This window comes from Euprymna scolopes, chromosome 8 (genome assembly GCF_053919585.1).
Source record: "Euprymna scolopes isolate OS-2025 chromosome 8, ASM5391958v1, whole genome shotgun sequence".
In the NCBI taxonomy this organism is placed as follows: domain Eukaryota; kingdom Metazoa; phylum Mollusca; class Cephalopoda; order Sepiida; family Sepiolidae; genus Euprymna; species Euprymna scolopes.
Window position 1 is genome coordinate 36,046,045 of NC_136489.1, and position 72,089 is coordinate 36,118,133.

Consider the following 72,089-nt stretch of genomic DNA (forward strand, 5'->3'; position numbering starts at 1 on the left):
GCAATATTTCTGTTTAGTGCAATATTGAAGTATGATACTAGACCTTTATATTTAAAACTCTAATTCAAGCTATTATATATAAAAAGAAGTTTATAAAATTAATATTATATTCTGTACAGTGCAGTGTATATTACAAATTATTCTGGAGTAAGTCACTACGTGAAAACATAATAAGGTTCCTCCCTATATAACGGGTAAGTTCCCAATTATATATATATATATATATATATATATATATATATATATATATATATATATAAAATGTTTGGAGGTACAGAATGTATATACAGTTTTGAATAAAACAGTCAAAAGATGCAAGGATGTTAACTGGTTATGTTGGTCGACATTCTTGACTCGTATAACCCAGCATGTTCCATCGAAGATCAGACAAGGGAGGGTTGAGTCTGGTGGTCTCCCTCATTTTGCAGTCTTGTGCTTTGCTATTGACCAGCATTTGGTTGACAACCCGTGCTGTTCCGATGGATATAAAATACAATGGTTCGATGTGCTACATAGAGCGGACTCCAGAAACTATTTACAGATTTTGGAGTATGCCTCTAGCGCGGTGCGTCAACCTTTTTTTGTGCCGGCAAAAGGAAACATCAAACTCATTGTTTCTCTTTGGGGAACTTTGAATTTTTTCCTCGTTTTTTTTCTTCTCCGTTGTGCCAATACTTTAATCGTTTTTTAAACGTTTATAGATTTATTTTAGTGCCCCCGTACTTTTGAAACATTCAATAAGTTCCCCATTTACACACTTTATTTTCGACACAATATTATTTTATACGCAATCGATTTTCTCCTGATGAGATGATAGCCGAGAAAGCTCTTGAGAAACTTCCGCCTATTTTATTCAAAACAATATATATATATATATATATATATATATATATATATATATATATATATATATATATATATATATATATATATAGTCTTTTGTACAAGTCTGAGGAAGCTAAAAACGACAAACAAAACGGCCGGGTAGCTGAAACAATAATGTAACTTAACAGAAGTATACGTTAATAAAAAATAAAACATATATATTTATATATATATATATATATATATATATATGTGTATATATATATATATATATATATATATATATATATATATATATATTACATGATAAGAGCTGCCACCTTTTCATGTAAGTATAAAAATAGAGGGATTTAGTTAAATGTAAAAATGAAATAGAATAGACGAAATTCGAACCTCGTAATTTAGTTAATTTTATTTTTATTTCGGACTATTAGTCTCATCTTATCTTTTTTATTGGTGCACAACGTTTCGGCCAACTTCCTCTGGCCTTCGTCAGGTGGTAACCGCGACGGATAGGAACTTCGAATCTCCTAACTGCATTCTCAGCCATCACTGCCATCCGTAGTTGTTGTCGTCTCACCACATGAGACTAATAGTCCGAAATAAAAATAAAATTAACATACAATGCTCATCTCAAAAATAAAAAAAATTCCAATAAAGGAATAATACATATATATATACTCGTAATTTAGGTTTAGAAATAGATTACGAGAGAGAATTAGCAAAGTAAATGTAAAAACAAGCCATTGTTTAGCTACGAGATAAAATAGTTTTAAGAAAAGGAATGCAACTATAGGATAATTTAATAAACATGTTGTTAACTTATTGGAAATATAGGTTACTGGGAATATAGGAAAACAATCTTTTGTAACCAAAGGAAAAAGTTTTGGACACGCATTTCCAGAACACGTTAAAGAAGACACGTGTTTTAACATGTGTATTACGTCATGGAAAATAGCAAGTTCTCGCTATAGTTAGAAACGTTAAAGTAAAAAAAAGAGAAATTGAGAGGGAGTCTGAGAGAGAGAGAGAGACCGAGGACGAGGACGACAGTCTGGAAACCAGACATTGACAGTCGGACGTTTGGAAGCGAGACGGACTCCGTTTTAAACATATGATGTAACACTTTAGATTCTTGACTAAGAAAACCACGACCGGTCGGAGAAGAAATAACCCCATCATGTGTTTTTATAAACGTCATCTTTGTGTTGTAATTCTCCCAAAAGGTAAAGTGGAAATTGCCATTATGTGTCTTATATATCATGTGTTTTAAAATGTCTTTACATACAGAATGTCTCGACATCTCATATCTGCAATGTGAACTCTACATCTAAAATCTACACTTCTAAGTATGAACATTTTATATATATATCAATCTCTTAATAAGACTCTCTAAGACTCTAAGACTCACTATTAATAAGACCTAACAATAACAACGAACAATCATAACAACAACAAAAATAAAAATAAATACAACAATCACAATAATAATCATAATAAACATGAATATATATATATATATATATATATATACATATATATATGTGTGTGTGTGTGTGTGTTTGTGTGTTGGGTTAATAGTGTAATTTTAATTTCATCTACTTTCAACTTTTTTTTATTCTATTGTAAGCCTTATAATAACTATCACGGTTTCTCACTGATAATTGTAGAGCTGGTTATTTAAATGTTTATATGATTCAGATATTATGTACACGTCGAAACATCTATAGAATGAACTCAATATTAGATACGCTCAAAATAATAAAATTTAACTATTTATATACTTAAGACTAAACGCTGTAATTTTGTATTTTTAGTTATTTTACTATATTTTATTAATATAAAGGCATTATATATTATATTACTGAGCAAGTATGTACGAACCGTAACTATCACATAAACTTCAAATCATTTCGTTGGGCGAAAGTAATGACACCTTTTTTATGCTCCCCCAATAGATTAGAAAAGAATAACAAGATTCATATTTAGAATACTATGGCTATGCCTTATTGACTTCGAGGTTAATCTCAATCTAGAAGACATTGTGGATGTGAATAGGGAAACGCAAGAGAAGTCATAGACCTTGATAAAAGGAAGAAACGCGTCATTTTATTCCTAGGAAAAAATCTCAATTGACAACGATTGTGACGATGCATATAATTGCATGTTGTATAACAAGTCGCTCTTTTTATGCTCCTCTTCCTGTCTTGGTTACTCTTAAAATTCCTGAGAAAAAAAAATGTAAACTTTTATAACACTCATCCTAGTATGCCAATGCGAGCACCGTAAGTTAGTACTATACAAGGGTGTCTGCTTCATAACAAAAAACACAACTATTTCACAGGTGTGAAATGTGAACATTTAGTTTAGACTTTACGTTAATAATAACTTCACGCACAGCACAATATATATGACAACAGGAATGGTAGGAAAAATAATTTCATTATATTTAAAATAACATAATTTAAAACATAAAATAGTTGGAATTTTCTGATACATGCCGTAATTTTTATGAATAGCAAACAACACAGTCTGATCTGGATAAACTGATTCGAAATTATATAGAAGTTTCTACATAAATACAGAGTGCGGCACATTGTTCACAGTTTTTTTTAACAAGACGTGCGTTTTTAGCAAAATTGTTAGAAAAGGATGAGAGATTGAATTTAATATTATTATATAATAAGGACCCATGATCAACATCTTTTGTGAGAAAGAGAAAGAGATAGGTGATAAAGGTCTTTTCCCACCATAATTTTTGAAAATAAAGATATATATATATATATATATATAAATATATATATATATGTATATATATATAAATATATATATATACATATATATATATATATTAATTTTATTTATACAAACATTAATGGCTACATATGTGCATACATGTTTCTGTAATCACCCACGTTGGGGGATTACGTTTTCAGGCCAAGAACTACCTTCAAAAGACTTTTGAAGGTAGTTCTTGGCATGAAGACGTAATCCCCCAACGTGGGTGATTACAGAAACATGTATGCACATATGTAGCCATTAATGTTTGTATAAATAAAATTAATATACCTGCTCTGTTCACTCATTGAGCACTATTTTGGTAGACACATGTTGTTTCATTGGATGTACTTCTAGGAAACTAGACTCTACTGGCTACATATATATATATATATATATATATATATATATATATATATATATATATATATACATTCTGTCGCTCTATTATTTTGTCCATGATGTTTCGTTAAAGAACAAAATAAAATATAAACAAAATCCTTACGAATTCAGAGTTCCGCCAATCGTCAGTAAATATTTATATATTCTGAAATAAAATTTGATTAGATATATATTGTGCGATTATAATGCTTGGTTGGTTAATTTTTACCTGTGTAAAAAGTATGATGCATTTTTCAATTGTGCAGTTATAATTGTTTGTTTTTGTAAAAACTGCTAAATCATGTGTCATGTATTCCAAATATTCCTAAGTGTATTGATTAGTGTGTGAGGTATTTGCTAAACTAAAAATACAACGAAAACATGCTGAGCAACATAAAGAAATATTCATGAGGAGTTAAGCAGAAAGAGTATATAGAATATGTCATTTTGAAAGGGAGCTGTAACGGGGACGGCAACCAATATGTGTAAGGCTAGGTAAAAAAAAAATCAGAAAAAAAGTTAGATGAAGTTAGTGTGTTTTAAACACAGTCTAAGAAGTAGCAATTAGAGCTGCCATATTTTACACTGTAAAGGAGAGTTTACAAACAGATTTGGCGTTCGTTGATGAGAGTTTTAAGTTCCTTACAGTAGGCACTGAATGGCACGTCTTGTGGTCACCTCAGATCGAGATAATCTGCTGATAACTTAATACCACAACAACAATAAAAGATATAAATAGACATCAGCGGTTAGAGAATGTTTTTCCCCCGATGATGCTATTCAGAACCAAGATCTCACGCGTAAAGAACGTGTTTTCTATGTTGTTACAAGAGGTTGTACATTGTTCCGTATTTGTGAAAAAATTGGTGCTACACCTACACGTTTTACTATAAAAAACGACAACAAGGACTGAAGATACGATACGCTGATGTTGGCCCCAATATAAAGGCCGCTCTTTGGAAAGATCTCTGTATATTTTTGCTGGTCTTTCTAGTTTTTTCAAGGTTGTTTAGTGTTTCACCCTCATGTGTAAGACAGCTCTGACCAAAATGTTCGGCCAGCTATGTTATTGATATTTTTTCTGCTAGTTTTTGTCACTTGATGTTCATATGCCATGGAGAGGGTGTTGTTCTGAGAGCTTCACAGATACTGGCCTGTGCAGATATTTGTGCTCTATGTTGCTGCATGATTTCTGAGACCATTACTCCTTCTTACATGTACAAATAAAGTCTTGATAGGCACTGATTCGTATAAATTATTTCATGAAGCGTTAGTAGCTAACGTTTCTTTACATCTTGCCGGTTAAGTCCCCCCGCCCCTCTTGAGTAGAGCAATCTCGTAAATAATTGTACTCTCTGCTTAATTTACTGTAAAATGCAGGATCGCAGGTTGTTTACGAATAAGCGGTTTAAGCGCTAGAAAGGTAGTGGATGCAGTGGCGTAGCATTAATTTTTGCCGCTCGCGGCAGTCGTAAAGTATGCCCCCCTCCCTAGCATATAAGTATTTGTTTTTGAGAGTTATCGTATCAGTTTCAAGTAGTCTAGCACGTATTACTTAGGACCGGAAACCATATATCAATGCATCTAGGACTGATTCATCTCTGTAAATAGTAGCAGTAACGTCTTTAAAGTAACAGTCAGCAGCAAGTCATTAAAGACCTGAAGATATCGGTCGACAGACTCGTTCTCTTCTTGCCGACGCGTGGAAAGATAATGTATTGCATGAATGACGCTTGGAGACGTGTCGTAAACAACATTTAGTTATTCAACAGCGTTTCAAATCCTGACCAAGCCTCGATAACGTCGCCAATGATGAGATAAATGTTTAAATAAAGAATTTTGAATTTCTCTGGGTTCAACGAAGCAATAATTGATTAATAGCAATAAAAGTTACGATACCACAACTTCAAATTCATGCTACCCTGAGGGCCCGCAGAGAATTTCAAATTTGTCCAGACGAGTGATTTTCTCCGGAGGGAATAAATATTGTCAAATAAATAGTAGTATTGTAAATAAATGAAGACGTAAACAACACCCTTACAAGGATTTAGTGAACAAAATTCAAAGCTACTAAATCCAGAGAGAAAGAACTCAGCCTTTGTATGAAAATGGAACGCATGCAAAATCATGTGACAAGAAATTGAATTTGCATTTATAACTCTTCAAGGGTATTTTTGTCGGACATATTCTGCTCATGCGCTTTCTATCGGTGCATCCGATTATCTTCAGGCGCGATTATTGTTGTTTTCGTTTTATAAGTAAGAAAGACCGACCACCTGCGTATCTGTATTTTTTTAAATAAACAAAAATCTATTTATTTAAAGTTTCAAATTTTCGGCTTTTAAAGCATTCACCCAGGAAGTTTCTTTTTAAACAATACAATACATTTTTTTTCTTTTTTTATGTTCCATGGTGTCGTTGGTTAGGTAGATATTGGTATTGTCAGTCCAGTGGTAAGCGTTGTCAATGCGCAAATGGGATGCTTAGTAATTATCCCATTTTTAGGAGCACCGAGTAACCGGAATTCAAAACATGAGGTTAGAAAGACCGACCATGTGCGTACCTGTATTTTCTTTAAATAAACAAAAAATCATTTGTTTAAAGTGTCAAATTTTCGGCTTTTTTTTAACTTCAAATAAATGAATTTTTGTTTATTAAAAAAATACAGATAATAACGTGGTCGTTCCTTCTAACTAATATTTTGAATTCCGTTTGCTCCGTTATTCCAAAAAGTGGATTACTATTAAACTATATATATATATATATATATATATATATATATATATATATATATATTATATATACACATATATATACATATATATGTATATATGTGTATATATGCATATACATACACACATATATATATATATATATATATATATATATATATATATATATATATATGATAGCAAGATATATTAAAGAAAATGTACCTTTAAATCTAGAAAGAAATATAATTACCACTATAGTATAATTGTAGTACAAGGAACACTATGCTAAAGTTTCACAAAATATCTAATTTTTCATGTTTTCAATGTAGTAAGATGTGTACAAACAATTGAAAAATATTTATTTTGTATTTTAAAATAAACACAACTAAGTCGAGATGTAAGATAACGTATCATCGATTTACTAAAAACGCATATACAACGTGAATGTCAAATCAGCTAGATTTTGATTGAATTATTCTCTACTTTGGCCATGCTTATAAAATTAGTACTGATTTTAAACATATTTGTAAAATATACATATATCAATAAAAGGGAACATGGCTGTGTGTGTGTCAGTGTGTCTGTGTACATTTCTCTACGCAATAACTCTGTCAATTTAAAGTCTACATACTCGAAATTTGATATACATGGTACTGAGCGTTGGGAAAATATTTGTAATCTATTTTTGGGGCAGAAATTGGGCATGTAAGCTATCAAATATCAACGATTTTACCTTTGAGAACTCTACGAAACTCCTACGCCATTTTTGGGTATAAACAATTGAAATTTAGATATAGTTCTTTGGACATTTATCTAATTTTATAACTTGATTTGGGACCCAAAAATTAATGTTACGGGGTCATAATAGGGCTCAAAGTTTTAAAAAGTTGACCTTTACGGCCTCTACCAAACTAATCAGACAATGTCTGTTCTAAAAATTTTAAATTTTACATAAAGAGTATTGAGAGAAAGAGTAAGCTTTTTAATGAGTTTGGATCGAAACTTTGAGCTACTACTATATAAATATATGTAAGTTTACATGTCTTCCTAAAACGTCCGACAGAGTACAGGGATTTTCACAAGATCCTTTTAAGCTCGACTCTTCAGACGACAAATAGCGAGAAATGTGCTAAAACATTTATTTCGTCACCCTCAACTGGGCACTTTCTTCAGGGTTTGTTTTGTACCGATATTTTTCCATTGTCTAGGCTTTATTTAAACCTACGCAACTCTCGGCTTGGCAGTGGTTGTAAGAGCAAATACGTCACGTTTTCCCCCGTTCTCATCCTCTTTCTCGGTACGGCTTCGAGCCTACCTCCCTAGTACCGTTTTTTTTTTGCTCGAGATATACCTCAAAATAACCGGGCAACGTCGGGCTGAAATACTAGTATATTATATGCCATATAAAATAAACAGTTTTTTAACATATAATCGTCCTGAAATTAATTATTTTATTTGTTTTCTTTTCTAATGTTCTCATGTAATTATATCTTCTTTAAACCATTTATACGCCAGGAATTTTTCAACCTGTAGGAGATACAGTTAAAAACACAATTTAAACATGATTTAATATGAGATTATTAATTTCACAAAATCTAATTTAATATTTACTTTTCTGTTGGAAAGAAGACTACAAAGCGTAGATTGGTGGAGAAAAAAGTATCTGAACAAAATTTAAAGCTTAGGTCATTTGGAGAAATTCTGCGATGCTTTAGGTATAAATTCGTATGTTTGTTTGTTTATTATAAGGGGCTTCTTGTAGTAACCCCTTCTAAATAGAAGAATATGGTTTTCCTTTGAAAGTAAATATTGTTTTTATGATTTTTTAGTAAGTATTTATTAAATATTTCTAACATCAATTCTACGACGTTACTATATATGGTAAAACATTTGCGTAATATTTCAAATAAATGAAAGCAATGATATACTTCTATTGTATTTATATAAAAATAACCATACTGTGTCATTGAATATATACTTTAACGTTTAACCTAACGTGAGTAAAACTCATGTTTGTTTCCTAATACAGATTTCTAATATTTAGGATATTAGTTTACTAGACAATATTCGTATTTAAATTATTGTACCAAACAATACATATAACCACTTTGTCTCAAATGTATTGCTATAAAGAATAATAAAGTGAATAGCGTACACTTCTGAACATTTATTGTTGTATTATCGTCATTATAATTGGGAAAATCGGTTTGAAATTTTCGAAATGTATCAATGAGCAGGAGTCTGGTGAACCAATATTAAAATCCTGCCGAATATTAATACTCGCGTTAAATAAATAATTAGATTCTGTGCAATCGAACGAATCTCCCTGGCTCTAGGGTGATTTCTAATATAACCAGTCCATAGGGGCCAACAGAATCATTACATTTTATTTAATACGATTTCCCTAATTTTATTAAGTTCAATATTTGCTGTTAATTATTAGCTGAATCCTCAAAAGTATTATGCCCTTCCACTTGTGCGTATGTGCATATCATATTCGATAAAATGAAGTTTTTCATTACAGATGTACGTTATCATTTTGACGATGGTTTTACCCAGAATTTTTAATATGTCCTAACAAAATAAAATATTGAATTATTATCAACTATTATTACAAGAATTCTGCATAAAATAATATTGTTAACAAGAAAGTAAATAGCAAATAGGCGATAATAATTACATGACAAAAATGGAAATTTATATTTATATTATTAGAACATGTTATTACAAAAAATATACATATTGTTGCAATTATGAAAGTAATAGTGTATTTCATGAAATTTATAATAATATTAGTTTAATTACAACATATCATGACACAAATTCTCACATACATTTTATATAGATACATACATGCATACATATACAAAACATGTTTAATATTTACATGTGTGTGTAATATATAATGTATAATATATATATACATATATATATATATATATATATATATATATATATATATATATATGCGCAGAGGTGTTGTCTGAATTAAGATGAAACTTTGATTCGCGCATAACTCAGTTTAGCTTATATATGTATATAGCCAATAATTCTCCTGTGCGTCATGCGTCATTGTGTACGTTGCTGGAATCTGTGTTTCATCGAGAAGTAATCAACCATCTCAGCAAAAATAACATTTTTACTGGCACGCAATATACTTTCCGTTCTGCTACAGCAGATATTCTTACCGTTATATCTCATAGGATTAGCGACGGAGGCTACCTATCTAGGGGGAATGCCCTTGACATATCAAAGGCCTTTGATAGAGTATGACATAAAGGGTTACTTCACAAGATCTCCAGATACGTTATAGCTGGATATGTCTTTTAAATTATTAAATCATTTCTCTCTCAGAGGTTCATAAGTGTAGTGGTTGGTGGGCAGAAATCAGAAGCTCTCAGTATAAATGCTGGAGTCCCAGAAATCCATCCTGGGACCAAGTGCTTTCCTGATCTATATTAATGATGTTCCAAATCACATCCTTACATCCTTCGAAGACACTTATGCTGATGGCACTATTATCCATGGTTGCACACCTAAGACCTAAACGACCAAATTCCATCCGATTCTCTCTCATCCGATATTGAGTAAGTGGTATTATGGGGAAAGAGGTGGTTTGTTACTTTTAATGCATCTAAAAAAAAAAACTATCTTTACATCATCAACGCTCTGATAAGCATAAATTAAAATGGATGGCTCTCGTGTTGGGGAGGTTCCGTGTTTTGACAAACTTCTAAGATTGACATTTACTCCTGATCTTAAATGGAACATACATTAAATGTGTTGTCAAGGCCGCTGGAAAAATATTAAGATCCTTCTATCGATCCAGTAGATACCCCACTGCTGATGCAATTATCTATCAATATAAGAGCCATATACACCCTAGGATGAAGTACTGTTGCCACATTCGGGCAGGAGCCGCTAGAAAGGACTTATCCTGACTTGATATATCAAATGAGGCTTCATAGCTTTGTATGCGATGCCCTTTTCTCTTCCCTGCAACCTGTTCCACACAGAAGAGATGCTGCGTGTGTGTCTTTGCTTTATCATTATTTTCATAACTAATGTTCGACTGAGCTCCAATCTATGATCCCTGCCCGCCAAATTTACACAAGAAACACTAGACTAGCTGAAAACATTATCAATAATTTCCCCAACTCTTTATATGTGCCTAAACCCATATATAGATTCCATGAGCAAACGTCTTTCTTAGAACTGCACGCATATGGAATTGTCTTCTATATTACTGATTTCCAGCTGACAACAATATGGCTGCTTTCACGTATAACGTAAACAGCTTTTTAATGAACAGTTCTATAAGTTTACAAACTTACCAAATTGACATTACTAACGATTACTATATTGTCCAATTTCTACTGTACACTGTTAAACCCTTATCCTCGAGTGATCTATTGACCTTGATAAGTGGTAATGCCCATGTAAAAAAAGCGATGGTCTGTGTGCAAAAAAATCAAGCTTACATATTTGGATAATGTCAACACATCGGTAATTCACTACCCGCACAGCAGCAACCGTCACTAGCCTACGGGGTTTATTTTGAACTCTGTCAAGGATGTGTAAAATCAAGCATCTCTTGCCCAATTATGGCAGTAGTGCTCAATTTTTAACGTACTTAGTTCTTGTAGATATACAGAATTGCACCTGATCGAATAAAGTAGAAAAGTTTTTGGCAAATTGGTGGGCCTTTTCTAATGCTGACGAAATACCATCAAATTCATTGATGATAGTTGAGATCGGACACACACGTCTATGAAGTACTCGGTGTGTTCTTCGCAAAATAACATATCGGATCCTGCATAGAAGTAACTTACTATATAATAATCGATAGAGAATTGGTTCTATAATAACAAACACGCAATCTGCATGCATGCCCATATAATATTTAAGTGTTAATATAACGACTTGGCACAGGCCATCAGCATGCTAGTGTATAATAAACTAAACAAATACAAATCTCGCACATTGTTTTTTATAGGTCTCTCGTCCCCCTCTTACTATGTTGCTTAAATCACTCGCTAATATTTATAAGAATTTCTATGAGTAAGTGATTTTCAGCGATGTCATACAATTTATATGCAGTGCCATGCAAAAGTATTGGATACATTACATTTTTCTTCATAACTTTAATTTGTGTTCAAGATTTTACATACACTTTGGTCAGTATATTTCAAATAAGTATTCGAAAGTTTTAAAAACCCTGGTTAAGTTGTTGCAAAATTTCCAAGATGTGATCGGCAAAGAATTTAAATGAAAAGAAAATCAAGCAGAAAAAAATGTTCTTACTCGTGGTAAAATCCCAACCGACCTCAGAGAAGACGGGATTTACGTAAGAAGGAATACAATCAGTAGAGTTCTAAATTGTGCAGATGTTTTATAAAGGTCCCCAAGACAAGTTCCATTATTGAAGACTGAAAGCGTGAATTATGTTAAAACATATAGGGTACAACGCGAGAATTTTGGAACAAGCTAATCTGGTCAGAGGAAACGAAAATCGTAATCATTGGAAAAACCTTAGCAACAAATGTGTGGCGTAAAAATGGCACCACCTATAACAAAAAGATTGTGATTCCCACGATAAAGGTTGGTGGTGGTTCGATCATAGTCTGGGGTGTTTTAATCCAAATGTACTGGTAAACTAGAAATCATGAATGGTAGAATGCATGGATGTATGTACCGGGAGATTTAAAAAAAAAACTCCAGAAATCTGTTGCTTTGTTGGGACATAAACTTAATCTCGTGTTTCAGCAGGATATTATGCCAAACTAACCTGAGATTTGCTTAGAAATAACGGAATTGGCGTTATTTTCCCAGCCAATCTCCAGACCTCAACTCAATTGAACATTTGTGGAAAATATTGAGTCAACGTTCAAATAGGAATCCACAAAATATTAAACAACTAGAACAGTTCTGCAAAGAGGAATGGCGCAAAATACGTGCATATTTTTGCAAAAACACGTGAGCAACTATAGAAGGCGATTAGAATATGCTGAACGCAATAAAGGCTACGCAACCAAATATTAAACCAATGTATCCAATACTTTTGCGTTAATTTATTCATATTTTTCTTTTGATATAACCTTTCTAAACTTTAATGTTGTAAAAAATATTAGTTAGAATAGTAATAGGTATATACTAATCAAAATTTTAGGTAAAATCCTGAACTCTTATTAAAGTTATTAAGCACAATGTAATCCATCCAATACTTTTGCGTGGCACTGTATATGTGTCTGCACACTTACAAATGCATAAGTCTAATAGATGGCAAAAAGCATTTTTATTGTGTTTTTTTTATCGGAGCATAAAAACACTTCTACGTAAAACATCGCTTAATACGTCCCGATCCTATCTGTAGTAAACACCATAATACAACCCCTTGGTGTGTTAAGTTAAACTAAGTTCATTCCACAGAAATACTTCCAGTGAATTCGCATTGATCCTGTGTATAATACCCCAGAGACGATGAAACTTTAAAAAAAAAACTGACGTAAAAATATTTTTAGGCTGTACGTGTTAATTGTGCCACTAAAAAAATAAAATAATAAAAAAGGAAACCATGCGGTATCTTTTATATGATTTTGACGCAATTTTGCCTCCTAAACATTACCTCTCTCGGTAAGGCAAACAGATTCATCATGGAAAATCCGCTCTGGGAAAAATATATTTTCATGATTAATGTTTGTAATTTTATTTAAAATCCAGGGTGTGGTTAATCAGAAAAGTGTGAATTGACAAACGGGACTGAATTACAATGCACACCCCCTGTATTGTCTTCTGAATAAAAAATGTTATACAAATTGCAACATTCAATATTGTATAACTAGTTTAGAAAGTACAGTTATTTAAATGAAGCAAATATTTCAAACTTTCCAACCAATGAGAAAAATAAAATGGTGTGTTTAGTGGAAGAATACTATACAAGTAAAAATGTATTGTGAGATTTTGCAGTATATACAATTAAGCAAAAACTGGTAAAGAAACAAATATATAACAAGAATGTAACCAAAGGCAAGTTAATTACTTTCTTCATACCTGCATGAAAATATTTTTGTGTTTTACCCTATTTTAAACCTTTCATTTCGTTAGTAAGTAAAAATGTCAAGAACATCGCTGAAAGGAACATGTCGTCTTCGAAGTGTCAGTAATCGTATAAACATGAACAATCTAGAAAATACTGCAGTTGTAATACCAAGTGATGTACCGTTTAGTGCTTGACAGGGCACATTCTGTTACTTAATCTGACAATCTCAGTTTTTAAATTAGTAATTAATATATATCTTTTACGTTAATCAATATAAAACTTATGTGATTGGATTAAAAATAAAATTTTCTTTAAAATAGTATTTTATAATTTGTTCAGATTTGAATATTCTAAGAATTTGCAATTTTTTTCAGCCTATAAATTACGTAAAACGATCAAGAATCGGCGAGGGGTAGATGATTTTTAGGGCACACGCGTTTTAGGTCTGTTAATATAAATATTCGATATGGATGTTCAACTAGTGGATGGGCTATCATAATTGTCAAATAATAGGAGAAAGAAATTTGAAAAGACACGTGCGTCTTTGCAGTCAAATGTTAGAACATCTTGAATTTGAAGCGTTCTACTACAAAAATAATTCAAGATAGAAACTTCTTTCAAACAGCATGTAATAGGTATTATTTCTTTTTTCTAAAATACTTTCTTTTGGTATGAAATTTGAAAAGAATTGGTTACGAACTGTTGAGGTGTTTTTCGATGGAATGATTGTCAGCGCCGATATTCGTTCTTTTCTGACTGTCGGGCGATTTCGTCCTGTAAATTAATAATAAAATGTATGTTTACAAAGTGGCTTACAACAATGAGGTATATTTTTATCCTTACATTATATAAGTTAGAAACCATATTGTTATGATTGCGAAAAGTAAAAGAATATTTTGGGTAATATTCTATGTCGTTTTCTTTTAAATAATCAATTATAATCAACACCGCAATTGAAGAAAGTTTTGTGCATAAGATGAACTCCTGCTATTTTAAATTGATTTTAAAGGTCAAATTTTAGATTTTTTTACTCAAAACGCCAGATTTTCATAAGTTGCTGGCATTAATAAACTTGCATTGCGTTAAAAACATGGTTATTCTGATGTAGCGTAATAGGCTTATTATATTTCTGTTTAAAACGGGATATATTTTTTTTTAATTTAAAAGTAAAAACATAATTTCTAGTTAATCTATTATGCAAATGCTATTTTAGATCATTGTATTTGCCTTGATTGACATTTAACAGACTGTTCTGAAAGCTAAGCCTCAATAATCAGATTTTGAATATGGGTTGTTCTATTTAAACCTCCGACGAAATACTATTACTTAACTGAAATCTAGATGGTATATAGTAAGCATTCTTAGAAACCAAGATTGCTCAGAAATAAAGTCCTATCATTAATAGCAAATGCAACTGGCGTTATAATTGAACAGAAATAACACACGTATTTCTCGTTGGTTAGGTTCAATACTTATAGGGCTGACATGTCGACTATGATTTAGACGTATAATAAAAACGACTTAAATTATACTAATTCTTTATGATACTGAACATTTGAGATGAGGATGTGGCAATCGTATTTTTTTTTAAATTTCTCGCTTTTCAATTCCAGATTTATTGTTGACAGATTCTATAGCGATGTTAAATACTCTGAAAATTGTAGAAGTCTGACTGCGTATGCTAATATTATGAGTTTGATCCTAACAATCTGTTGGCAGCTAAAACCTAGAAACATACACGCCCATGTGTATTTAATTATAATAAAAAAATGATAAACAATATAATCCACCCAAAGAATTGGTGACTAATCCATATATATATATATATATATATATATATATATATATATATATATATATATATATATATATATATATATATAGCTGAATGTATGTGTGTGTTTCTGTGTCTTGTCAGGAATAGGCTCCTATAGGGTTGACTATTTTAAAAAAACTGATTATATATAATGATAGTAGATATATCGGGACACAGGAATGGGTATGTTTCATCTGCCAGAACGGTGCTTCATTGAAATTGTTGGGTCTGCGTTCTCGCCTGGTCCACAAAGTGTGGAAACAAAAAATTTAAAAACAACGTTTACAATTTTTTTTTTATATAGATGTGTATAAGAATACGTTGATAAGTATGATTAGACTCAAATAGGCATGGTATAATAAAATTGTGGGGTTTGCGTTCGCGCTTGGCCTCCATAGAATAGAAATATGCACACACTTTAATAAATACGTTTTATATCTATCTGCGTAAGTATACTTTGATAATTATGTTTCAGTTTGTAAGAAATATGGTATAATAAAATGATGAGGTGTTCGTACGCACTCAACCTACAAAGAATTGAAATATGTCACAAAGTTTAACAATGTTTATTTAATATGGATCCACAGAATATTGTGATAAGTGTTTCAGTGTGAACAGGTATGGTATAATAAATTATGTGGTTTATCTATTTTATTTATACTTTCATCATATTTTGCTTTGGGCTTGATACCCCCAAATTCGAAGCTATCTTTTTACAACCCTTCCTTTTCATAAACTATCATACTGTCATAAATCAGAGTCAAGTTTCTGTAGGCTGTTTTTGAACCTAGTCAAGGACGGGTGCTTTTGTTAGTATAAATACTATGAATTCCAATTAAAATAATATATACCATTCCGTACAGACCCTGACATGGAAAATTAGATAATAAATAAACATGAATTTATAAGACCAAACAATTCATCTTTGATAGCGCTTTGGGGTTGATGGCGCAGTTGAAAGAGATGTTGAACCTCTCTCTTTCCACGTGAGAATTTTTTTTTCAGTTGACAATTGTCTGAAGATAGCTGTTTCGATCCTAGCTGAAGACGGTCAGATGCGTACTTCGCCAAAACGTGGTGAGAGGGCAAGAACAATGGAAGGCAGTGAATGCAGCCAACAGATTCATAGGTCCTATCCGTCGCGGTTAACACCTGACGAACGCCAGAGGAATAGTTGGCCGACACGTCGTAGAACAACTAAGAAAAGATCAGGATTATACTCCGCAACAAATAAAATTAATCCTTTTTACTAAAAAAGTAGTATACCCGGATTTTGGAAACACATATTTATTTATATAGTATTGTTTATTTAGTGTTAATACATGCAGCGAAGATATGTTATCATATATATATATATATATATATATATATATATATATATATATATATATATATAGCCGAGCCTTTTTTATTATGGTTCTTATATAAAACACCTCTCTTATAAGTAATTAAATAAGGAGTGTGACTTGCAACGATGTTTCTAACTTAAATAACGTACCCCTTCAATTTAATTTCATTATTTTATATTTCAAACTAGCGACTGCTCCGCGTCAGCTCTCACAACGCCGAGTCTAACACAAAGTCGAGTACACTCAACAGCAAGTACACTCGACGGCGTCTTGCCATCAAAGCTTTTCCTGCGAATTCGGAGTATGGGGATACCTCATCTGCACAAAACAAAATAACTGAAAAAAACCCCAGAAAAATACCCTAAGGGTAAAGATAATGAGTAAACATTTGAAAAAATGCTGGTTAAAATTATTACGGACTTGCAATGCTTCTAACTGTGATCTTCTGATCTATAGTCAGATGCGTTATCCATTGCGCCACAAGTCCTGTCAGTATGCTGAAAGGTGTTACCGCGACGAAATACAGACCGCGCTTAATTCCGTTTTACATGGGCAGGTAACTTTTTCAACAAAAACGAAACGGCCCAAAAACCCCTATTTCAGAAGTTATTTTGTGACTCGACGTTGATCATTACAAACCGTATGTAGATAAGGGCAATCTAGGGGCTAACACCTTTCAGGGGGAAAAAGAGTTGTCATTGTTGTGAATCCGTTCGAAAGTGTTATATATATATATATATATATATATATATATATATATATATATATATATATATATATATATATATACATTTAGAATGTTATTAATAGTTTTGATAGATTTTGTAATCATATGAATATAAGATTTTATCGATTATATTTAGGTCCATCTATATATATATATATATATATATATATATATATGTATATATATATATATATATATATATATTTATATATATATATGAGGGATTAGTTGATAAGACACAATCTGGTGCATATTGCCACTACCTCAGCTAGGACAGTGTTGTTCAGACCATTTCTTGTTACTCCAAAATTACTGACACCTGAATGGAGAGCAAATAAAAAAAATGGAGGTAATTTCTTCACAATTATGTAAGCAAAAACAGTAAATCGTCAGAAATATATTGCAATGTTTCCTATATCACGAGTGTCTGTGTTGATTGAACGTGCATATTACAAGAAAATTGTTACATTTGTAAATGAAAGTTCACTACTCTGAATACGAGATTTGTAAACGTTCGGCAAATGTGTGCCCCTCTTTTTCAAGATTTCGATGCCGAATCTTGCGCCAGTTTTTTTCTCATTCATAAAGTTTTATTTTATGGTTTTAATTCTATTATGTTTTGTTTTATTGTGTTGTTTTACGGCATATTAAAATTTCTCGGTAATAGCTTTGAAAATCGAAAATTTGTAAAACGGCTTTTATGCGTCAGGTTCTATCATTTTATAATATATATACATTGTGTTATTTTTAATCAATTTTCACTCTCAACAAAGCATACTGCCACTTTGATGCAGGAGGCTACTATCGGGGACATAATTGCAGGGAGCATTAATATGGGGGATAAGTAGAAAGATGTTTGCTAACATTACACTTGAACTTTTGCATATCAGCACAGTTGGGAAAGCAGTATCCCGAAAGGGAGTTCCAAAGACTTACAGTTCTGAAGAAGAAACTATAGGCTTAAAAGGCTTTCTTACACCAAGGGAGCTTTACTGTAAATGGGAGGTAGTTCCTTGTCGGGGTTGGCAGGGGTAGTCACGTCAAGGAGTTACAATTGCTTGCAGTTCGTCAGAACATTCACGATTAAAGTATTTATAGAACAGGCAGAGGGATGCAACATTTTTTCGATGGGACAGAGGCTGAATGATAGATGACGGTTAAGGACCCATTAGGTTGGCGAATCTCTTTTTTACCCTATCAAGAAGTGAGAGACAAGCAGCATATGCGCCAGCCTAATTGTGACAACAGTAGTTCATACATGGGTGAATGGTGGTTTATAGAGGTAAAGGATACTGGCAGGCGTACGAAATTTTCTAGCACGTTAGAGAGAGTCCACCTTCTTTGCATCAGCCGTGGCAATGCTCTCTGTGTATACATTCTAGTTCAGGTTTCCTTTAAACTTTAGGCAGAGGAGTTTAAAGGAAGTACTTTCAGTGAGTGTATTCTTGGCCCTTGCTATTGGTGGTAGAAAAGATTTCTTGTTGTTATTGAAGGAAACAAGCTAAGTCTTGGAAGCATTGAATGTGATCATCCATTTTTGTCCCCATTCCACTAGAGATTGGAGGTCATCATCTGGTGTTTCTGCCATTTCCTTATATATGTGTGCGTTTGGTTTCCCCTCATGCCTGTTATAGAGTGTGGTGTCATGGACAAATATACCCATGTCCGAAACAATTTCATCAGGGAGGCCATTTATAAATATCAGGAATACTAAATGTCCAATGATAAACCCTTATGGTACTCCCGCATTCATATACTGTTGTATGGATGTACGATCGTCGAGGACAACTTGGATTTTTCTCTTAGTTAAGCAGGGTTTACTTACATTATGTATTCCTCCAGTGATACCATATAATCTAATTTTCCTTAGAAGACCACCGTGCCCTACCCTGTCAAAGGCCTAAGATATATCAAGGGATACCGCTATACCGTCCCCAGCTTTGTCCAGTGAATTGTATATAGGTGCAGAGACTACAGTTAAGATAACTGCTGTTGGACGGGATTGCCTGAATTCATATTTAGCAGCCGTTATGTGTTGGACTACGCTACAGTTTGATTAACTAAGGACTCAAATATATTTGGCAAAAAGTGGGCGGAGACTAATGGGCGATAATTTAGTGGGTCAATTCTTTTACCAGAATTCTTGAAGACTGATACCACAGAAGCTGTTTTCCAGCAGTCGGGAAAGGAAGATTCGTTAAGGCATTTATTGTAAAGTTTGAGGAGAACTTGAGCAATCTCAGCAGAGCATTGTTTTATTGGCAGAGCCAGGATGAGGTCTGGTCCACATGCTTTTGAAGTGTAGAGTCATTTTATGACACCATGCACCTGAGAAGGGTTGATTTTTAAATCGTTTGGAGTAGTGTCTGTCCGCAAAGGAAAGTTGAAGAGGGGGTGGTGTGCCGGGTTAAGTGTGGAGTTTGAGGCACACCGACTGACAAGCAGCTTAGCCTTGTCGGTTGCTGTGCAAGCAACCTCATGATTGTTTTATAGTGAGGAAATCGTTGACTGCCCATTATTTACTACACTGTTGTAGTGTTTCCAAAAATCAAGGGTTCCTAATTTTTGTGCTTAGATGCGTTTCCTGGTGGTTTCAGACAAATCTGTTTTAGCTGTCGCTATTACGCTCTTACAATTATTTCTGTCTTCTGTCTGTTTAACTGGACTTTTGTCGGTTAAAATCACGGAACGCATGCTGTCTTTAAGCAATGGCAGCTACACAAGCAGAAGAAACCATTGGAGATATTGGGGGCTGCTATGGAATTTTTGTGTGGGACATGTGCCGCAATTGCAGTTTTTAACTATTCAGTTGTCTAATTTGCACACTATTCAGCTGGAAGAGAATATATATTTTACCAGGTGCATCTCCGATGATTTCCCTGATTACTTCCCAATCAGCAATTTTGTAATTACTTTTTGTTTTTAGTAGTGAGTTTTCAGTTTTAAGGCGAGAATTTAGGGTGATGTCTACCATTATCACAGCGTGATCAGCATTCCAGATCGGGATGTGTGCATTTGTTGTACAATCATCGGGAACTGTTGTCAGAAATACATCTAGAAATGAGGCATGTTGATCTTGCTGGTCTGTGAACCGTGTCGGGAATGTTACTCTCTGAGATAGGGAATGGGATATGGAGAAACTATGTGTTGTGGTACCAGATACGTCTGTGTAATTAGAGGAGCCAAGCAAGTTATTGTGGTGGATATTGAAGTTACTAAATACATGTACTTGTGTGCTATTATTAAGGGAGATTACTATATTTATACTGTCAAATACTTTGTTAATTAGCTTACAGTACTGGGTTGAGGGAGAGCGGTAGAAAAATTACATGTAGCTACCATTATGCTACATATTTAGTCTGAAGCACATAAAGGCCTGATCGTCATATTCTAGTTGTATTGCTCTTGTCAGGGGGAGGGTCTTACGAATATAGGCTACACGCGCATGCATATGTCTGTCCGAATCCTAACGGCAGAGTGCGAGATAAGCAGGCATGTTTAAGTTGGTAGAGGTAATGAAGCAGTGAAGGTTAATTTCACTTAATGCAAAGAGATCCGGGGTGCTTATAAGGAGATATGATTCAACATAATCTAAGTAAGTTCTAAGCCCGCGAAATTCGTAAATGCAATGCGGGAGCAGGCAGTCTGGTTTTCCTTGAGTGTGATTCTGGTTTAAACATAACTTTTGCTTGAGATGTCATGTCATTTTGTTTAATTTAAAGATTCAGTTAGTGTGAGGAACTAAGGGGGCTGGACAAGTGGGTTTGCAGAATATCAGAAATGCAGCACAAGTAGACCATCAGCTGTCCTCACCCACAAGACCTCAGGAAAGTACACTGGGGATGAGTTCATAAACATCCCGATATAATACAACTGTTGATGGAGCAGCCGCGGTAAGCGCTACCAAAGAGTTAGGGTCCCTGCACTATCAGTCCTAAAAGGCATCAAGGTACACTTAATGCATTAGGCAAAGTAAGCACAGTCCAACTGCACCGACATATATGATACTGAAACATTCCCACAGTGTCCAGTTTAGGGGAATGATATGTGGCGGGAGCGGGGAAAAACGGCGTCCATTTCCCTAGTCAAGAAACAAATTACATCAATGGGCGATTCTGACGAGTCGCTGTGATAGCGCCTTTACGCCTATCTCCTACTTAAGCAGTTTAGGTTTGCCAACCGGTGACTTGTTTGAGTCACCAGCTCTAGGATGGGTGTCTTCCAGGACTGAAAAGGCCTCCCTCCCCGATGTTTGGCTTCAGAGGTTTCCTTCTCATGAGCGGATTAGCTGGGAAGATCTACAGGTCCATAAGCACCGAGAGTGTTCGCCCCGCGCCTGGGTCGTAATCCAGGTACATCTGATACCTCGCAGGGGATGTTGATATTAATCGTTTTTTTAGGTTAATAGCTACTGAAAAAATGGTTATTTAGGTTAACATATACTGTAAAATTATATTCCTCGAAATGATTAAAAGAACGTTACTATGTTTTCTATTTTCATTTTTAATGGGAGATAGGATAGGTAAGAATGCATGCAGAGGACACACTACATTAGCAACAGCATTGGTTTTAGAGAGACGAGTTTATGTATGGTCAGATATAGTTTTGTAAGTCCAGGAATAGGATTATATATTTAATTATGATCTACTTAATTTCAGAAACTAAAAAGTGGTGTCCAGACTGAGTATTTAATACGACTGATATATAAGATAAATGCTCAATATACAAACAAGACAACATTGGATTTGGAGTACAGTATAGAACAGGTATACATGAAAGATACAATTTATGGCATAGTCTGTAAGTATAGTAAAATATAGATGGATAGATAAGTGGCATGTTTCAGTGTATACAAATGTATGGAATTTTAGACATTCAGTATGTCGTCAGACTTCTAACGAGTGAAGATGACTCCGCCTTTCTCTTATTATTGGGGAGTTCGTATTACAATTATTACATAATAAAATGGATGCCCATTCTTTTATGTAAGTAAAAAAATAGGGATTTAGTTAAATATAAATATGAAATAGGATAGTCAAGGATTAAAACTTGCGAAGCTCGATTTTCAATTGAAAATTCCAATCATAAGTTAAAATAAATACAGAATGTTATTGAAATAAGCCATTGCAATTGTTTAGCTTTCATATCTGTACATGGAAAAGGAATGTAATAATGAAATTTGTTTCTGTGAAGGAATTTAATCGACAATTGAAATTGTCCACACATTTTGTAAAAATGTTATTGAAACTATGTTACTGAACTCGAAGTTATGTCAAATGTGGCCACCTGACGCATGCCACCCAACGTGGTTTATGAGTACATGTTTAATCATGCGATGAAGTTACGAGTTCTCAATATAATTAGAGTTTGATAGATGCAGTCTGGGAGTCTGGGAGAAGAGCCGTAGAGAAGCAGAGACGTTCAGACCGGTTCTCCGTTAGAATCAAGACACCCTCAGGAAGTGAGAGGATTTTAGAGATAACCATGTAAAGAAACTTTGAATTCCGCACGCGCAGTCATGGACCGGTCCTGAAATAAAGAACGTCATCATCTTTCTGTATCTGCGTCTTCTGTGTTCATCACTACAACCAGAAAGGTAACGTGTTTATATTATATCCACAACTGCCAAAACGTAAATGTCAAACGAACCATGTCTCGGTCTATCTTTCAAAATATTCATAAATCTCCTCTCATGCAATTGGTTCTCTAGTAGTAGCAGGTACACTGTCTATTATATATATATATATATATATATATATATATATATATATATATATATATATATATATATACAAAACTGTGTCTCTCTTTATATATACCTGTTAATGTCTCCAATATGATATCTCTTACAACATGAACATCTTAAGACATATGGACACTCAACCTATGGACTCACCTTAGACTATCTCTAGATATCTCTCTAAAACGCTAATCTCCAACTAAGCCTTCCTAAAACGAACAACAACAATACAGAATATACGTTCTTATAATAACGCCCTATGCAACATAAACGTAATTTTGTGAACGTGACTAGTCCACTCAAACAAGGGTGGGTTTGAAACAAAAAGAAAGAAACTGGCGTTATCACAGTAACAACGTAAGGCCCCATTAAAAAGAGAAAAAAAACAAGGAAAAATTGTAAAACGATTTGAAACAATAATTAAATAAGAAAACGAACACACATACACACAATAGAACAAAGTATACAAGACAATTTGAAAAAAAGAGCGATATGCCGCAAATAGAAAGCATACGTAATGAATGGAAATATTTGTTTTTCACCATGCATTTCATTAATTTAAAGATGGTTTAAATATACACAAACACGCAGAAATTTTAAGCAGAAACAAAATAAAATAAAGAGTTTGTTATGTTAAGATATACTACACAAGACGAAAAATTTTGTTTTGATAATTGTTGAATTCGGTTAATAGTTTGTTTTGAAAATATGAACTCACACGAACACAGTGAAAGAAAAAGTAAGTCACTATGTCATTCATGAAAAAGTGTATCTCAAATGTCTTGCTGGATGAATGTTTACATATGTCAATCAAAAATTAAATTAAAAGTGAGTTGCACTTAAAACGTGTTTCGTTCGGAAACAAAAATACGCTATTGTAAAAAAAAGCAGAAATGTGAAACTGTTGAACTTGCTAGCTTTTAATGTGGTTAATTATGTTGTCATTGAAAAGAGGTATAATGTATGGTTTTTTGCGTTAACGGACTTTGTGTTACAGAAAAGAAAAACACATTTTCTTTCTTTTTTTTGTTTGTGAAAATCATAGATTAAATGTATAATGTAACATATTTTTAAAAAGTCTTTTTATAATGTAAAGTGTCTTGCATGTATGCAAATGTTATTTTTTGCGACAGGAATTCAGAGTCATTATAAGGTATATACATTAGAATTGACATCATCTAGGAGTAAATCAGATTAATTAAGATAAATGGTTGGCTTGGAAATCAGTTAGAATTGTAGAGAGGGGACAAAAAACTAACATAAACGTGTATTTAAAGAGTTTTCGGATGTGATAAGCCGAAAGAAAGATATATATTTTTGACAATTTTTTTTGTTGTGATGTCCATAACATTTTTCCCGACAAGAGTAACTAGGTAGGAAGATGGTAAGCACTAGAATTGTCCCTAATTCGACAAATACAGATGGGAACCTGCGATATTGTGTGTTTTTAACGCAGGGCCCAAGTAACGGTTTTGAGCAAAGGAATAAGTCTCGACACGATAAGTTAAAAATGTAGGCGTTGGACAGATATGAGAATTCTTAGAAAAAATGGCTGTAAGATCCGAAGTCTAATGTGGATTCCAGCAAAAACAATACATATGGAAATATAAGAAAAAAAGATAAATACAATAAAGACAATAAACCATTATACAAATCACAACAAAAAACCACCATAAAAACACTACAGCTTCTACAACAACAACAACAACAACAACAACAACAACAACAATAATAATGATAATAATAATAATAATAATAATAATAATAATAAAAATAATAATACATAAATATGTTATTATTGGTATTATTATTATTATTTACTATAATATTTTATTATTATTAATTTATCACTACGCGTAGTCACACAAGACATCATCAACAATTGCTCTTTGAGAAAAAAGTCTCCACAGAGTTTCAGTACACTTCATCTCCTCCGATTTTGCAAAAGGAATTAACGTTTTTACGACAGCCGCTTACCATTAATTTCCGTTAGCGTTGACCATTGGTCGTCACTTGAATTTAGGTGACAATAAATATTCGGAAGGTTTTAGTTTTCAGTGTACTCTACTACCGGAGGGATGGTCAGTGCTTTCTCTCTATATTCACTAAACCTCATTATTTGTGTTGTGCCGTTTTATGCGAGACTCACATATAAAACACAAGAGAGTTGTAATTTTTAAATATACAGTTTCAGTTTTTTTTATGATTCCATGTTATATTAATGTGTGTGTTTCGACTCCCTCACATTCTTTTTCTAAATTTGCCGGTATTGTACATAGCACTCGTAGAGTTTTTGGAGGTTTCCCTTGAATTGTCTTCCTGTTGTAGACGAATTGTGAGTTACTTTTTTTTTCTTAGCGTACGACCAACCAGTGAGACGATGGTATATCAATCCTGACGTTAAAAGAACTGACAAGCGGTCGGTCGCGAATTGAAGACTGAGCAGTGCGACTATGGGGGTTCTGCTGCGTTTAAACTGTCACATATGATCACTGTTGTTCAGTATAATAACTTAGATGAAATCAGAGGTAACACACAGATTTGAACAAATAAATATACGCAGAAAACAGATGGAAAGTATGAAGTGCAAATTAGAAACAGCCGGTAAAAGATGCACAAACAAACTCCGGGTGGGAAATAAGGCTGGGCACCCAAATACCCACACATGAAAAAGAAGTTAAAACGAGAAATAGGAAAAAAGAGACTTCTAGAAGATGCAAAATTGAAAATAGAATTAAAAAGGAGACGATAAATACAATAATCATGAAGACGTGAACTTAATATAGCATCTAAAGTGTCAAGCTTATGACGGTATGGATAAAATCTGAAGAGTGCAAGTAAAACAGGGCATATGAAAACAATGAAAGCAAATTCTACTAAAATGTAATTGGAGTAAAACAAAATCAGAAGAATAAACATGGCGGAAACAACACTCACCTGGATTAAGACAGTGGAAAAACAACCGGACCAAAAGAGAATGCCGAAATAACGAGATATCGAAGAAAACACAGTGATTGAAATCATTAAAGAAATCCTAAAGAAAACCATATAAAAATGGCATACTTGAGATCCCAGTACACGGATAAAAAAATTTACAATAGTACACAAAAAGATAGCCTTATCCTTGAGAAGACGTATACAGAAAACATACATGGCAGATTGGATGACGAAAGGTAGGAACACACTTATACAGAGAGAAAGGAATCAGCTCTAGCAAATATAGTCCGTCCTTAAATTGACACGCGAACAAAACATAAATAAGAAAATACAATTTCCTGACGTATCAGTAAGTTTGTGACACCGCACCAAATACATAAACTCAACGTACAATAAAAACTACCAAAAAGGATGCAATAATCGTATACTACCGTAACGAAAGCCATAGGAATATTACACTGCCCGTATATAAACAAAATAATTAACCCCTCATACATTATAGCATCAACCCGATCGATATTTGTCAAAGAAGCAACATAAAACAAACAATAAAAAACAATAATTTCCACCGAAAAAATCTACCGATAAGCACATGAAAATCTATCTAAACTCTATCCACAATAAAATGATAAAAACTAACCATAAACAAAAATGAGCCAATAAAAGTATACTATAAAACAAAATACATATTAACTACAAGACCGCCAACAATAATAACAAACCTAATCAAAAGATGCACAAGTGTGAAGGGGTGCTTGTTACAGCTCACCATTAGTGACTTTTCAGGGTCAGTAGCAAAAGGTGTAAGCCCTCCAGGATCCCTAAAACGGGGCTGCTTATCACATAAAAGTCGTGACCCTCTTTCACAGGGTATTCTCCGCACGACTTCTCGGAGCAGCGGGATCCTATTTATCGGTTGGTCAGTGTTGATTTCACCTTCGGTTTGATATGCCCTGTCACGCTGGAAGTGAATATATATATATATATATATATATATATATATATATATATATATATATATATATATATATATATATATATATATATATATATATATATATAAAATGGTATAATAAGAGAATACGAAAAGTATAACAGCTTATAACTTTTCTTTATTCGTTTTCAATTGGTGACCTGCAGGAATACAAAATAATATGAAAAACTATATATGCGTGTGTGTGTGTGTTTGTATATGTATGTGTGTATGTATGTTTGTATGTATGTATGTATAGATATTGGGTATGCGGGTAACCTACTACCTCAGTGAGATGAACGCCTCTGACTTGCATAGTTTCAGGTCGCCCTTGGGCAAGGTGTAGTACCTGGTAGCCTCTCTCTACAGTTCTGGAGGGTCACTATATTGTGAGAACTAGGGTTATATAAATACATATGCATGTGTGCTTGCTTATGTGTATGTGTGTGTGTATGTCAAGCTGCCGGAAAGGTAAAACTCCGTGATAATAAAACATTCACACTATGCCACTGCTCAGTCATCTCACTATATCAGTTTGTCACTGTGCAACCAGTCGTAGGGTGCGAGAAGGTACAATATGTGTAGAACAAGCATGTTGTGTCGCGATCTTCATGTGCAGATATCTTTCGAAGAAAAAAAATGTCCTATGGCGATAGGTGAGTGGTTACGTGCACAGGGTTAGCGGACTGGAAGTAAATAGCTGCAAATCTGCTCATAGACGGCCAGTGATTTATCTAACATCGCAACTAAATCGCTTACAGGGTGAAAGCAACTTCGGTGGATGATATGGCGGCTGAGCAGCCTTTTCTAGGGATACACTGCTCACCCATGCATTGTGGAAGGATCTAGAAAAGGTGACCTAAAAATTATCTACCCTTTAATAAGCTGGGCGGCTTCCTGTGGTAGGCAGCTGGTGTATATTTGTAGAAGAAACAATAATAAACAAGGAAAATCCAAATTTATCAGGAGAGGAATAACCTTACTGTTGCAACGTGGAATGTGAGAACTTTGCTAGATGTCCTGGATAATGAAAGACCTGGGCGTAGGACAGCTATTGTTGCAAGAGAGCTCGCTAGGTACAGCATAGACATTACGGCATTGTATGGAACACGATTGAGTGCTGAAGATCAATTGGTGGATGTAGGCTTGGGGTACACATTTTTTTTGGAAAGGAAAACCATTGGGGTTGAGACGAGAGGGTGGAATTGGCTTTGGAGTGCGTTCTGATTTGGTGAAGAGGATTGAACAGCCAATCTATGTAAGTGACAGAATTATGCCGCTTTATCAGGTTTTTGTTGATTTGACTAAGGCTTTTGATACGGTGAACAGAAGTGCCCTATGGATAGTTCTGGGGAGGTTGAGATGCCCACCTCAATTTCTACGATTACTCGGGGAGCTCCACCCTAATATGAAGGCTCGACTGAACTTTAACGGATGCCTGCCGGAACCCATATCGGTTGACAATGGTGTGAAGCAGGGTGATATCCTAGCACCTACATTTTTTTCAATTTTTTTTGCAACAATATTATCATATGCGTTTAGGGAATGTTGTCTAGGTCTTTGTTTGCTTTTCAGAACCACAGTTAGGGTCTTTGATCCTCATCGTTTTTATGCTTCTACAAGGACCTTTCAGCACCTGGTTTGTGAATTGCTTTATGCGGATGACGCCGATCTCGTGGCCCATATTGAGAGGGATATGCAGGGTATCATGGATCTGTTTTCGGGGGCCTGTCCGTCTTTTGGGCTTACTATTAGTCTTAAGAAGACTAAGGTCATGTTCACAACTCCACCCAGCAGTTTGTATGTAGAACCAAATATTTTTGTCAACAACCAGAGACTTGCCGTGGTTGACACATTTGTGTATTTGACACATTTGTGTATTATTTCGCAAGAGATGGAACCCTGGGTGCTCAGGTCAACTATAGGATACAGCGTGCCACAAAGGCGTTTGGTGGCTTAGAGAATCGAGTAATGTCTGACAGGGGTATAACTATTCATACTAAGATCAGTGTCTATACATCTTGTATTTTACCATCCCTGCTTTACGCTTCTGTGGCCTGGACAACTTATGGTAGACACATAAAAATCATGGAGAGAGTGCACCAGCAATTCCTGGGACACATTCTGGGCATCAGGCGGAGCACTTTTATATCCGATGTGGATGTTCTCCTGCGGGGTGATGTACCTTGTATCGAGAAGTTGATTATACGCAACCAGATTAGGTGGGCTGGACATCTGACAAGGATGGACGACGATAGATTGCCAAAGCGCCTGTTCTATGGTATAATTACATAAAGAAAGCGTCCACAACATAAACCGAGGAAACGCTTTAAGGATAACATCAAAGATAATTTTAAGGCTTTTGGTATTGACGCTTTCAGTTGGGAAAGTGCTTCCGATTATCGTAAAAAGTGGTGCTCCTTAGTCTATCATGGCTGTGATAGTTTTGAGAAGAAAAAATATGAGCTTGCAAAAATGAAAAGTAATATCAGGAAGAAAAATCTGTCAGTGAAATGGATTTGTAGAGATTTCAAGCAAGTAAGAGTTTAAATCTAAAATAGTCAGAGAACTAGTAGACAAATTATCAATATTTAGATAATTAAAAATTTGCAAAAGTCAATAAATTAAAAAAATAATAATAATTAAGATAAAAAATATAAATATCAGGAATTAATTTTTTTAAATCTCAATATATATATATATATATATATATATATATATATATATATATATATATATATATATATATATATATATATATATAAATGAATCGTATGTTTCCTTAACACATTTTAACAGCTTAGCAAGCGTACATCGATATAATATCCTCTCGACGCAAGCGTAGGTATAGTTTTATAGTTTTAAGTAAGTGTACATTTACTATTTCTAATTAGTCTTACAAAAACATGCTGTAACGACAAAACCGGGGACGTTGGTTGTTTTAGTTTTAATTCGCACTTCTTCCACCTTAAGTTATATATATATATATATATATATATATATATATATATATATATATATATATATATATATATATATATATATACATATATATATATATATGTATATATATATATTATATATATATATTTATTTTGAAAACACTACAACATATTTGATAAAACATAGTAATAACAAAAGAATTTTCTCTAGAATTACCAATAAGCAATCTGCAAGAATTCACATTTTATATTAAATTGCAATATATATCCGAGCAACTCCGGGCACAATGGTTGTATACTTATAAATATCAGAACTGACAGTTTGCTACAAATGTATACACAGGTAGAGGACTCATATATTTGCATTTTATTTCCAGCTGGGTTTCTACGGCGATTTAATCAGGAAGCTATGTCGTGCAATGGTAGGATTTTTCTGAAAAGAGAGTGAAACCGGGAAAATAAATGATTACAACTGATTCAATGAGTTCATAACACCTGCTCAGTTGATCGCTTAACAATAATCATTTTCTCACACGCACGCATCCAATTAAATGAAGTAGCCGCCTTTATCACGAACCGATCAATAAAAAATACCTGGTCATTGTGTTTCCCTGTCGTCTCGAAGGCACATGCACATATTATATCAAGACGAGCGGGCACTATACAAGACAAAGCGACATGTCAACGAAAAAAAAATAACATATCGTCTTAAAATAACCGGTATTTATTATACTCAGTTTCAGCTAATATTGTTGAACTTGTCTTCAAACTGCATATACACATCTCAGAACGCGTAAAATATAAGAAAATGTTAAACATTCTCACATGGCATGATGTGTTCATATTGATTATGAGATGTATTATATTTATTAAAATAAATACTAAAATCGAAATAAATTAGGAGTATTGTAAAAAAAAAAAAAACTTAATGTGCCGCATGATATATAATAAAATATTAAACTTGAAAATGTATAGCGTAAATAATTTTGGAATAAAGAATAAATAAACCGTATTACAGCATAGTTTTTTCCAGTTGTTGTTTGTTCTACATAGGATATAAATAATATCATAAATATTCTTGCAGACTTCGAATGTAAACTTGTATTTTAAATCCAATTAAACAGTTTTGTTTTTCTGGAATATATTTTAATTCATGGAACATTAAAAGGAAATTGATGTGCTCTATTTATTTAAGAAATAGACCCAATGTAGCATGCACACAATGTTAACAATTAAACATTTATTCAACTTCAAGTAATTCAAACTTACCTAAATATATCCATGCAGATGACGTTTCATAAAGGTTCAACATGTGTGTGCTGATTCGTTGCATACACATATATTCTGACGGCAAGGCACTTATCCTCATCGACTTTTAAATGCTGCCGTAGATTGTAGAAAGTCGTTGATGAAGGTAGGTTTTAATACTGTGAGCTTTAGTTTTCCGGCCCAAAACGGCCATTTTTATACCTATACGAGAGAGAGAGAGAGAGAGAGACTTTGATAGTGAAGAAGATATGACCAGCTATTTCACAACTGGAAACTCTGGAAAATAGTTCAGTGCGTCATACGCAAGCAGGTTCCTCAATCCATAATGCCAGAATATAACTCGAATTAACGTAATCATTACTTTTCGTATTTACTGATTCCAAATGTTAACAAAATATTGTTTAAGTTTTTAAGCTCGCTGCTTGATACTGGGCAATTATTTATTTAATGTTTTAGCCCAAAATGTGGATATAGTGACTCATATTTACATTGAACATTATTTTGGAAAATAAAACTCATCTTACAATGAGATACATATCATTGTATTATTATTCCTCGAACTACTGTTATCATAGTGATTGTGATTTTTACAAGGTTGCGGACGATATAACCTCCGACCTTCTTCAGGTGTATCTTGTCGAACCCGGGAATGTTTTTGTCAAACTAACGAGTGTTGACAGAATTTCGAGCGGAACCATTTATTTACTTACGGGAGATAAACACCGAGATCTAAAGTAATTCGCAAATGTAATAAAACAGTAATCATTCAGGAAACTATCACTGTGCCACGGGTCCTTGCGGACAATTCTAGTGCGAAATATAGGAGCCTTAAACCTATTTTTTTCTTTTTTTTACACAGTGGGCACCACTTATAAAGGCCCGGAATACACCCAGGATAAGGGTTATTGCAAGTACATTACGTTAGTATGGAGATTTGATGAAGTGTTTACTTAAGGGGGCGGTTCATTAGGAACTTGTTAACGTTGGACTGGAAGACATACAAGTGGTAGTCAGGTAGGAAGCAGGCATACGGACAGAGTTCCACAGGCGCGCAGTTCTAAGAAAGAAGCTTTTTTCATTTAATCCACGTTTTGATTAAGGCACAGATAAAGAGTGGGGGGAAATTTTTCACAGTGGATTCAGCTAGACAGATGTTTTAGCAGCTCCTGCCAACATATGGCAGCAGTTTCCACCCTTGGGCGTACTTGGCTTTTATATAGATAGAGAATTGCATCAGTAGTGAGATATCTTCTGGAGCGGTAAAAGGATCCCCCCCATCTTTCCAGCGACCTTGGCAACAGACTTGATGTATGTGTTCCATTTCAGATCAGGAGTAAAGGTCAAAACAAAAGCTTGGCAAAACACGGGCCTTCATCTAGACGGGAGCCATCCATTTCAATTGATGTCAAATGAGGATCAGAGTGTTGATGATGTAAGGATAAGGGTTTGGTTTGGATGCATTAAATGTAACCAGCCACGTCTTCCGGCACTGAACCACGCGCTCGAGATCAGAGCGAAGAGAATCAGAGAGAACTTTGTCATTTACATCCTTTTAATTAATAATATCCTTAATCATTACTATATATTTATGTACATGTAGCTATTTACTTACTCCACGGCCCTTGAGACCTGGAGGGGCATAGGCCATTTATAACTTTGTAGATGTTTTAATGGCGACTGAGTTATTTTACGGGGTGAAGGTGCTGGCCCCAAGCACAACCTTCACAGAAGGTACATACATCGCCTAGCCTTCCCAAAAACTGACCCATCTCGTACTGACCAGGCTCAACGTAGCTCAACCTTATTGTAGCTTTAACCCTTATCCCTGAGTGGCTTCCGGGCCTTGATAAGTGATGATCAAAAAAAGAAAAAAAAACTCGGTGATCTGGCAAGAACCGGTGTGTCAACGGCATTGATCCGTACCTATATACTTATTACTTTCATATATTATCTGTTGTTTATAATTACTGGTAGCGATATATTATTGACTTCTATACTAGGCATATTAGCAGTTGTTTTTATTTTGCCAGAATATCTAAGTTTATAACTTTCATTTCGTCCTATATTGGTAAACGGTTTCCCTTGTTTTTTTTTTTCCATTTATGGGCAGCTATACCTGACTTTTCAGTCACTCCGCATACCAAGTATTTAAGTTTAACTGCGATTATCACGACGTTTCCGGGTTACCCATATCCACCATTTCTTCAAATATACAATCAGGTTTACATATGTCTGATACACAAATGCATATTTTTTCGATTAATATATTTAAAACCCTTGACGGGTTAAAAAACGGAATGTTATAAAAGCACGTTTTTAATTAGGATCGTGCTCTTTTAGCACACATGGAACTTTGTTTCTATTCAATTATCACTACTAGTACTTTGAAGACTTTCACAAGGAGGGACACAAAAAATCTGGCACTGATCAAAAATAGATGCCTGTTTGATGGTGTGTGAACACGTTGCTAGCTAAGTTCACCCACTTGAATGCTTAATATCTTTATATAGGATTTATTCAACACTTATCAAAGTTACTTTTTTTACACCCCGTATAATCCCATATTACATATTACTTATACCTACAGGATACGTTGGATTATACATTTGATGAGGTAAAATATACCAACAAAAAGTAAATAAAGGAATAACGCATCTCAAATTCGCTTAAACAATTATTATTGCATCTTTCCTGTTTCTCCATATGTTCACAAGTCTTACAATTAAAGAAAAGGAATAATTTTTTCAAACAAAAGTATTATATTGAGTCATATTTCCAGGCGTTATTTCCTGCCTTATTTCTTAAGTTGGCAATTGATAATAAATAACGTAATATACACTTTTTGCTTATTACCTCACGTAAAGATTATTTATGATTTCCAATTACTCATTAGAAAACAACCTTAATAAAGTAAATAAAACCAACATTATTGGTAAATCATGAATGCATTTAGGAAGCCATACTATTTCTAATAAACATCTTGTATACAACACAGACCCCCTGAAACACAATACAAACACACACACACATACACACACACATATATATATATATATACACATATACATATATATACATATGCATATATTTATCTGCGTGTATATATGTATGTTGTAGACTATTTTTTTTGTATTTTCTTTTATCCTCTATTAAATCTCCGCGCTATCCATGTAGAAAATTAGGATTCGGCATTATTAATAAAACAAAAGCATAAACGTTCAAATACCTTTTCATCAATTCACTACTTATTTCCCTTCTAAATATGGCGTTTGATAAATCACCGCTTAGATAATGCCGATTTCCAAATTTCATATTACAAAAATTGTGAGTAAAAATAACACTATTGAAACGCGTTGAACTCTATTTCTCCTTAAACATAATCGCCGAAAAGTTGCTTAGGATGTACACGGAGAATGATATATACTTCCGGCAAAATATCTTAGTAATGTATTTCGGGTAAAGGTTTTCCGACATGGAACTAAACTACAAGTATTTTAGTCTACATAGCTGGATGTATTTACCTATGTTCTAGAAATTACAGATACAGGTGATTATTTAAAATGATATGTTCTATAGGAAGTTGTTCATTTTAAAACATTATACAATTATAAACATGAAAAAGGGAGAATGGCAAATAAAGTAATACATTTTTAGGATTGCAAACGTGAGATCGACGATATCGATTTTAATTTAAAAAAAAATAAGTGTTTTATACTTCAGAGACGTGTGCTGATTGTAACACTGAAATTTTGTAAAATAGCAAGCAAACTCAATGAAACAATGACGCTTCTTTTAAATATGCACTATATAAATATAAACAATGATATATATATATATATATGTATATATATAATTATATTTATATATGTATGAGCAAACAGTTAATAAAATATGTTAAAAAACACTTTGAAATGAGTTAAAAACATATTTAATTTGAAAAGGAAACACTAGATAAATGGATAGGCCTTAACCCTCGGAGTTTCGAAGAAATACACTCCTTCTCATCAGAGGGTAGGAATAAACAAAATGCGAGATTGGGTTTTGTCATGCAGAAGTATTTCATGAAACGACAAGTAAGTCAAAGATCTTACTTGAAAACAAAATAAGTGAAGCAGCGGGAATATGGTAAAGAAAAAGGTGATTACACATGAATGGATAGTATATATATATATATATATATATATATATATATATATATATATATATATATATATATATATGTATATATATATATATGCAGCGTCTTTTCCAATTTTCGGATTTAATCATGTCAGATTAATCGTTATTTCCTTTTGACGGAGTGATTGTTGCTATTTCTTCTTATGATTTAAGGGCATAATAAATTTACTTATTGATATAATAATTAAGTGATTGATTTTGCGCTATAAAGCAGGTGCTGATAAAACTGAAATAAATGAATATATTAACGGGAAGCTAACATAATGAATTTTGGAATAGAGTTGTTGTTATTTATACACCATATATATATATATATATATATATATATATATATATATATATATATATATATATATATATATATATATATATATATATGATGTGTCATCAATAATTTTACCTAATTTTCTCAATAGTATTTATCGTAGACTTTATCAAATCCAAGACGTAAATGCTATTGATCTCATGAGATAAAGTAATTTTACAGTTTTACATTCAAATAAACGTTTAAAGCAAGTATTAGTATATACTACATTTCGATAGCTGAAGACTGTTAAAGAATTCAATGTTAACGTAAGCATACTTAGAAGAACGATGTTGAATAAAATTCGATTGTAAACTTCAAAAATGCCACGGATACATATATATATATATATATATATATATATATATATATATATATATATATAATTCTTCAGAATGCTTTTTGCCGATCTTGGATGAATCTAGCCTCAGTATCTGGGTAGCTTAATAGATTCATAAAAGCAGGGAGTACTTGAGAGAGTTTGAGTTTTTTGGAAGAGTAAGGAAGTCTAAACAACAAACTCGATTGCCCCCCCCCCCAAATTAATGGATAAAGTCAACTATTTTTCTACAAAGATAATAAATGGGCAGTTTAGTGTAAGTATGGAAATTGTACGCCCAATTATTCGTGATGTACTGAAAATGCGAATGATGTGCTCGAGGTTTTTACCGAGGGTGCTCTATCCTTGTCACAGACCATTTGACAATGATGAGCAATAAGACGGTTATTCACTTTTCGTATAATCCAGATCTTGCACTCTGTAACCGTTGCCTAATTTCAAAGTTCAGCGAAAAAATCCATTCAGTAGTTTCCAGACAACTGAAAGATGAAAGATGACGTGACATTGATAAAACAAATGAACTTCGATGGATCGTTCTAAATCTGTACAAATAGCAGATCAACTGCATTGTAGGCTCATAAGATTAGTTCAAAAGTTACTAATAGTTCATTCGTGTTTACTTCCAATAAAAAATTTAATGCGAAAAAGTTTTGGAAACATATTTAAAGAGCCTCATATATAATAAAAATATTATTTGTTTACGTCCAAAATAAAAAAGGGCAATTTCTAAAAAGCACATCCGATCTTCAAGCTGAAGACGCTAACCTCAATATCGTAAAAAGGAAACAACAAAACGACTACATAAAAATATGAACGATAAAAACTCAACAGTAAATCGTCTATGGCATAATAGCGTAATGGATAAGACGCCGGACTAAAATGCATATGGTCCAGTGTTCGAGTTCTAATAACAGGCAGGCTAAGCTAAAGATAGCCAGGGCATCGAAACATGCATCTACGTAGGTTACTGTTTTAACAATTAAAAAAAAATACAAAAAATAGATAAATGAATAAAAATATTATTTGATACGTCAAAAAAAAATGAGCAATTTCTTAAAAATACGCCCGGTCTTCAGGGTGAAGACGCTAACCTACATTATCGCTTAAAAAATCTACATAAATATATAAACGATAAAAATTATGCAGTAAATGGTCTATGGCATTATAGCGTACTGTATAAGATGCTGGACTGAACTACATAGGTCCAGGGTTCGAGTCCTAATAGCAGCCAAGCTACGCTGAAGAGGGGTAGGTCCCCGAAACATGCATGTACGTGCATTAGAATATATATTATCATATTTTATACACTTTTAATCTGGATAAATTAAATTCAGCATTCTATATGATGTAAATTTATTTCATTTTTTTTCTTAGTGTATATATATATATATATATATATATATATATATATATATATATATATATATATATATATATATATATGTGTGTGGGTATGTTTAAATGATACCAGGATGTAAAATACCTTATAATCAGGGTATTCTTGTATTAACTATTTTTTATTTCATTTACTGAATTGTATTGTCCAGACCTTATATATATATATATATATATATATATATATATATATATATATATATATATATATATATATATATATAAGTATATATATATATATATATATATATATATTTATATATATTTGAGTTGATAGGATTTTATGTAGACGTACAAATTCCTTACTTTTTACTAAAAATTGCCTACATTTCTTATTTTATTTTGCTAAACTATGTTATGTGTTAATATTACTGCATTTTGAATATTCTTTAAGAATATTCTTTATGTAAAAAAGTGTGTTTGTTTTTCGGTTCCTCCAGTTTATTAATACTCTTTGTCTCCTGGGTATACATACCGTAAGGGATTCAATGCCGGCGTTTAAACAGATCTCTGTGGAGTCCTTTATAGTATTTCTACTTTCGTATTACTCCGCGTTAATATTTTGAGGTGAGTATGCCGGTTTTCTCTCTATGTTCTTCCATTTAATGCGGAATGGTGTTTCGTTGTTTTTAATTGCCATATTCCGGTAGTTTATACTATCTTCATCATTTCTTCCCTCTCTTGTGCATGTAAAATCTATACTAAAAAGTCCCTTGTGGCATACCCATGTATACTTCCCGTTTATCACTAGCCTGGTGCGTAAGTCGATCCATATACTAGGTATATCCCCCTGCATCTTCCCTCTAATGGGCAATTTTGCTTGGATCTGCAAGAGCAGTTCAAATTTTCTTTTTTATTGGGTTCCCTATGCGACGGTAATTTTACTGATGGGATTGTAGAATAGCTAAACTAAACTGTACACATATTGGATAATTTTAGCAGCTTACATCGTGGAGAGAAATTTCTGTCAAACAGGTTCAGGAAGAAATGCCCCATTCGTGTTTTTGTGTTGAAGGAACATGGAGGTGAAAACCAAATGATGTTCCGCCTCCTTTTACGCTTGCTTTTTGTTTGTTGGTTAATATTTTATGTTTTCTGTTAATCCTCTATTTGGAGGACCTCATTGTATTAGGGGACTGCTTGATTAAAGATGTCAGCGTTTGATGTAAAAATGATGATTCTCTTGCTGATATTGAAATCCATGATCTTGATGTCTGTACGGGGGTGTCTGGAACCTTTGTTTATGTAATTCGTCTGTTAATGTCTCTATGTGTCCTATTATTTAGATTTAAAGATGTATCTAGAAAGTTTGCTTCATATTTGTTGGTTATGCTTGTTCTTTAAAATCCAGCTCATGAACTGTTTTGGTTAGATATTTTCTAAGCTTATCGAGGCTAATCCCGTTGTGATGGCGTGAGAGCCAAAGTCCATCACTCCTATAAAACCCGGATGAGTGATCTTGAGATACTTTGTTTAGAGTTTCTTGTAGGAATAGCGCAACTTAATCGCAGATATCAGCATTATCGTATACCTCGATTGCCACATCAAATAGGTTTCCGGATTTTTTTTTGGCCCAGGCATTCCTGTCATGAAAGAGGGTTGGCCAGCATGAATGATCGTCTCTATTTCTAGGTTGCTTATGTTTTTGCATTTTGATATAAACCCCAATGCTTATTCTAGTGCGTCCATGTAATGGAGAGGTAAACATTACTAATATTTAGTTGGGTGAATTTGTATCCGTGTGGTTGTGTTATATAGTTTAACAATAGATCGGGTTTTTTTATATTGTTAACCATTTTTATAGTTATTTATTGGTAAATCCTATTTCACTGTAAGCTATGTATATATATATATATATATATTTATATACATATACATATATATGTATAAAGATATATATATACATATATATCAATATGTATATAGACAATGTATATATATATATATATTTAATTATATAATTATCTATAGACAAATATGTAGATATATATACACTCCGCTAGAATGATATATATCACATCCATGCTAACTTCTAATGCGATTATCTCTATTCTTAGTCGGTTGAATTTACTCTTAATCAACGCTTACTACGAGCACGACGCCTCTTCCTTATGCAAGTCTAAGCTGCAGATTAATGTGAGTCTTTACAAATTATACGATTAATATTCCCCATCGAAAAATACATAAAACTACTTCCTTCTAGCCTGATATATCCCTTTGTGACCGTTTGGCTTCCACGTGATTATTAAAAGAAAATGTTCTTCCGAGAATATTTTACAGATCGAAAAACATTGAAAATGATATATGCTCAATTGCCATTTTATTTGATGCGCCTTTTATTTCTTCACATTTTCATATAACTTATTTTTCTTTTAATAGAAATATTCTATTGTTTACGTACAATAGAAAAGTATTATTTATATGTTACAACCTTAATGCAACAAAAATAAAACAGGAACACAATGGACTAGTAAATGTATGTAGTTACAACGTCTTTCACTTATTTGACAACCTGTAAATTTGGGGCATTGTTTTAATAACCTGCACTAATAGGCAGGCGAAAGGGCATCCTGAATTTTCTTTAATATTTGTCCAAAGTTCTATTAGATTCTAGGTTTTTTTCATTTCGTAGCTGTTGCTTGATGTAATTACATACGGATTCGATAAGATTGAGGTCTGGAGATCGTTCAGGCCAATGCAAACACGGAATATCATGATTTTCAGAGAACCTTTTGAAATTGTCATCCGTGGGAATGGAAATATAATCTTGAATGAAGATGGAGTATCATCGAAATTCTGGTCAATGTAGGGACGAAAATGCTCAGCGAATATATTAACATACGTGGTTGAATTAATGCGACCTTGCAAACGAACTATAGGTCCAAAGCCATGGGCTCTAATAATGTAACCCACAAAAACTAAAACTCCACTACCTACCAGCCTGGAAAATTGGGGCCTAGGATGAATTCTTCGCCATTCCCCATACGAACGTACTGCATACCACCATTGGTTAGCTTATTGAATTGCTTCTGTCGCTATAAATCGCTTTCGACCGATATGAAAAGTAATGATTGTCCTAGCATCTGACGAAGCGCTTTCTGTTCATTACAGAATTCAATCGATTGCGTCCAGGAAACCAGAATAACGAATACTTTTTGTTTATTTTCAAAATATTACGTTATGATTTGGTTCAAGCACACTTGAGGCGTATTTTATCTCATTAAAATTAAAACAACGTTTCTATTGAACTCTCATTCTTGATGATATTCTCGCGTTACCTACGCACAGTTCAAACATTTAAAATTATAAACGCCAGATACACCGCGCGACTCTATGCAGCCATCTTTCTCCAAATTTACGACATTACAAGGAATAAGAAAAAAAAAGAAACAAAACAACACACTAAAGATGGAGTCTACCTCAGAAATATATTTTTGATGAATTTTAAACAAGTAAATATCTGTTTATTTTCCTAATACTACGTTGTGATTAAGTTTCAAGCGCACTTGAGGCGTATTTTATTATATATATATATATATATATATATATATATATATATATATATATATATATATATATAATTCTTGAAGTTATACATTTGGATTTTACCGTCACTGGATTGTTTATATTCCACCAGACTATGCATTCATATGTAATCACCTTTTTCCTCACCATATACCCTCTGCTTAACCTTTTTGGTTTCAAGTAAGATCTTTGACTTACTTGTTGTTTCATCAAACGCTTTTGCATGCAAAATCCGATCCTGCATTTTGATAATTCCTACGCTCTGATGAGAAGAACGTATTTCTTCGAAACTCCGAGGATTAAGGAATATCTACTTATCTAGTATTTCCTTTTACGATTAAATAATTTTTTAACTAATTTCAAAGTGTTTTTAACATGTTTTATTAACTGTTTGCGCGTGTATCTACATACATATATAATATTATTATTTATGTTAAATATCAACATGGGTTATTAAAAAAAAACTGTTCCAATTGTACAATATAATGAGCCTAAACATTACATGCAAACAAGCTTTTCTATTGTTGTTTTTTTATCGAGATACGACAGCGTTTAATGATAAGGTATTGTTTTTGTTATGTCTTGTAGAGAGTTGAATGTGCGACTTGGAAATGTACAGCCAAATATACCGTGAGGAAAACCGGCTGCAGTCGTAATACTAGCAATATCCTCTGGTTTTCTTTCATTCGGGCGTCAGAAAAATAACAAATTAGAGTACACTTCATCGGTTGTTACACAGAAAGAAGATAATTAAAATTTTTAGCATCGTTTCATCTGATTCGTTTATATACTATGCATCGGTATAGAATAAGTCTGCTAGATATATAGCCGGTGCCATATGCAAATATTTCCGAAATCTTTCATTTTAAATAATTAATAATTTAATGGTGGATGATTACATAATGATGGTTCATAGATGATTTTGGATGGTTATGTAAGACAGATTCCTCCACAAATGCTAGATGCTGTTGAAGCATCTCTATATTCATTCACCTAATAACGTTATTGTTTGTTCATTTTTCACTGATAATCTTATATAATATTAGAGAATTTTACGTCGTCTGTTTACCTAATATCAAAGTGCACATTCTTTTGTTGTCATAATTGGTTAATCGGTAACTAGATTCCATATAGCTCCACAGATGTTATTGTCCAAATTGAAGTAAAGGTAATGGAGAAGAGAAAAGTGTAACAAAAAATGTGTTTAATAAATAAGAAAAATAAAGTAGGAAATGATAAATATAGAAATTATAGATTCAAGGATTAACATTCTTTAAATGATATATTATCACGAACATTATTAAAATTACCTACCATATATAGGCAAAATACTAAATGATACATACCCATTGTAACATTTTATTTTTGCGGTGTTTATCCCATGGGTCTACTATATCTCATACAAAGGTTTGACAAGATCCGTCCGGAAAGCTGTAATGTTTGAGGTTTAATATTTTCGACTTACGACTCATTTTTCATTACGTTTTAAAGCACTAACTCCGCCAATTCTCATGATGAACCAACAAATCTTACATTTTATCCATGTTTTCTGGGTCAATCTTTCACATGAAATGGTTGGCAATGATGTTGAATTCCCCCGTTTATACTATATCTATGGTTACACCTATCAACCAAGTGTTCATAATAAACTGATAGATCGTGCATTGTTACCTATGTTGTCCGGGTCAATATTTCTCATGAAATTATTTCCAGTGATGTGCATCCCCTATTTATTCCATACTCATGATTACAACTACCTCCAACACACTCTACATCAGTCATTATTTCTTCATAATTTTAACATTCTTCCTCCTCATCCTCATCATCTATGATTGGATCACAATTTTATTGTGACATTTTACATATTGCCCTTATCTGCACGCATTGGTGCATTCTCGTTTATGCTTTCTGTGGATGCACCTTAGGATAATGCATATTTCCAAACAATTGCATCTTCTGAATCAGATCATATGGAGCAGAACTTTTTTCTATCACCACAGGTAGACAAGTTTGTCTCCTTCTACGTTCCAATAAGGACTGTTGCTCTGAAAACAGACATACTGATTGCTGCCTTTGAAATTTCAACGTCAGCATCTGCTTCTGCTTGAATAACATCACATCTATTCTGCGTCATTCGTTCCGTGATCAGTTGGATAAATGCATGTTTGTTTGCTCGCTTTGACAAGAAACGATCCCTTTTCCCAGAGAATATTTTCACATACTTTACATTCAGCTTTCGACTTCCCCTTTGATGTGGCCAGTCCTTTGTACTTGGTCCAATTCCATAGCCATCAAACACCACAGTTTTTCATCCATAGTTTTCGATAGTGAATGAGGCATAATCGTTTGCAAAGGAACCGTAGCTTCTACCCTCATTTAATTTCAGACGATGAAGTAGAGAACCTCTGTCAAGTAGGTCGTGCTATGTGACTGAGACCGTTTACTGCACTAAAACTGTATGATGTTGTTTTGACATGGTTTTTATTGCTCCGGCAACTTGCGGTTTGTCCGCCTGAAGCAAGATGACTTTTCCCTCAAATTAATCGGGTATAAATACAGTTCCTAAGGCATGACATAATTTAGTTGTTAGATTTCCCGTCTTAGAAACTACGAGAAACCTCTGAAATAGTAGCGTTGGATCAATGCTACGATCTGCAGAGACTTTCACGTTCTTGCTGGATGCTAGAATCTTTACATAAAACGTCGTTTGTGAGAGTAGGAAACACCTATTGTCTGTCCGATATTTTAATAATGTCTCTTCTGATTTTGTAGAGGGTATGCAAATTTATTCCTGTGGTGATATGTCGTAATGCTTCACTAGTTAAAAACGGTGTAACACTGTTTAGTTTTTCTGGAAAATTCTGACGTCTATCTAATCTCTTTTTAACCGAGAGTCCTCAGGTATCTCATTTGGTATGTAAATGTGTGTAGTAACATATTGCATATCAATATTGTAAAGAGATGCCACAGTAAATGCCACAGCCGAAACATTTCTCTGGTGCTCCAAGATTTCACTCCCTCGCGTCAAACTTTCTTGGCTTTTGAGTGAGGGCATTTATGTTTGTTCGATAACAAGATGTGAGCCAATACCAATACGGAACTTCTGATGCACTACAGGATTGTTATCCTTCAATCCCTACACCTGGAGATACAGACGTGCCGACTTTAAATAATTCAGATGTCCAGTGGTCGCAAATATTGGTAGGCAAGTTGAGACAACATTTAGATACATCTCCCAATATCCAACTCTATCAGCTGAAACCAGTGCTGGAAGGATACTAACAATGCACTGATAATATATCCATAGCTTGCTGGTTTTTGAGACCCTTTACATTTCACACTTTTTCTTACTTAAAGTGTTGTGAAATATGTTTATGAAATCTGATTCCATTAATAAATCTATAAAAATGTACAACCGCTCAAGTTCCTCCACTTGTTCCTGAAAACCGGGATCGTCCTCCAGGATTTTGGAAACAACCTGAAGTGTGAGACTTTGAACAACCTGAAGTGTGAGACTTTGATCTACCAGCAGGTGTCCATGAAATGCTTGCTGCACTGCCTTTTTACCTCATACTGTGTACGACAATATTTTCACTATATATATATATATATATTCATCATCCCCTCAATCCAGTGCAATCCATCATCGTCCCAATGGCATCAAACACATTCTTGGAGATGTGGAAGCTGCCAAGCAAATGTATCACATCCCTTGGTTTACTATCGTCTCTACAGCGTTAATAATTTCAGACGCCTTCAAAAATAGCGGTTGATCAAAAGTTATGATAATGGACATATTGTGGTTGGCCTAGGTAATCTAGGGTGAAAAGGATACATGCATTACCTGCGGGGTCCATGTCTATAATTTGAAGAAATTGCACTGAAGATTTTCCTAGATATTTGCAGTCCTTATGCAGTAGGTGAATAATGCCTCGCAATCTGGACGAGATAGTTTGGAAGCGAAAAAATACTCCCGAAAAGAATGTACACTTTACGATCACAGATATCAGATTTGTATGGGACCGACACATATTCTAACCAAGGATTGGCATGCTTTGAAAAGCGGTAATATTTATTAACGATCTTAGTCATTTCGAGACGTTTGAAGTCGGACATTTTTGTCGTGGTATACTATGGCTTACTTGCTTCCATGATGTAATGGTCGCAATCATTCCCATCCCATGGAAATTGCCCTTTCCTACCAATGTTATAAGGTTATGATCCACGTTGTTTCCTACAAACAACAAACTCTGACCAAAATGTCCATGTCACTGCCTACTTCATCTGGAGCAAGACAAAATCTAATGCAGCTGCTAGTTTTAGTTCTTCACTTGTTGGATGTATATCCTCCATTGATACAAATCTTGACTAGATATCAGCTTTGATGAGTTTTGCTGCAGTTTGGAGAATTGCTCGTTTCCATGCTTCCTCATCGTCCCCTAGAGGGCAATTTTATTATTCGAGAAAAATGTCACGGGGGTTTCCGTAAATGTCACAATGTTTTGGACACCACTGTGACCGTCAGTAAAGAATATTGAGTAGCCATATCGACTGAGCTGCTTTTATTTGAAGTACTGATTTTAATACGCTGTGTATTTACTAGCTTACACGTATTCTCCCATTTTAGTTACTATTTATTGTATCGTAAACTGCCCTTAACCATTTTCTTCTAGGAAATAACAAACACGCTCTAATGTCTCACCCTGACTGCTATCCTTTGATCATCCAGTTTTTCGTTGTTTAGTGGATTTAGATGACGTGAATTGGGATATTTCGCATTGTATGAAAGTTTACGCTAAATGACTTGTGGTAACCACTGTCTGCTCGTAAAGATCCCCACCAAAATATTCGATGCGGCTTTGAACAGCAGTGCCCCTTTCATCCCTTCTGGTTTTCAATGGACCCATATAGTTTGATCAACTGCATCTGTCTTCACATAGAAAACCATTTCGTCACTTTTTCGTTTTGGGTATTTTCCCAAAGTAAAAGTTCCATAGATTAAACAATGTGCACTACTGTCATACGATCCCAAAGAAACATGAACGATCCCTTTTCCTGATCGCATAGAATCAGGCTTGCTGTTGCCAATAGCAATGTCTTTTTTGTTAATATGGTTTACCCGACACGTTTTCTGAACTCGAGTTACTGCTTCACCTGCACTTTCACACCTCTTCCCATACTTGCAGTATTAATGTCTTCGGCGCTTCTTTCCCGGATCGCCACGGCCAGTTCATCGTTAAAATATTGTCCAAACAAAGGAAATCTTTCTCATGTTTTACTCTGGAAATATATCAGTATGCGAGGGGGGGCAAACCAGCATATGTTCTCTGGTGTTTATCTTTTGCCGGCGTGCCTTGGTTTTACAATGATTTGTAAAATTTTATTTTACAAACGTCATATACTCTCTCGATTGACTCCTCGCCTCCCTGTAGTTATTCTGCTTGATCTTAGGGGAGATGCTGACTCCCCTTTTATAAAATATCTACGGTTACACCTACGCCCCACCCCCTATTAAGAACGCTTATACCGTCAGTTTTAATGATAGACATCTTCTAAGTTATTTCAGCTAGCTTTTATTTTTGAATTATGGGTCCTGAATAATATAGGTGGCATTGCCGATTCTTTGTCCGATCGTGCATGCTCCCAAAAGTAAATGTCGTTCTTGAAATGTTTAAAATAGACTTCATCGCCTAAGGTTAAATCGTTTTGTCGTGTACAAGATATTGTAAAATTACGTTTGTCGTTTACAGGATATTGCAAAAATACGAAGATAGCAGGAGAAGGGATCGTGCTATAAATTGGTCCTAGCTTACGTGGATGGCGAGTCCAATATATGGGCCGATATGCTCAGCAGAGGTTGCGGACAGGAGAAAACCAAGACTCTGAGGAACCCCAACCATACAGGAAAATCATTAAGGCTAAACGACTCCAACCTATGCATTTACACCCCGTCATGGTGCATTGGTGATATCAACAGACTAAAATTCGTTCCCAAAACACACCCACCACAGAACGCTCACACACAGTAACGATGATCCTGGAAAGAATTGCCGCCATTTCATTCTGTAAACACTTCCTTATGGACTGAGTAATGGTTTGCTAAAGTCTTATCACGCCCCTAGGAGCCCGGTCATTGTATTCAATGTTATACTCTACAACGATGTTTTCCAACCTGTCCAGTTGGGTAATGTTCAGGGATGCGAAATTAACGTTTCTTGTTTTTTTTTTTTTTAAACCGTGTGTGTGTCGCTTTTCAGATTAAAATCTGCGGCAATACATACTCGCCACTAAAGATCCGGAGCTGGAAATTTCTCCTTAAAGATAGTTATACGTTTCTTAGTTTCAGTTTCGCAGGATTCTATTTTTTTTTAATTAGGAGATAAGTAAGTTCCATAGATTGGCTTCCTTAACTTAGTAAGGATTTTACAATATTAATACATATATTTTGAGCTTTTAGTAATTCCCAGTAAGGTTCCGTTGGTGATTGTCTCACCCTAAATATAAATTTTAGTGCTGTGGACGGTTGTTATCGTTCATAGCATAGTATTCTTTCGTAATTTCTTCTACGTTTTGAAGTGTATCATTGTAAGATAGGATGCACTTTCTAACGGAAATGTAATATCCATGCCGAGATTTGTAACCGTTACATATTGATGTCTTTTATTTGTAAGGCGGCTCAGGTTATGTTTTGACGCACTCTGCATTTATTTTGATTTTTCCTTCAGTAACAGCTTCTATGCCCCATTTTAATATATCTAACGTATTTTGTTGTTAAGTATGGTTTATCGTTGACCCAGTGTTTCCCACCACATCTGTGACAGGAGTTCGGTACTTTTGTTGTTTTAGACTGCTCGGAGTAATATTGTGTACACCGTCTTGTATTGTAAATAGGCATTTTTTTCATTTTATTTAATTTATATTTCCTATGATTTCTTCTTTAATCTTTTATTTTTATTCTTTGTTAGAATCCTCAGTCAATTTTTTGCAGTGTCATGTTCGGTTCGTTTTCTAACTTAGTTTGAAATCTCGTCTGATGTTCGGATCTTTTCCTGCGATTAAACATTTTTTTTAAACAAAGCATGTAAAATTGTTTGCTGTATTTTCCGACAAATAGAAGTGTTATCAATGTTATTAACTACCGCTGTCTCTGTGACGAAGTCGCCATTATTGTATTTAGTCACGATTAAACATTTCCATGTCTTATAGAAAAGAGCTCTTTTTGGAGAGAATTGTTTAGGTGGCAGATTTACCGTCTCATTAGAGAGATAACTTCGCGGGTTTCCGTGGCAAGATCAATCCACGAAGTTGTCGTGTTCAGCTGTTTCAAGCTGACCTAGAAGCAGTCGGATTTTCTGGTCATCCAGTGTCCGCAGTAGATATTGAACAAATCTTTTTATCCTTTGAAATAAGCAGCAAATTTTTTTTATTTTACATCTTCTTCGTACTTGAAATTATCTATTGCGGACCATAGTGTATGTTGTAGTAAAAGCCGAATCATTTTCTGAATGGGCGTTAGTCTTTAAAACTGTATCATTATTTCTTCTATGAGTTATTGGGGCGCTCGGACGGTTTTTGTTATTTTCCATTAATTATCTGTGATGTTGGGTTATTGTTGCTGTAATCCAACATGTTGCTTTTCTAGCTTTTCTTGATTGGCTGCCATCGTTTGCTGTTTGTCTCCACATTTCTTCAATAAGTCTTATGTTGTTCGATGTGCTTTTTCTTGTTCATCTGGGATCCTTAAGAGTCCCTTAATAGATAGACGGTGGTTGAGTCCATAAAGAGGGTGGTTCCCCACAACACTTGCTTTGTTTATATGAATAGATGCAAGTAAAATAACTATTGGAAAAATAAATAACGCGATTTATTTTTGTCTGAAAGTGTTTATTTCGAGAAAAAAATATTTCCCTGGACTAAAACGGAGTTGAAATTAGTAAACGATGATCATAGATAAAATAAATAACAATGACTACCGAATACTATGTAATTAAGTATCAGGAGGTAATGTATCAAACATTTTTAATCAATATAAACTGAGACTTATTTAGAAAACATATACGTACACAATGATTTTTAATTGGCACAAAACGATGTGACATCATTGCTTGTGTTTTTATTGTTGTTATAATGTTTGATATTTATGTTATTCGGAGTAATTTTCAGATATTCCCTATTCTTTGCAAAGAGCCGTGGCACCATGCACAAACATTGGCTCATGTACACTTGTGCAATTTCATTTAAAGTTACGTCCATCTGGATGTCGATTGTTCGGTTCTCAGTAAACACATATACACTAAGAAACAATTGCGAATTTCTTAGGATTTCTTGACATTTACAGTTGAAAGAATGATAACATTCTGCTCATGGGGATTATATATAAGCTTCGTTCGATATCACATGCATATACTTTAATTTATCAGGAATAACGATTTCTATAAACTGCACATTAAGTAAGTCAGAGCATATATCGAGCAAACAGTGGTGCGGGTAACACTTAAAATTAGAAGCCGAATAATGTGTGTTCTGATAAATGTAATGCGTGTTTCCGTTATTTTTTAAAGTTTTTACCGTAAATTATGAGATGCAACAACCGTGCATAATAAGAAATAAGCATTAACACTACGTTACATCCGATTTAGGAATTTTACTCGTATTGATTAGCGTTTGCATGTAAAATAAGACCATTCGAATAAGGTGGAGTGATTAAACGTAGTATACCAGAAGATATCACAAAGAAATAATGTGTACAATAAACCAAATTGACTATATTCGACCGCAATACCATGGAATTAAGAGCAAATGTGTTGATACGCAATCTCTATGAAACATAATTCAGTTTGAACGAAGTAAATTTAATTATTACTAGCATATATAAATGAATTCACGTTTTACATCATAAGTAATATAAAAACCTGCATCGTGATAAACTATCTGATGAATAAGATCGTTCAATATTATTTGCTCTTAAAAACACAAGTGTAAATAAAACAAAAGTAACACACTCTTTAATAACACGCAGATTCCTGTTACTTCGACACGACTTTAATGAGTTCATTAGTCAGCGAAGCAACAAAACGTGTCAAAAGAAAATGAACGTTCTTAATTATGCTTGCATTTGTCCAATATGCTTTCTCATATAATTCATATATGGTTTTGTGAGCCAATAAATGCCCCAGGTATTCAGAGAGAAAAATAAATTTGCCTACAGACAATCGTTCATTATCTATGACGAGCAAACCCAACATATCAGTGTAAGAGAATATTGCGTTAACGCATTCATAAGCTGTCACAGTTTGCAGTTAATATTTAATCTTGCATAAAGTGTCCTCAAGAATGTGCCACAAGAGTTGCATTTGTTCTTTGTTATTTAAAAGACGTAATTCGTTATGATTAAGTACAACACTTCGTTGTAAGTTGTGAATATCTTTAATATATCATATACTTACATGGTTACCCGGCGTTGCCCGGGTCGATATAAAGTTTAGTTGTGTTAGCACAAATGTTTATCCGTTTTTTTTGGTTTTTTTTTACTTTCTTCTGACTATTAAACACTGTTTTTTTTATATCTATTCTTCAATGTATTTTTCAGTGAAGCTAGTAGGTTGATGTAAATCCCTGTGTAATAATATTGAACAGTTGCATTCTTTGATTTGTACTCGTATTTCACGCAGTGAAATGACAGATAAAGTAATGCCCAAACAAACGTTGTGTTTATTTTTACAGAAAGAATATACAGAAATGTGCATGAATATCTGACATATGTATGAGGAACATTCACAGGTGAAAGTTATTTGCTCGGTTTTGGAAATGGAAATGTTTCAGTGTGAGATACTTCGGCTCGAGTCTGTCAGTGATGATTGACATTTACCTAGTGTTACAGCTGGTTGAACAAGATTGCCATTTTACAAATAAACACGAGATTTTTCAGTCTAAAAGTCTAGTGTAAAATAAATTATCTCGTTTTATCTCTGAATACTTTTGTTTTCGTTTCATATACACTGAGGAAGAAAAATAAAAACAAGAAAAATAACTCAATGCATATGGCAATATCATGTGTAGTAATACATGAGATAATGTAATCAAATACGATACTTGGATATGCCTCATTTTGAATGTTATAATATTTTCAACGTGGTGATGTATGTATCCTCCGACATGAACATGAAAAACTTGTCTAATTCAGTAGTATTTGCTGACTACTCGAATGGTGTAATTTATTAATGCACATGTGTTTTTGTATTTGTATGTATGACAGGACACTTGCCTATATATTTTATATTTATTATAAGTGTTATGTATTGTCTTTTTATTAAAAAATGGCGTATGTATTTGTATTGTTCTTTGTGAGAGTCTTACGAGGGATTAGTTTTGAGTAAGAGATCTTCATATTGTAAGAAGAGATAAGAGATATTAACATTGTTAGAGAAGAGACGTAGGCATTAACAAGTATGTATAAAGAGAGGGAAATATAAATATATTTTGGAGAAGATTTGATATCTTGATAGAAAGACTGATAGATTGGCATTTATACCGATAGACAAAGCGAGGGAGGGCAGAGCGGTAGCTCTAGATATATCTAAGGCTTTTGACAGGGTATGGCATGAGTATCTCCTCAGGAAAATTAGATCATACGGTATCACTGGTAGAATACTGAACATAATCAAATCCTTCTTAGATAACAGCAAAATCCAGGTTGTCTTCGACGGCCGTACATCTAAACAATATGATATAAATGCGGGGGTGCCCCAGGGTTCTATCCTTGGACCTCTATTGTTCCTGATATTCATTGTTCTGGCATCTAAGGTTCAGCCTCTGTCCCGTCGACGAAATGTTGCATCCCTCTGCCTTTTCTGCAAGTATTTAATGGTGAATGCTCTGACGAACTGCAATCACTTGTGCCCCCACAACGTGAGCACCCTCGACAAGCCCGACAGGCTGCTAAATCCCACCCCACACTGTAGAGATCCCTAAATGTAAAATATATTTGTACTCCAATAGTTTCTTCCCCAGAACCGCAAGTCTCTGGAATTCCATTCCAGGTCACTGCTTCCCCAACAGTACTGACGTGCAGAAGTTAAGTGTAAAGTGAACCGACATCTTTCTGCTCTAATCCCTACATAGTACCCCAGTAGTTGTTTCCTCTGATAGTAGCCCCCTACACCAAAGTGGCAATTTGCCTTGTTTGGGGTGAAAATGTAATAAAAAAAGATTGAGAGGTTGACATTTATGCTTTTTACAGTTCTGTTTAAACGGAAGTGTTTATATAACATAATACTTTCTAACACATATATATATATTTTAGATGATGACTTTCAAATGTGTTTTTACACAAAAATAGACAATAACTTTTTCATGTAATGATGGACACAGGAGAGAGCAGGTATAAAAACCATGATGAGCATTTATTCCTTCCACTTCACCAGTCAATGGCTTGCATCCAGGGATTCTTTTTCTAACCCTCTCCCTTCCAGACGGTGGCAAGTTTCGAACTGGTCGGACTCTCGTTTGACTCTCTCACTTTCTTCTGACTTCTTCACTACTGACTAACTCTCATTTCCTATATTGAGACATCCATGCATGCCCGGCCAACGTAACCACAATTCACGTGCCATCAACATGCGCGATCTGCACGCGTCGAAAAATTCTGATTTCCCATGTTTCCTTTGTTGTTTTCACAAAGGAATTACACCTACTTGTCTAAGTAATATAACCCATATTGTATTATCCACATTCTTTCTAACAATGAATAGTTTCCAGCACAATTTGTATTGATAAAATATTTTAACAGAATCAACAATTTACTGAGCATTCCATTTATAACCTATTGTTCTTTAAAACTTATCACCAGGGTTCGATTCCCGTTTTCCCTAATCTTATTTTCATTTACTTATTCTCTTTATTTTTACTTAAATGAAAAAGGGGGCCCACCTTTTCATGTACCATCCCTTCTTTCCATATTTCCAAAAATGTACGCATTTTTTTAATAAGTACATTTTTTATTTTATATATATCTACACAGCCCTTGGCTTAGAAAGATCAGGATACAAACATCCTTTAGTAAGCCCTTTCCAACTGACTTCACAATCATTATTATTTCTTTTTCTTTATTAGATCAGAACCTCTCTGATCTTCTTGGCAGTACTTTTGGGGTGTAGGTTATTCCTCCCCTGATTCACGTCAGTTGCTTTATTCAGCCGTCCTTATGCCGATAACTAGAGGTCTAACTCTACCTCTTTCGAAATTGACGACTCCTTTTATCCCAAAATTACCCTGATCGTATCATTTGCCCGGTTGTTCTATTAAGTATGGCTTGTTTCTATTTTTTAACTATCTTATCTTCTTGGGATATACTCAAAGTTCATTTACTGAGATCTTTGTGGTTGGCTTCTGAAGTTTAAGATATTCCTTTTTTCACACTGATTAACTTGGACCTACCTGCCTGGACTCTCAGAACCTGAAGAAGATCCAGAAAATATCAGCCTTTACTAACTAACACATATTGCACCACAACACCTAAATTGCGCACTAAATTCTATTTAATAGCCGGATTGTTTGTTATTTTTCTTTTCGCTCACCAGATCTTCGAAGATCCAGCAGATATATCCCACATTCATGCATCTCTACTAAAAATTACAAGGTTATATCTTCTTACGCACCTACCGCATATTTTTGCTTTTCTCTCACCTCATTAAGTTATATGTGATTAAGCTTCGGGCTGTCATCGCCCTTTTCTTATAAGGATTTTCCTATCCTTTCTAACGTGGGGTCTCTAATTAATTAAGCCAAGTCTTACCTCCTGCTGTGAATCGTCACGTGCGACCAGCTTTTTTTAAAGCTCTTAATTATTACAGGTTCTCATATTTATTTTTCGAATTAGGGGCACTTCTTGTGCTTATCATTTCCCTCCAAGTTACTCCTCTTGGGAAAAATTTAATGGGATCATAAAACTACTAACACCAATTGTCCAAAATAATTATATCTTTCTTTCGGCTTATCACAACTGAAAACTCTCTAAATACCCGTTTACGTAATTTATTTTGTCCCATCTCAAAAATTATAACTGATTTCTAAGCCAACCATTCGTCTTAGTCTTTTTTCTCCTAGATCATTTTAATTCTAATGTATATATCTTATAATGACTTTGAATTCCCGTCGCAAATAAAACACATTACATTTATATACATTTAAGACATTTTGCACTATAAAAACATTTTCAAAAAATACGTCACATTATAAATTTCAAAGTCAATTAACACAAAATAAATTGCCTTTTTTTTTTGGAAGACAAACAATTAAAACGCACATTACAAAGCTGCAAAGTTCAACAGTTTCACATTTCTGCATCTTACTTTTTTACTATAGCTTATTTTATTCATTTTTATATAATAACACACGATTAAAAGTACATCCGACTTTGACACAACATTGTTACATTGACAGCTGAACTTTAAACAAAACCTGCTTTGACCCCATTTACAATAACAGGCACGGTGACTTGTTTTTACTACGATTTATTAATTATTTTTTTCATTCTTTACCACGGATTTCTTTTGTGGCATATCGGCGTTTTTTTGTTTTAATGTTTTTTGTATACTTTTGTTCCTTGTGTGTGTTCAAATGGTTTTCTTTTTCTTTCAATACTGCTTATGTGTGAATCGCCCTCTTTTTTTCTTGATTATTGTTTTATTTCGTGTTGCATTTTTTTTCTTTTTCCGCATTCTGTGATCGTCTAGTAAATGTTGTTTTTTTTTCGTGGTAACGCTAGTTTCTTTTTTCAAAACAACCGTTGCATGAGTGGACTACTCACGTTCACCAAATTTCATATATGTTATGTACTGTCTTATTATTAACAGATGACGTATGTATTTGTATTGTTATTTGTGAGAGTCTTACGAGAGATTAGTGTTGAGTAAGAGATCTTCATGTTGTAAGAAGAGATGAGAGATATTAACATTGTAAGAGAAGAGATGTGGACATTAACAAGTATATATAAGAGATTGAAATATAAATACATTTTGGAGAAGATGCGATATTTGATTAGATAAACTGATAATTTGGCATTTATACCAATAGATTGAGAGGTTGACATTTACGCTTTTGACAGTTCTGTTTGAACGGGAGTGTTTATATAACATAAATATACACATATACTTTCTAACACATGTATTTTTTTAGATGATGATTTTCAAATGTTTTTTACACATAAATAGGCAATATCTTTTTCATTCAATGATGGGCACAGAATACGGCAGTTATAAAAACCATAATGAGCATTTAGTGCTTCCACTTGACCGGTCAATGGCTTGCATCCAGGAATTCAAATTTTCTTTTACCTTTTTTTTTCTAACCCTCTCGCTTCCAGACGGTGGCAAGGTTCGAACTGGTCCGACTCTCGTCTGCCTCTTTCACTCTGTTGTGACTTCTTCTCTACTAACTAACTATCATTTCCTATATTGAGACATCCATTCGTGTCCGGCCAACGTGACCACAATTCACGTGCCATCAACATGCGCGACCTGTACGCGACGAAACATTCTGATTTCCTATTTTCCTTTGTTGGTTTCACATAGGAAGTCAACCTACTTATCTAATTAATATAACCCATATTTTATTACCCACATTCTTTCCAACAATGAATAGTTTCCAACCCAATTTGTATTGATTAAATATTTTACAGAATCAACAATTTACTGAACATTCCATTCATAACCTATTTTTTTAAAACTTATCACCATGGTTCGATTCCCGTTTTCTCTAATTTTATTTTCATTTACTAATTCTTTTTATTTTTACTTACATGAAAAGGGGACACGGTTTTTCATGTAACATAAGTATCCATTGAAGAAAAATTGTACCTTACAGGAATAATGTTTATTATGTATATAGAACAATAGCAGACATCACACATAATCAAATAAATATGAATGCATTAATTTGAATAATATTCTGTCTGTGTCTTTCTTTGGTTAATCTGTATGTAACTCTTTAGAAAGACATAACAAAATTTCCGAAAACTAAACTGCTTTAAAGATTCAAAGTGTGAGAATGCCGTGAACTAATTGAGCTATTATGCCGAAATATTAAAATGATTATTACTTGGTATATTTCAATTATTTTTGTACTCCTTCTTACAGCTCAGGTTACTGTGCCCATTTGAATTATATTATTATTATTATTATTATTATTATTATTATTATTATTATTATTATAAGTACCCCCTTTATTCATGCTGGTCCAGGATATGACCTTAAACTATATCCAGTGGTAATGCCCCAGGTTGCAGGACTTGGAGAGTGTGGAGCTATCCTTTTATTGTGATTGCTTCCAGGTCCACTCTGGCCCGGAGGTGTAGTACCCGTTAGGGTCCCAACTATGGGTTTCATATAAACCGACTTGAAAACAACAAATATATTCTATTAAAAAACATTTCTCCAACATCTTTGGATTCGGCATTAAATAACATGAAAAGGTTTGATATGCTAAAAATCAAAAACAACCAACCAAATTCATGATATTATTAAAATGTTATTTGTTAGGTTACGCTCTGTTTAAATTGTACAACGTGTAATCTAATTATGATGATTTGCTCTAATCGTTTAGCTCTTGCAAATGTGATAGTTTTTATTCTTGAATTTTTCAGGGATTCCACGTATCTTCATACAAGTGTTACATTAAATATAACTTTCTTAATCCTAGAGCTTTACAACTTATTTTTCAAAGGTGCTGTCTTGCATTTATTTTTGTATGACTTTTTAAACTTCTATCAGTTCAGTGTGAAAGTATTTTTAAACGATATAGTCATCCTAAATTCAATTCTTATATCACATTCTTGTGATTTACAAAGTAATTGATTAGGAACGTTCGGAACACAATACTAAACGTGTTTAGGCTCAGCTCTTTGGATTTCCATAACCTACTATTGTGTAAAAAAGGTAATTCGTCTTAATATTCTCAGAACAATAGAAACCAGTCATATATTACTGTATAACCGTAATGCTTCAATTTTCTTTTAAATATATCCACGGTGATATGTGACTATTTGGCTTACAAAAATGTAACTGTTTAATTTTTTTACACATACACACAAAAATATTGATTGATCCAAATTTGTAACTAAACGATATTGTTATATCCAGTTAAACAACTCACACGCATTTAATTATCAAAGTGCCGACGCCAAAAAAGTAGCGTTAGCGATTGCGCCAAATCTACCTAAATACAACCCTTTTTAGAATGCATGGGAAAATAATGTATGTACTTTGCTTTATAACATATGAATATACAATCAGGGCTACGTGATAGTATTGCATTTGATTTTACTCCTTAGATCTTCCGAAATAAAAATCGGGTTTTGGTGACTAAACCTGATAATGTCTTAGATATGTCATAATCGTGCAAGTAAAACTTGAACGCTGCAATATGCTTGCTATTATGAATCCGTAACAGTATTTCTATACTATTATATGATTGAATAGAATACTATAACGAAATAAACTAAAAGATTGTAAGAGAAAAGCGTTCGAACAATTTGAATTTACCACACCAAAGCAATAACAAAACAGATGATAGATGCTGATTTGAGATCAATACGATTAATGATACTGACGGATAAATAATTCCGCAAACAAAACAACGCAATTTAAAAAGAAATATGCTCGATTCAATATGCCTTTACTATTCTTTCCCTTTCTTTAGTAATTAATTATCTCTTAAATTTTGGCAATGTATGCAGTCGCGAAGATTATTTATATACAAGACTAAGGCGTTAAAGTGTGTCTAAAGTCTGGAAACCGCTGTCGAAGGCTAGCTCATGTTTATACGTATTTAAACGGTATAAATCACATAGAACGTCGAGGCCTGTCAATTCTGTAAGATCTGAGCCAATTCTTGAAACTGGAATTCTACCAAATTATGGAACAGAAGATAGCGCAACATTACCCGGTTAGATACGAGTATATTACATAAGGCAATTAACATATCACATGTAAAAGCTTTATTTAAAAAGCAATATTCAATCAGGTAGACTCATGGATTAAAAAAATGAAAATACCAAATATAACAATGCTATTATTCCTACATTTGGTAAAATAAGCTGTCTTTCAGCATCCTCTGTTACTTTCTTTTTAATATATATATATATATATATATATATATATATATATATATATATATATATATATATATATATATATATATATATACATATATGTATGTATTATATATGTATATATATATATATGAGTGTATGTGTGTTGCATTTTCTATATGCGTGCGTGTATGTGTGTGTACATTTCTTTTAAAAATTACTTTGTTAATTTTCAGACATGAGATTATACATAAGGCGCATTGAGATTTCGGATTTTTTTTATCTGTTTAGAACAAGACAATTTGCCTTAAAAATCTCCCACAAAATTCTCCGCCAATTTTCGATCTTGTGAAATTTTAGATTAGGTTAGTTGGACATGGATAACACATTTTAATTTAAGGTGTGGCCGCAACAATCAATCTAATGGGTCATAATTGGGGTTCAAGTACAAGAAAAAAATGACGGCTGCGCTTTCTACAAAATTACACGGCCAATTTTTGTTCTAACTTTTAAAATTTTACATAAAGTGTATTCACACATAGTGCAATATTTTTAAACGATTTATAGCTTAGCAATTAAGATAATAAGGGGTAAAAGTGCAACAGATTTGACCTATGCGTGTTCTAGCATACTATTAAGATAATTTTGAATCTACAAATTTGAAAATTAACATAAAAGTGTTATCAAACATGAATCAAGTTTTGACTCAATTTTTGGGAAGAAAATCTGGTTGCCGAGAAGTCAAAGTCCACCTTCAAGGATTCTACTAAAACCCCCCGAACATTTTCGGTCTAAACACTTGAAATTGTTGATATAGCTGACGTGGATCAAAAACACATACATACACACACACGTGCGCAAACACACACACAACTATATATATATATATATATATATATATATATATATATATATGTGTGTGTGTGTGTGTGTGTATATATATATTCAGTAATGTGCATATATATATATATATATACGCAAACACACATACGCACATAAACCCATACTCATATCTATATATCTATATATCTATATATATATATATATATATATATATATATATATATATATATATATATATATATATATATATATATATGCATACCATGCACAAAAAGTGTTGAAAATTACATAGGTTCGGGCTAGTCTGCTAGTATATGTATATATATATATATATATATATATATATATATATATATATATGCATATATATATATATATATATATATATATATATATATGATTAGTTTTTTTGGAAAAAGAATTCCAGCAGAGTGCTCAATTAAAAGGAAAATCCAAATTTTAAGAGCGTACTTATATTTTTATATTTTGTGTACAGAAAGTTGTTAGTTGAGACAGGTCATTGGTACCGTCGGTTTCAAGCCCGATAATAAGGCCCGTTTAAGGTATCCTTATCGAGCTCTCTTCAGCCAATATTCGTCTATCTTATAACCGGAAGTGTGAAGTATATATACCTCGCGAATCCACGTTCAAATCTCGTTTTGTTTAATCCCCCCCCTTTTTTTTTTTTTTTTTTTTTAATCTATATATATATATATATATATATATATATATATATATATATATATATATATATATATATATATATATATATATATATATATATATCGGGTAATGTAATACCTAATTTTCAGCTTTGAATTATTTAAATTTAAGATCTAATTTCGAAAAAATGTTTTTTTTATATGAATCGATTTTAATTTGAACCCCATTTAATTTTAAAATCTCTTTCCTTATGTATAAAAACTTTAAAATCTGTATTGGTATCGGTTAAAAACTTAAAAATTCGTTAAATTATATCGAACATTTAAAAATTTCCAAAAATACGTTTAAAGTTTTAAAAAATATATTTTTAATTATATCGAATCACGTTTAAAAATTTCGAAATACGTTTAAAAATTATTTTTTAAAAACCCAAATCTTTCAAGGTTTGGGGAAGTGAGTATTTATCTATCCTAAGTGATTTCCCTAGTTTATTAACATTATTATATTTTTCTATAGTTTTAAATTCGAAATAGATTATAAATTACATTTATAAAATATAATATATATATATATATATATATATGACATTAATTAAAAATCTACAATATAATTGCGATTAAAATCCAAGTTTACCGACTAATTATTTATGTATTTACAATTTTTTTTCCTTATATATATATATATATATATATATATATATATAAAAACAACATCTAAGTGTTGTTCTTTTCATTGATCCAATTTATTAGGAGACCCTTCCTTCTATGTATGCAACTTTTCAAAGCTTCACTCCTCACATTTAAACATTTTATTTTTGGGTCATGAATGGACCGGAGGATGTAGTATTTCTCTGCGTTACAGAGTGAGCATTGACTTAATTCCGGGACGTAGGCTGGTCTATGCTCTATTTTTCTCCATTTTATGGAAAAGGGTGTATTTTTTCTTTAAGCTCCCACACGCGGGTAGCTAATGCTGTATTCATCCTTGTTTTAGCTCTAAAGGAGCTCATATGTGCATAATATCTTTGTTTAAATTGGCCTTTTGTCATACCTATATATATTTCCGGTATATTTGTGGATTGTTCCGTTACTGTGGCCTCATAGACAAGGGATTCAGCTTTACAAACATTTTCCAAGAACACATAGACTACATAAACTTTTTAATAGAAACACGGTGAAAGTTAGTTACTCGACAGCTCCATCAATAAAGTCGATAATATCCAAAGAACCAAAAAAGATAGATAACGCAGGCTGCTCTTGCAGGACCAAAAATAGCTGTCCATTGGAGGGTAATTGTAAAGCTGAATCCCTTGTCTATGAGGCCACAGTAACGGAACAATCCACAAATATACCGGAAATATATATAGGTATGACAAAAGGCCAATTTAAACAAAGATATTATGCACATATGAGCTCCTTTAGAGCTAAAACAAGGATGAATACAGCATTAGCTACCCGCGTGTGGGAGCTTAAAGAAAAAATACACCCTTTTCCATAAAATGGAGAAAAATAGAGCATAGACCAGCCTACGTCCCGGAATTAAGTCAATGCTCACTCTGTAACGCAGAGAAATACTACATCCTCCGGTCCATTCATGACCCAAAAATAAAATGTTTAAATGTGAGGAGTGAAGCTTTGAAAAGTTGCATACATAGAAGGAAGGGTCTCCTAATAAATTGGATCAATGAAAAGAACAACACTTAGATGTTGTTTTTATATATATATATATATATATATATATATATAAGGAAAAAAAATTGTAAATACATAAATAATTAGTCGGTAAACTTGGATTTTAATCGCAATTATATTGTAGATTTTTAATTAATGTCATATATATATATATATATATATATATATATATATATATTATATTTTATAAATGTAATTTATAATCTATTTCGAATTTAAAACTATAGAAAAATATAATAATGTTAATAAACTAGGGAAATCACTTAGGATAGATAAATACTCACTTCCCCAAACCTTGAAACATTTGGGTTTTTTAAAAAATAATTTTTAAACGTATTTCGAAATTTTTAAACGTGATTCGATATAATTAAAAATATATTTTTTAAAACTTTAAACGTATTTTTGGAAATTTTTAAATGTTCGATATAATTTAACGAATTTTTAAGTTTTTAACCGATACCAATACAGATTTTAAAGTTTTTATACATAAGGAAAGAGATTTTAAAATTAAATGGGGTTCAAATTAAAATCGATTCATATAAAAAAAACATTTTTTCGAAATTAGATCTTAAATTTAAATAATTCAAAGCTGAAAATTAGGTATTACATTACCCGATATATATATATATATATATATATATATATATATATATATATATATATATATATATATATATATATATATATATATATATATATATATATAGATATAGATAGATTAAAAAAAAAAGGGGGGGGGGATTAAACAAAACGAGATTTGAACGTGGATTCGCGAGGTATATATACTTCACACTTCCGGTTATAAGATAGACGAATATTGGCTGAAGAGAGCTCGATAAGGATACCTTAAACGGGCCTTATTATCGGGCTTGAAACCGACGGTACCAATGACCTGTCTCAACTAACAACTTTCTGTACACAAAATATATATATATATATATATATATATATATATTAAGTAATGTGATTTATAATTTAAAAAATTAAAAAAAATGTTTTTAATTTAAAAATCAAAATTTAATTAAATTAAAAATCAGTTTCATAAGAAGGAACAACAACAAAGTCAATTATCTGTACGATCGTTTCGGAAATCCGTGCTTTTTATTTGTGGTACACATGAAATCACGTAGAACAATTATACCTAGTTTTTTTGATAAGCACGGTCTCCTCATCAGTAAATTTAGGAGGATTTCTATTTAATTGAAAAGACACCAAAAATAAACCTAGCATTAAAAGTAAGGCAGATGAATCTGAACAATTGAAGTAAACGGTTCGGATTATTAATTTATAAGAAAATTAATAAGAAAATTGGTATAGGTTAGAGATAGAAATGAGTAGAAAAAAAATATATTTTTTTGAATTTACATAATAAATTTGATTTTAAAATATATAGATATAGTTACCTTTTAGATTTTCTTTTTTTGAAATCAGGAACTCTATTTAAAGTAGTCATTTAGATGTTTGCTATAGCTTTTTATTTTATTGAATGATGAATTTTAAAAGGGCGACGCTCGTGCAGTAAATTGTTTCCGTTAGCGTATTTTGATTCAAAGACGCTACAGTTAATATCTATAGAGAGAGAATATTTATTTTGCAAGTTTTTAAGGGGAGATAATTGTCATGGCTTTATTTATTATTTGATACACGAGTCTAAGGACGGTAATTGGTCTAACTTAATTTATAAAAAAAACGTAATCTATTTTTACTAATGAGTAATTTTAAATGATTTAAGGTGGTTTATATTTATTAAATTTAAACCAACGTTTATGATTACATGATAGAAGCTCGTGTCTTGAATTTACTAGTTAGGTTGTGCTTTTTATATCTTCATATTTTAAAATTTTTAGGGTTTCTTTTGTACATAATGTACAAAATTTATCTCCTGGTTTATATGATTTGCAAGTCTCAATTATTTGCCATTTTAAGTTGAAAGAAATATTGCTATTTTTTTAATTTATTTTTGCTATCCAACTATATTTGGCAACTAAAAAATAGGGTCAGTTTTTTTTTTTTAACTTTTCACCTAATTCTTAATCCTTACCATTAAGTTTTTGGTCTGAAAAGTTTGATCCATGTCCAAGTAACCTACACTTTAAATTTCAAGAGTTCTGACCCAAAATTGGCGGAAGAGGTTGGTAGAGATTTCAAAGTTAAAATCGTTGCACTTTGACCCCTTGATAGCCAAATGTCTGGCCGAAAATCTATTCCCAAATCTTAATACCCCTTATGCCAAATATCGAGTCTGTAGAACGCAAATTAACAGAGGGAAAGGTACACATACACACACAAACACACAAATAAACATTTTCACTTTGTGTGTCATTCTTTCCTTAAAGGTTCAAAAACGATTGGCCATATCTTTTGGAATATTTACGCAGATATTATTTATATGTCTTAAATGTGCTTAGATAACTTTTAAATGGCAATTCATCCGATATGTATAAAAATTTCAGAAAATCGATTTTTAAAAAAGTCTATAGTAAGACAACGAATCCTGCATGAAGGAAAATATAAATTTTAAGTGAGTTGTATGAGCGAAAACGCTGGGCTCAATTCTTCTCTCTCTCTCTTTCTCTCTCTCTCTCTCTCTCTCTCTCTATATATATATATATATATATATATATAGTCATCTACATAACCGTTGCGCTATACGGCTGCTGTATTTAGGCTATATTTGTTTACTCAAAGAGCATCGCTGTATACGCTAATGACAGTTTTTATATCACTCCACAATATGTTGAACTCAAGATAGGGAGCATTATAGTCATCAAACTATCCTACTGTCTCGTTGTTTCAAAGCTCATCAGTACGGCTCGACATGCAACTACCTAAACCCAGGATCGAATCTCGATCATACATTACTGTTTTCCTATTTAACAGCTCATCAGCGCGGCTAGACAGACAACTACCTCAAGCCATGGTCTAATATATATATATATATATATATATAAATATATATATATATATATGAAGGAGACAGGACACCAACAAGTGGTATTTATTTTTTGTGATTATTTCATTACTCCGTATTTTGATTTTTCATTTAAGATTAGTATTATGTTTAGATCATTGTAATAATGCTTGTAAATCATTTGAATACGTTTTAACACGTTTCAGACGTTCTGTGAAGCTCCCTCTTCAGAAAGTATTCAAATCTAAAATATTTAAAATACATGTAAGAATAAGTGTAAAATCTTTAAGAGCATTTGCGCAGTCCATTTTGGTTACATGTTTCCGAGCGTTGGAATCAAAGGTAAATGATTCTAAAGGTCTTAACGGGTGTGGTCCAACCTGCCCTTGCTTATTGGTGGTCAGACCATAGTCATTGCATGTGTTTTCTTTTCCCTCACTTTGTTATGTTTTTCCTTTGCTTTCTCTATTTTATCTATCCTATGTGGGCGTGAGTAGCATGTTTGTTATTGGTAAAATGAGTGTGTGTTTGTGTGTTAATTTCCTTGTTTTGGCTTGTGGAATGCGTGTTATATGGCTTATAGTTTTATAATAGTATAAATTTGTTTGCTTCCCTAAGAAAGCAATTGTGATACAAGTTCGTGTTTAATGTTGGCGGTGGAAGGGGAACTAAGATCCTTGAAACAATAGTAATTGGTAGGGATTTTTTCATTAAATTTTAATTTTTAGGTTTTCGATTTTTCGATTTTAATTTATTTCTATTGTGATTTTTCTTTCAGTCTTAGTCGGTGGTGGACTCCATAATATTATGCTTGCTGTAATGGTTTAATTAATGTGTGTATACATAAATATATGTTATTTTCTAATGTTCCTATTTTTTGTCATTCCATGTGGGTAGGCCAGATCAAGGATCGTTCAACCGGTCCTCAGAAAAGAGGGGGCATATTCAAGAATACAGCATTAACTTTCAGAATAAAAAAGGATCTAAATTGCACCTCCAGAAATGTAGTGTATGCACAGAGCGACAGATCTTACATAGGCACCACCAAAATCTTCATAAGTAGAGTAGCCTTACCTGAGAGCAACATTAAAATTGCTGTTAACAGACACCTTTATGTTTTAATACACGTACATACATGTAGTTGAAATAGCTTCAAAATAATGCGAATCTTCAGAACAGACGATTACATTTATTTACGTATACAGGAAAATGCATAACGAGATTCACTCCCGAATTAACCAGAGCTTAATATAAACACACAAACAAATTAATTCTAAAGCAAACTCTAACGCACGCACATATTCATGCCCCCCACACACATTGAGCAGAAGCGACACATTAAAACTCCCACAGGCGCACATACAACCACACTACATGCACAACACCCTTCTCTGTAATATAACACATATAAATAGACCAACCTTACTATATTTTGAGACTTACATTACACGCAAAAAGCTAGAAACCCAATGTAGTGTCTGTTCCAACACTGCATCTATCCCTCCTGTTGCACTATTTCATTGTGCCACTGTTTCTAACACACTCTGCAGCATGGACGGGTGGTAAATTGTCCATGAGCGTAGAGATACAAAGAAACCCCTTCCCATAATTCCCTTGCTATCTTTCTGTCTCTTTCCTGCACGACCACCATGATGTGAGGACGCATAGACTGTCTCTCCGTAAATGAGGGGGGCCACCCCCTCCCTCAACAATAGTTAGGGTAGGTTAGTTAGCTTTGAAAAGCCTATTGTAAAAATTAATTGTAAATTGTTTTTTTTGTAATATATATTGTATCTCTAATGTAAAATAAAATAGTTAGTTATACCTTTGTATATTACAATTGTGTCGCGTGTCATTTTTCTTGTGTCTGCCATGAATGCCTTCATAAATGTCTGAAGTCGAAAGGCGGCCCTGAGGACAAAGAGATGAAGATTCCCACCAGAATGCCACCAGGGTGAAGAGATCATCTTGAGAAAAGAAAGGAGCCACACCCAGATCCAACATCTCAGGTATGATTTTCTTCTTGTTACTCAGACCCTAATGACTGGCCCATCTTCATGTCTTCATGAAACCGCTTTAAGACATTTACTATAACACGTCTGTCGGTCACACCCCAGTGACCGGCTGATTGTGGTATAAATGTTGCCTTAAGACGCAGGATTGACCCTGGTTAATTACCAGACGGATCTCGTCGCATCTGTGTCGCAGTATAAATGATGCACTATGACCAGAACATATTGTTTCCCAGCATTGAAATAATTTCGACCCTTAAACCCACGGCACAACCAAAAATAACGACCACTAGACGAATCGAATAAAAAAAAATGGTCCACGGTCTTTAAAAACGGAAAAAAATTATTATTTCTGGCAAAATTAAAAAAAAAAAATGGCAGACCAGTACACACGCGCAAAAAAAAAAAAAAAAAAAACGCACTCAAAAAAAGAAAATTCAGAACCTGAACAAAAAATTGTCTTGCACCTACAAAAAAAAAAAAAACACTTTACAAAAGATCGATTTAAAAAAAAAAAAGAGTATTGAAAGTAACCCTTCGAAAAAAAAGTAAGAAATGTGTCCCACACAAAAAAAAAAAAAACAGAGATGAGAAAAAAGTGTCTCTACAATATGCAATATCTCTTTCTCTCTCACGCTTTCTCTCTTTCTGTCTCTCTCCGGATATATATCGATATGTATGTATATCTATGCATCTTGTTATTACATGAAAGAAAAAGAAAAAAATCCTTCAAACACGAAGCTCGAAAAATAAATTAAAAAAAAAAAGAAAGAAAATAAAGGATACCTAACATTTTTTATCTGATCTTTATTTCAGGTTTATAAAAATATAGGACTTTTTAAAAAATTCTTTTGACTTTGCAAGTGTTAGATTCAGATTTGAAAAAATAGAACTTTTACATTACATTTTATTCCATGAACTGTTGATGTGTTTATTTTTCAGGTTAGGTAACAATTAAAGCTGAAACATAAGGGGACATTTTTTTTGAATTGATAATGTTTCTTTTATTGATGTTATGTCTGTTTAAAAAGAAAAAAAAATGTTACTGGTAAAAAAAAATTGGGGTTAGATAATATGAAAGTTTTGTGTTAGAATGTATTTTACAAAATTGTTCCAAATAAGATTTATTTTACTATTTTCTTCTTTTTTTTTTTAAACTCGTAGAAATGTTTAATGTCTACCTGTCACTCATTTTTTAAAACAATGGCCGCACATGGGAAAGATAAGCGAAGAGTACCTCGTCATGGTGTTTGCGAGGGTGTTGAGGAATGGGTGGTAGAACAATGCTATCTGCCTCTCTCTCTCTCTTCTTCTCTTTATCTTTTTCTCTCTCTCACTCCCTTACCTTTTAGGGTCTATGAGGACGAGAGAGAAAATTGTCGAAGATTTTTTTGTTATTACGTAATGATATCATGAGGGTGGTAGGGTGTGTAGTGACATCGCTCTGTCTCTATCCCCTTCTTTTCCCCCTCAGTCTCTTTCTCTACTCTTGCGTTTTAATGATTGTATAGCTAAACCCCCATGGCTGATTGCAGGAGGGCATATAATAACGAATTAACTTGGAGTTTTTTTAATTTTTCTACCAAGTTTAAAGAACAAAATTATTTATGCTTCGTTAAATTACATTAAATGATGTCTTCAATTGGTTTTTATTAAAAATAAAAACTGAGACGATTATTCAAACAGCACTTAAAGTACTTTTTTTAAGTCTTCGAGTGTTTGGAAAAGCCAACTGTTACATGATTACGTTAATTTTTTAAGAGTTCTCTGAAATGTTCATAGTTTTTCTTAAAGAAAAATTACGCTATTACATTTCGAATATTCTCTGAATTTTTAATAATTTCTAAGGAAATATTGTTTGTCTAACGAAAGAGATTTTCCTGAACTCTAGATGATTTTAAGGAAGAATTATTCGAGCAAATTCTTTAATTGAAGGTTTATTTGAAATTGGACCGTATGATAGGGGTCCCTGAAATATTGACTGAGGAGTATATACGTAAAATTGAATTAATTATTAAGAAAAAAAGATTTCCTCAGTCTAGAAAGATCTCTCTTAAATTGAAATTTTAATTCTTTCGAGCTTTTAACTATACAGAACTGGTCGTTAACTAATGTAGCTCCTAGGTGTGGCGGGAGTTTATTAATTCGAAATAATCCTTGTGAGTGAGTTTAGGAAAAGAGTTGCTTTTAAATAATAAAATAATTACTTTGAAAAAAAAAGTTAATTAACATGAAAAGTTTCTGAATTCGAAATGACCTGGATAATGGTCTAAAAGAAGAAATTATTTTTAAGAATCAATTAAATAACTTTAAATGTACACTGAATTTTAAAAATAATAATTACGAAATGAAAAAGTTTGGGGATGTCTCTGAATCTCATTGTGAAGGGTAAATTGATTCAAAATTAATTTTCTATGATCTTTTCGGAAGATTAATTTTAATAATGAACCAAATGTTTGGAATAATTTTTGAATTGTATTACGAAAAATGGGTCTATTCGAAGTTTATGACCTTTTGAGAAGATTGGTTTTTATAATAATAAATGAATTACTTTGGAAAGAAGTTAACTAACATAAATTGATTTTAACGATGAACCAAAATACTTGAAATAATTTTTAAATTTTGGAATTAAATTTTAATGATCTTTTGTAAATCAAGTTTTGAAAAAATACACATACTTTTTAAATGTACCCTGAAATTTGGGAAAAAGTTAATTATGAATGTAATAACTAAAATGCGTTTGCATTGTGTAAACAAATTCTAATTGTGACCGAGGTGCTCTGAAATGATTTTTTAAAAATGTTTTCTTTTTAAGGAAAAAAAAATTGTTAACAGCCTATTTCATTGATTTAATGTATACCAGGTTTCTGAATTGTTTATTTTTGGAATTTTTTTCCCCCTAATTGAATAGTCTAACTCATGAAGGCTGAGTGCCCTTCTTAATTAATTCTTTATATAATTAATAAATATTCCGTGGTGGATAGTTTTTATTGGTCGCTCGGCGGCAGACTCCTTGCTCTAACAGAATTAATTGGATTAGATCCTCTGAAGACCGAGGTTTTACTAAAATCCATATAGGTCGGCGTGATGAGGTCACGTAACCCCGACTTATTTAAAATACATTATGCTGGTTGCTGAAGAGAGCGTAAGTCCAGTAACTGAAGTAATAACTTGGAATACATATAGGTCGGCGTGATGAGGTCACGTAACTCCAACTTGGTTAAAATACATTATACTGGTTGCTGAAGAGAGCGTAAATCCAGTTACGGAAATAATGTTATGCAGACTAAATTAAAAAAACGTATAGGTCGGCGTGATAGACTCACATAAAATCCGGCTTAGTGAAATACGTATAGGTCGGCGTGATAAACTCACGTAGAATCCGGCTTAGTGAAATACGTATAGGTCGGCGTGATAAACTCACGTAGAATCCGGCTTAGTGAAATACGTATAGGTCGGCGTGATAAACTCACGTAGAATCCGGCTTAGTGAAATACGTATAGGTCGGCGTGATAAACTCACGTAGAATCCGGCTTAGTGAAATACGTATAGGTCGGCGTGATGAACTCACGTAGAATCCGGCTTAGTCAACTACGTATAGGTCGGCGTGACTGAAATCGTGATGCCATTGCCTCGATGGAGGGCGATGATGATTACCCTCTCTGGTATTTGAAGCAGTATACCAGCCTACCAGGAGCCTGGTGGAAAAGATAACTTGCTTCACTGAGTTCCTGATGGAACGTAGAGCATGGGGACATTGATTGCTGACGGCCGGTTGACGCACCATTCACGGAAAATTAGGGACTTCTGAAATTTATGAATACTCATAAATTTCGGATAGCATAGGGAGGGATGTGGCACTATTTCATTGTGCCACTGTTTCTAACACACTCTGCAGCATGGACGGGTGGTAAATTGTCCATGAGCGTAGAGATACAAAGAAACCCCTTCCAATAATTCCCTTGCTATCTTTCTGTCACTTTCCTGCACGACCACCATGATGTGAGGACGCATAGACTGTCTCTCCGTAAATGAGGGGGGCCACCCCCTCCCTCAACAATAGTTAGGGTAGGTTAGTTAGCTTTGAAAAGCCTATTGTAAAAATTAATTGTAAATTGTTTTTTTTGTAATATATATTGTATCTCTAATGTAAAATAAAATAGTTAGTTATACCTTTGTATATTACAATTGTGTCGCGTGTCATTTTTCTTGTGTCTGCCATGAATGCCTTCATAAATGTCTGAAGTCGAAAGGCGGCCCTGAGGACAAAGAGATGAAGATTCCCACCAGAATGCCACCAGGGTGAAGAGATCATCTTGAGAAAAGAAAGGAGCCACACCCAGATCCAACATCTCAGGTATGATTTTCTTCTTGTTACTCAGACCCTAATGACTGGCCCATCTTCATGTCTTCATGAAACCGCTTTAAGACATTTACTATAACACGTCTGTCGGTCACACCCCAGTGACCGGCTGATTGTGGTATAAATGTTGCCTTAAGACGCAGGATTGACCCTGGTTAATTACCAGACGGATCTCGTCGCATCTGTGTCGCAGTATAAATGATGCACTATGACCAGAACATATTGTTTCCCAGCATTGAAATAATTTCGACCCTTAAACCCACGGCACAACCAAAAATAACGACCACTAGACGAATCGAATAAAAAAAAATGGTCCACGGTCTTTAAAAACGGAAAAAAATTATTATTTCTGGCAAAATTAAAAAAAAAAATGGCAGACCAGTACACACGCGCAAAAAAAAAAAAAAAAAAAACGCACTCAAAAAAAGAAAATTCAGAACCTGAACAAAAAATTGTCTTGCACCTACAAAAAAAAAAAAAACACTTTACAAAAGATCGATTTAAAAAAAAAAAGAGTATTGAAAGTAACCCTTCGAAAAAAAAGTAAGAAATGTGTCCCACACAAAAAAAAAAAAACAGAGATGAGAAAAAAGTGTCTCTACAATATGCAATATCTCTTTCTCTCTCACGCTTTCTCTCTTTCTGTCTCTCTCCGGATATATATCGATATGTATGTATATCTATGCATCTTGTTATTACATGAAAGAAAAAGAAAAAAATCCTTCAAACACGAAGCTCGAAAAATAAATTAAAAAAAAAAAGAAAGAAAATAAAGGATACCTAACATTTTTTATCTGATCTTTATTTCAGGTTTATAAAAATATAGGACTTTTTAAAAAATTCTTTTGACTTTGCAAGTGTTAGATTCAGATTTGAAAAAATAGAACTTTTACATTACATTTTATTCCATGAACTGTTGATGTGTTTATTTTTCAGGTTAGGTAACAATTAAAGCTGAAACATAAGGGGACATTTTTTTTGAATTGATAATGTTTCTTTTATTGATGTTATGTCTGTTTAAAAAGAAAAAAAAATGTTACTGGTAAAAAAAAATTGGGGTTAGATAATATGAAAGTTTTGTGTTAGAATGTATTTTACAAAATTGTTCCAAATAAGATTTATTTTACTATTTTCTTCTTTTTTTTTTTAAACTCGTAGAAATGTTTAATGTCTACCTGTCACTCATTTTTTAAAACAATGGCCGCACATGGGAAAGATAAGCGAAGAGTACCTCGTCATGGTGTTTGCGAGGGTGTTGAGGAATGGGTGGTAGAACAATGCTATCTG